The 65,291-nt window shown below is 38.9% G+C and overlaps 5 protein-coding genes across 5 annotated transcripts; 3 read left to right on the top strand and 2 right to left on the bottom strand.

The window, feature by feature from the left end:
* Nucleotides 1-13,542: 13,542 nt before the first annotated feature.
* On the bottom strand, nt 13,543-15,819 carry LOC112202309 (non-specific lipid transfer protein GPI-anchored 2). Its single transcript, XM_024343253.2, has 3 exons — nt 15,340-15,819; nt 13,965-14,012; nt 13,543-13,825 (listed from the first exon to the last, which is right to left on the bottom strand). Exons 1-3 carry the CDS (start codon nt 15,704-15,706, stop codon nt 13,689-13,691), a joined length of 552 nt encoding a protein of 183 aa, XP_024199021.1. The 5' UTR covers nt 15,707-15,819; the 3' UTR covers nt 13,543-13,688.
* A 3,912-nt stretch (nt 15,820-19,731) lies between these two features.
* Nucleotides 19,732-23,822, top strand: LOC112201846. Its single transcript, XM_024342770.2, has 4 exons — nt 19,732-20,625; nt 20,749-20,911; nt 22,980-23,039; nt 23,134-23,822. Exons 2-4 carry the CDS (start codon nt 20,759-20,761, stop codon nt 23,497-23,499), a joined length of 579 nt encoding a protein of 192 aa, XP_024198538.1. The 5' UTR covers nt 19,732-20,625; nt 20,749-20,758; the 3' UTR covers nt 23,500-23,822.
* Nucleotides 23,823-24,213: 391 nt separating this feature from the next.
* LOC112201847 (sister chromatid cohesion 1 protein 1) lies at nt 24,214-27,551 on the bottom strand. Its single transcript, XM_024342771.2, has 12 exons — nt 27,410-27,551; nt 26,705-26,783; nt 26,512-26,593; nt 25,941-26,268; nt 25,683-25,842; nt 25,522-25,595; nt 25,246-25,418; nt 25,011-25,141; nt 24,829-24,913; nt 24,544-24,656; nt 24,361-24,448; nt 24,214-24,268 (listed from the first exon to the last, which is right to left on the bottom strand). Exons 1-7 carry the CDS (start codon nt 27,410-27,412, stop codon nt 25,269-25,271), a joined length of 876 nt encoding a protein of 291 aa, XP_024198539.1. The 5' UTR covers nt 27,413-27,551; the 3' UTR covers nt 24,214-24,268; nt 24,361-24,448; nt 24,544-24,656; nt 24,829-24,913; nt 25,011-25,141; nt 25,246-25,268.
* Nucleotides 27,552-28,001: 450 nt separating this feature from the next.
* Nucleotides 28,002-28,832, top strand: LOC112203958 (NAC domain-containing protein 68-like). Its single transcript, XM_024344852.1, has one exon. It carries the CDS (start codon nt 28,002-28,004, stop codon nt 28,830-28,832), a length of 831 nt encoding a protein of 276 aa, XP_024200620.1.
* Nucleotides 28,833-63,322: 34,490 nt separating this feature from the next.
* LOC112167518 ((+)-neomenthol dehydrogenase) lies at nt 63,323-65,131 on the top strand. The gene is made up of 5 exons (XM_024304537.2): nt 63,323-63,513; nt 63,626-63,875; nt 64,037-64,114; nt 64,204-64,389; nt 64,654-65,131. The coding sequence occupies exons 1-5, from the start codon at nt 63,383-63,385 to the stop codon at nt 65,029-65,031; spliced, it is 1,023 nt and encodes a 340-aa protein (XP_024160305.1). The 5' UTR covers nt 63,323-63,382; the 3' UTR covers nt 65,032-65,131.
* Nucleotides 65,132-65,291: the final 160 nt, after the last annotated feature.

Below are 65,291 nucleotides of genomic sequence, written 5' to 3'. Positions count from 1 at the left end.
ATACAATCATCCACAACTCCGATGCAAAATAAACCAGTCGTAAAGGGAAATTGAAGAGCATATAGTGAATAAGGATAAAAAAGGGACCTGTTTGACGGACTCGGCAATCTCGGGGCCATACCGTCGCCGGGGAAGATTGAATTCAATAGTATACCTTCAAAAGGATGCTCAAATATTGAGTCCACAATCGGGCGTACAAGCTCCGGCCTTAAAAGGATATCTTTGAATCCTGAGATGTGAATTCCAACATATCCCCTGCAGAAAACCAATAATAAACAAATTAGACTCACAGATCACTCATACAATCAGATATTATGATCAAATTTCCAATTCAAAATCAACCAGCCAGAAATAGTTGAAGAATCTTGGGATCAGAAACTTACTTCTTGGCTGATTCGCCTTTGACTTTAGCAGCAGAGTCAGGGGCCTTCTTGTCATCTGGCTCCTAAACCCAAATCCAAGTAAAACTGAAACATAAATAGAGATGAATCTCACTTTATTTACTCTATAACACAGTGCCAGCAATTTCAATAGACAAGGAACAACATAATCTGCATATTAATAAACAAAAAATTGCAAATAACATGTGTAAGCAAGATAACTAGCTTAACATGCACACAAGCGACAGAGACCACAGTTATGAACCTTATACAACACAAGGCTACGAATAAACTTGACTTCTTCTTCACTACAATGTCCCTCTTCTTATTTATCATCAGGGAACTCTTTCACAGAAATAGGAAGACATATTCGATCTTCTAAGTTCATCAAGTCTTTAGCCCCCATCTTCACGAAAATCGAAATCAGAAACAAAACTACCCCATATAATTGCAACAAAAGCTCTGAGCTCTACCCATTAGGCCATTACAGAACAAAACAAAAGTTAATACAAATTTCAGATACCCTTAACGCATTGATCCATGTTAGATCCTTCTCTTCGAACCTGTGATAAATAATCAAAGAAAACCACTTTCCAATCACCATTCAAGAACCCATTTCCAAAATGTAATGAAACTTCAAAAGACTTCAACCTGTCTTAAGCGAAAGAGCTTCTGAACAAGGCTTCTGGGAATCTCGGGGCAGCACCTGGTGACCCATTTAAGCACCGTCGTAGCTGAGGAGGTGGAGGGTTTAGTATACACATCTCTGAGAGCTCTCGTCCAAAGCGGCGCCGTTTACGGTGGCAGTGAACGGAGGTAGAATGAACCACTTTTTGCTGCCCTTTTTTTTGTCTTCGTGAAATGTTTGGGTGGTGGCGTAAGATCGGGAGTAGTGGAAAGGTGAGATGAAGAGCCTATCGCAGACGGATTCGGCGGAGGAGGAGAGTGGAGCAGAGGGCGGAGAAGACCAGAGCGAGCCTCTTCAATTTCTTCGACTCTGCCAATCTCAGATCGAGGCCGGCTCAGGATTCAAAGTTGTTACTTCAATTTCAGATCGAGGTCGGGCTTTCGGCTCTTCAGATTCCGGCGTAGAATGGAGGAGGAAGGTTCGTGAAGTTGATAAGGAGCTCGAGTTTGGGAAGGAGGAGCTCGAGTTTGTGATGCTGGGGTTGAGAATGGATATTAGGGCTTGAGGCAAAGTGAGATAGTTTTGGGGTCGGGCCGAGTGCTTTTTTTTTGAAGTGTGAAAATTTTAAGTTTTCGTCCCTGCGTCCTTGAATTCATTAAAACACTTAGCGCGTTCACAAAAATGAGGTTCCCGCAAATTTTCAAATAAAACTTTTAACACCGGTTATTTTAAGAACTGATGTTAATGGTATACATTTAAATCGGTATTTTTCTAAAACGATGTTAACTTACTTTTTTACATCATGTGCAAGTCTAACCGATTTAAATGATGTGATGTAAATGAACAGATTTCTAGTAGTGTCTATTGCACCTTATGGGATGATACATTGGGTTTTGGTTGCAAAACCAAAAATAAAGGAGAGAGGCATGATTATTGACAAAAAAAAAATTTGAGATTGTCAGAAAGGAAAACGGGTATGATTCTATTTGCGTGATCAACCAAAACTTTCAGCAATTATACTCATATATGAGAAAAAGAACATATGTATATCAGTATATAAAGCAGGAATCGATGGCACCATAACGATTATATATAAGATTAAAGCATAGATCATAGATCATGAAATAAACTCATGAAATAAAGCAAGAATCGATGGCACCTTAAGAAATAAACTGATATGCATAAATGACATAGATCATGAATAAACTCATAGATCATAAGTTATAGTTAATAGCAACAACGTTGCACCATAAACTCGTATATCATCATAGAGTTTTCAAAAAATAATAGCAGAGCGTGCTGATAACGTGTTATAAAGTAGAGAGGAAGTAGAAGTGTTATCATTCAGTCTCATTAACCTCCTTTATATAGAGGTAGGGTTTACATCAAAATACATAACTAATGAGTATTTACATGGACATTGTGATGCCCCGGAAATTCGTATTTATTTTCCGAGGATTTTCCGGAATCTAATTTATGGTTGTTGGACGGTTTCGTGGCTCGTGGACGGAGCGGAAGTGGTTCGGACGAATTAATTATTCGAAAAGTACGACTTTAGGGGGATTCAAGGTTGACTTTTGATACGTTGGGATTCTCCGAAAACTTCCTTCACGAAAGTTGTAGAGCGCGTCGTTACGAGTTCGTGGACATGTGGAACGCGTAAATCGGAGTTCGTATGAGAAAGTTATAGCTAGCGGAAGAAGTTTCCGTTTTAGTATAAATAGAGGAAAATCTGAAATTATTTCATAATTGCATATTTCCATTTCCGGAAATCTTCTTTCCTCTCTCTTCTCTCTCGGCTGCTACCTTCAGAGTCGAAGTTTTTCGACTGACCCGACCCGAACCCGGCCGACCCGACCCGGATTTTCCGGCCGACTGCGGCGGTCTCCGGCCGTGAAACTTGGCCAGCAGGGTCGCCTCCTCCGTCTGGTTGTCTCTGTGGTGCTCTCTAGCGCCGATTCATCTCCACGGCGGCGCTGCAAGGTGGTGCAGCCTTGTGTTTTCGGACCCGGCCAGAAAACACAACTCCGGCGACTTCATGGCTTCAACGACTCCTTGGTTGAGCTCAGAATAGCCTCGCCGATCGATCCTTGGTGGTTGTTTGGATCGATTCACGTGAAACTTCGATCAACTCGGATTGGATTACTGTTCACGGCTTGTGAGGTAGTTTTCGATCCCTTAAGCTTGTTTTCTGACTTCGAGCTAGTAATGAGAATTCACAAGCATGCTTAGATGAAGCTTTTTGATGTTGGGAGTTTTGTGAAATATTGAGTTTTGGCCGGCGGCGGTGCGCCACCGCCTGTGGCGGCGTTCCGGCTGTGTTCCGGCCATGTATGGGACTGTTTCTGGTATTATATGTCTTCTACTCGTTGATACGAGCGTTTCGATATATAATATGCAAATTTTGGAGTTCGTATGGAATTGTTATGATTTTTGCAGTTTCATACCGATCGATTTATTCGATCCTTGAGGATTCGAGCGTCCGATCATCTTGTGGTTTGGTCACATCGATCGTGGACGTATTCCGAGGACTTTGGGAGGTCTCGGATGTGGTTTCGCCTCATTTGGCGTCACCTTGGGAATTTTGGTTCGATTTAGGGTTTCGAACGTTATTCCTTGTGATTCGTTGACTGAATGAGAGCTGTAATTCCTTAGGTACGTGACGTAGTACTCCTTGGACGGCTTTTTTGTGGATTGGCTGCATTGTTCTGTATTGAAGACGCAGCAGGAGTTTCGAGGTGAGTAATCTCACGATGTTCATTCACGAACGGGTTTACCATATTGTCTTGGAGTTATGGGATTAACTGTGACTATAGTTGGTATTAGTGGCTTTTCTGTGTGGATGGATGACTATGTGTGTATATATATATATTATGGGATGTATATATATACATATATATTCATGTATTAGTGGCTTCGTGATGAATCTTTGTGATGATTGTCATGTAAAGCTTGTGTAGAAATATCTACGTGGCTTGTGTAGGAATATCTATGTGATGAATCGATGACATTAGTATGATGAATCTTTGTGATGATTGTCATGTAAAGCTTGTGTAGAAATATCTACGTGGCTTGTGTAGGAATATCTATGTGATGAATCGATGACATTAGTATGATGAATCTTTGTGATGATTGTCATGTAAAGCTTGTGTAGAAATATCTGTGTGGCTTGTGTAGGAATATCTATGTGATGAATCAATGACATTAGTATGATGAATCTTTGTGATGATTGTCATGTAAAGCTTGTGTAGAAATATCTGTGTAGTTTGTGTAGGGATGTTTGTGTGATGATTGCTATCTGTGTGATGACTAGCAATGAATCTATGTGATGATCGCTATCTATGTGATGACCGACGACATCTGTGTGATGAATATGTGCGATGATTGCTATCTGTGTGATGACTAGCAATGAATCTATGTGATGATCGCTATCTATGTGATGACCGGCGATATCTGTGTGATGAATATGTGGGAGGATCGCTATCTGTGTGATGATCAGTAGGATAACTGGCGATATCTGTGCGAAGATTTGTTGGATGATCGCTATCTATGTGATGATCAGCGATATCTGTGTGATGATCAGTATGATGATGGCAATCTGTGTGATGATCAGTGTGATGACAGCTCGGTAGCGGAGTTGAATTGTTATTAAGTTAACAAAGATCGAGAGGACTGCTGTGATGGTCGGGGTTACCTACAGACGTCAGAGTGTGGGATTACTATGGTTTGAATTGCTTGACTTAGTGTGACCTCCTGAACTAAATTATATGCAGGGGTTACCATGACATGTTTTGCTTGTTTTGAATTGTGATTGCCTTGTTTTCTTCTTGATTTGATTGATTGATTGTTTGATTTATTTTGAAGACCATAGTGGTGACGGTTGTGCTCTGTGTGAGGATAGGAAGGTGATTCATTGTTTTCACCTTGATGTCATGTTGATGACAAGGTTTCCGGTGGGAAGGAAATGAGTGTGATCCTTGTGACTCACCGTTGTGCGTCAAGGGATTTTCAAACATTATCTAAGGAGGTTCTGTTTGACGGGGAATTTGTGTAATGAGATGCTAGGTTGAGAATCTAAGCATGTAGTTTAGTCACGAGTTGACCTATGTAAGCATGAGATGGAAGAGTGAAGCAGATGGCTGTAGGTGTGAGATGTATGCTTATCGTTGTTTAGGTTGGGGTGACTTGAGAAATGTGTTTTGCTTTGTGGTTTTGAGTTACTCATACGGGCTTGCAAAAGCTTACCGGGTTTGTTGTGTGGCAACCCGGTACACCATTCCAACGGTGTAGGGGTTATTTCTGCAGGTCAGGTTGATCGTGGCTGATGCTGATGTAGCGTGCTTGCAGCTTAACGATAGTAAGTCAATTTTGTGACCTTACTGTTATAGAGACTTCTGTTGTAGTGAGCTCTGAGGAGTATTTACGTTTTATTTTGTTGTTGACAATTTAATTCGTAAACTCATGTGTTGTGTGACTCTGTGGGGGTGAGTCAATATAGGATTTGTGGGTTCAGGGCATCAATATGTACTTGGTTAAAAGGGAATAAGTTTCTAAGTATTTTGTATTGATGGCTGAACATTTCACGCATATATAATTATGGGGTTATATATCGATTTTATTGTGTATAAAATCAGGGGCGTGACAGACATCCACATAGATAATAATATTTACAACATTTAGTATATTATTGTGAGATTAATCTTTATTAATATAATGAAGATTTAATATCTATTATTCTTTCCTTCATTTTATAGTTGTATTATTATGAGATTAGTCTTTATTAATAAACATATATTTAATATTTAGAAAAAAATACTTATGTCAAAATAAGGATATAATGTTTTGTTTCATTATTTTGACAATATAAAAGAAAGCATTGGTGGAATTGTCATGAGATTTTAGATAAAAATGTCTCATATTCAAATCTCATCGTTGTAGTTTTTTAATATTTTTAAAAACAAAATGAAATTTTGTGTTTGTAACGGGCCGGCCCACAATATATCGCGCTTCTGCTTTGCCGGGCCTATTATGGGCTCGGGTCAGGCTGGGCCAATGGACCAATATTCTTAGGCCCAGCCCGACCCGTTATTCTAACGTGCTCGGATCGTGCCGGGCCACTAACAGGCTTGGGGAGTGCCGGGCCCGTGCCGTGCTCGTGCTTAGTGGTCCGTTTGCCACCTCTAGTTTCTATTAAGACCTTCAAATCTGCACACTTGACCTCACTCTATTATCAATTATTAAATGACATATATAACCTACTATAAAATGACTATTAAGGACAATAATTATACTAAAAAAATATTATATTTATTTTATGTAAACTTTTCAATTCAATAATATTAGATTATATTCTTCATCTATTTTCATTTTCCAATTTCACTACATACTCGTAAAAGCTTTCAAATATATTTAATAAGAATTAAAAATATGAGTAAGTTCATGTGACAAAAAAATGTATGATATATATGTTAAACGCATATTGGTGAGGGAAAACAATATAAATCCTATTATGATTTTTGACCTAAATTTAAGTTTATCCATCATATTTGCCAAAAAAAAAAAAGAGCTAGCAATTCAAAAAAAAAACTAAAAAATATTTAAATAATTAATCATGAGGTACAAAAACATAGAGAAAAAAATAAACATTAAAAAAATGATTTCTTCAAGTTTTTTTTTTCACTGCTAAAATAGAAAAAAAATTATAAAAAAAAAACACAGAATAGTTCATGTTATTTTCTTATGAATTAGAAATTAATTCTTGAAACTCAATACCTTGTGTTTGATTTTTATTGGAAAAGATATTTACGCATGTTGTTTAATGTATATGTAGTTAAGATTTATAGAGTAATTAAATCATTGAAATGACTAAGTTTTTTGTTTTAAAGATAATAATTTGTTTCCAAATTATGAGTGAGGTTATTTGAGGAACTTTAGTGAGGTTTAGTGAGTAAATTTAGTATTTGGAAATTTGATAAAAGGTGTAAAAAGCGTAGAGGTCAAGTGAGTAAATTTGAAGGTTCCAATAGCAAAACTCATACATTATTCATCCCAAATTGATAATTGCCTCTAGCTTCTACAATGCACTGATGAAAGTAGGGGTCATCATTTGGCCCTTCGGCCCTAAGCCTGCCCGGGCCATAGGGCTGAAGCCCTACCCGGCCCTTGCATCAGAGCGGGCCGGCCCGACCCTTTCTCAATAGGGTAGGGTAAGGGCCATGCAATTGAAACCCGGCTCGGCCCTTTGGCCCTACCCGTTTGAGCCCGTTAGGGCCAAGCCCGGCCTGCCCGTTTAAGCCCTAATATTTTCTATTTTTTCTATTTTAAAAATAAATTTCTCTTTTTTTATAGCATACAACTTATCTCTTTTTTGGTAATTGATTTCCTAAGCTTTATTTTCTTTAATTCTTGTTTCCTTTGTTAAATAAAAATTAATTTAGAGATTTAGACAGATAGTTAACTAAATATAACCTCATTAGCTAATATTTATAAATGTTATAACTTATAAGTTAATCTCAATATATATATATATATATATATTAAATATGATCAACAAAAAACAATGAGTCTTATATTGCCTATATGACCATGGAGCCACATTTTAAGGAAAAAAGAATAATGTATTTCTTTTTGTTAAACAAATTAAAGCACTTTTAGGCCCATTTCGGCCCTATTTGGAAGGCCGGCCCGACCCGACTCTTTTGGCCCTAGTGACTCGGGCTTTTCAGGCGGGTAAGGGTTAACATATTTAAGCCTCGACCCTACCCTACCCGGCCCTAAATTTTGTTGACTTTGACTAGGCCCGGCCAGGCCCTACCCTAAGCCCTAAAATTTAGGGTAAGGCCGGCCCTAGCCCGGCCCATGATGACCCCTAGATGAAAGTTGTTTTGCCTGCCAATCCACTATTCACACTTTAAATTTGAATAATTCATTAAACTTATAATTTAATTAACTAAACAATTAACAATTAAATTAATCATACAATGTTAATTTAATAAAAAATTAATGCTTAAGTTTTAAAAACATATAAAATTGTATATCAAGTATAAATATCGTTTCCAATAAAAAAACATAAAAAAACATAGTTATAGTTATGATAAAAAAAAAATATCTTTAACAATTGGTAAGATTATCGACCAATCTTCATTTGCCATGTGTCCACTTTAGATACCTTTATCTTACAAAACATATATATGATTTCTGATAAGATAATCGCTCAATCTTCATTGGACACGTGTCAACGTCAGATATCGTTTTCTTCTGAAAATATATCTAGGATAAGTGATAAGACTTTCAACCTATATAAACATGACACGTATATTTATCCTAGCTTTTGATCTTTCAATATTGGTAATAAATAAGCTTCAGACTCCATTCTCTGCTCACACATTCCTCTCATTCTACACCTACATCTCTTTTGAAATCTATCATCCATCTCATTTCTCTTCTTTCCGATGGAAGAATTGAACAAATAGTTGTTAGAAAGGGAGAGTGAAAATATGGAAGAACTGGAGCGGATTCAAGCTACACAAACTCTCAAGCGGCTGCGATGGTGGCGCAATATCAATTATCGGAGACACCTAGAGGGCGTGGTTCAAGACCTGGCCGTGCCCCAAATGTCGAAAGACATAGAGAAGTCCGAGGTCATTTTGTCATGGAGGATTATTTTGTCGAACATCCAGTGTACGACAAAGCAGGCTTTCGAAGGAGGTACAGAATGCAAACACATGTCTTCCAACGCATAATGGAGGATCTTTGCAACCTCGATAGTGTTTGGGGGCAAAATCAAATGCCACTAGAAAAATGGGATTGCTCCCCAAACAAAAAAATGACAGGTGCCCTGAGAATGCTTGCGTATAGTGCAGCTGTTGATCAATGTGATGAAATCACTATAATGGGAGCTTCTACAGTGCTGAAATGTCTGAAGAAGTTTTGTAGACAAGTCGAGTTTCTTTACGCTGGATGGTTCCTTCGTCCTCTAAATCTTGCTGACTTACATAGGCTTCTCAATAGAGGACAACGCCATGGGTTTTCAGGCATAATTGAGCATCGATTGATGCATTGTGAGTGGACGAATTGCCTAACTAGCTGGGCTGAAGCTTTCTCAGGTCTAAAGGGTAGGGTAGCCCAACTATTATTCTTAAAGCAGTGGCATCTTACAATACGCATATATGGCATGCTTTCTTTAGAACCCGTGGAGCTCAAAATGACCTCAACGTTCTTGGTGCATCTAATGTGTTTGAGCGTGTCATAGGTGGAACTGCTCCTCTAGTTGAGTTTGAGATCAACAACAAAAGGTACACCAATGGTTATTACCTTGCTGATGGAATATACCCGAGGTGGTCAACTTTTGTCAAAACAATATCGAACCTCAGAACAGAAGATGAGAAACACTTTTACAAAAAACAAGAGGCTTACCACAAAGATGTGGAATGATGTTTTGGTATCCTCCAATCTCGATGGGCCCGCCATACTACGTCATGGTGCTAGGTTGTTTAAACTGGAGGATTTTCGAGCCACCATGATAAGTTGTATTATTCTTCATAACATGATTGTGGAGGATGAGTTTGTTGAGGAAGAATTTGTGGAGCCTGAAGAACATGATCTAATGAATCCAGTAATGACAACCATCTATGATCGGCTTGTGTATCCTAATACTAGGGAGGCTATTCCTTTCGAACTAGTAAGGAGAGACGACAAACAGATTCTTCCTTCATTCATGGATCGTGAATTTTAAGTAGAGTCGGCCTACCTCCACAAGTGCCTACAAGATGATTTGATGATGCACAACTAGAACATGGATTGTAATTAAGTATGGACCACTACAATTTATTAATTAGATTTGAATAAATGGTAGTTTGTAATTTTAAATAATGTATTCTATGTTTGTGAGCTTTATTAATATGTTTGGTTTTGTTTGTAATTTTAACCCATGTTTATCTTTCTTTGAGAATAAAGTTTGGTTTGACATCAATAGAATTATTGTCATTGCAGTTACATACTTGTATTATTATTGTTATTGTTATGTTTATAATTTAATTTATTCAAACTAGAAATTTTTTTTTTCATAAAATTAAAATTACATAAGTGAAATTAAAATTATATTAAAAAAAAAATTTGATTTCCTAAACAACATTTAAATTTAGTCGAATTGCGGTATACAGCAACCGCTACTACCACCATTGGACATTGTTTTTGCTATGATATCATCCTTCTTCTTTTTCCACCAAGCCTTTGATTGTGGGGACATGGAATTAGTATCCATGGCCATAATTCTGGCATCTTCTTTCGCCTTTTCAAATTCAAATACCTTCTTTGTGTGACCAGCCATTTCTTCGTTTCTTTTCTTCACTAGCTCAACAGAAGTTTGGGTTGATTCAGCCATGGCTTGAATTGCAAAAGCCATACTTTTTGCTGCATCTTGCGCCTTCTAGCATTTCTTCTTTGCTTCTTTGGCTCTCTTTTGTCCCATTGGTCTTGGCATGGAGCTTGATGGTGTCTCCAAAACGATATAATCATCCAACTCAATTGGAGACTCATTTTTGGAGCTAGTAGCTATGGAATATGATGTCGATGGTTGAGGATTAGATGGTGGATCAACAAAATACGCGTGGTACTTAACTTTCTCCCAACATTCAAATTTATCAAATTTGTTGGGATATTTTTTCATGAAGATCCCTTGAGTTTGATTCATCTAAACAATGACAATGAAGCAATAAAAATCAACCGATAGAAATCAAATATTACTAATAGACAAATTTAACTTTAAAACATAAATAAGTTTTTGAAGAATATCATGTGGATATATTAATACTCAGGCCAGAAAGGACCATTACATATCCTTCCTCTACCATCTATGGGTAGTGTCACGCCCCTGATTTTACACACATGAAAATCGATATATATATAATCCCATAATTATACATGCGTGAACGTTCAGTCATCAATGCAAAATACCTGGAATCTTTTTCCTTTTAAACCAAGTACATACTGATGCCCTGAACCCTCAAAGTTAATATACACTCTCTCCAAGGAGTTATATATTACACAGACTTACGAATTAAATTGTCAACAACAAAATAAAACGTAAATGCTCCTCAGAGCTCACTACAAGCGGAAGTCTTAATAACGGTAAGGTCACAAAATTGGCTTCCTACCGTAAAGCTACTAGCTCGCTGCCTCAGTTTTCAGCCCCGATTACCCTGACCTGCAGGATTAACCCCTACACCGTTTGAATAGTGTACCAGGTTGCCACACAACAAACTCGGTAAGCTTTTGCAAGCCCGTATGAGTAACTCAAACCACACACAACTCACACCAATCACGAGAATAACTCACACGTTTAAATCAATAAACAAAGCACGAGATAAACCCACACAAATCACGAGATAAATTCACACGTTTAAATCAATAAACAAAACGCGTTTCAATCAAGAAACAAAGCACGGGATAAACCCATAGAAATCACGTTTAAATCAATAAACAAAACGCGTTTAAATCAAGAAACAAAGCACAGGATAAACCCACACAAATCACGTTTAAATCAATAAACAAAATGCGTTTCAATCAAGAAACAAAGCACGGGATAAACCCACACAAATCACGTTTAAATCAATAAACAAAACGTGGCGGACAAACTAGAGCTCTAACTGATCGTATTCACTAACCCGGGCAAAGGCGTGAAGTCCCGATTTTTCCACCCACGATCCTCAACTCATAAGTCTTTGGACCCGCGGTATAAATACCAAAACATTAAAGGAGTCACAGTGGACCCAAAATGTTACACGAATTGAAAATGAAAGATTCCCCGTAATTGATCCCTATCAATTACTCCCGATAAAAACCCATATTTAAATAAACCACCCGCGAACTAAAATGTTCCTCAAATACACAAATCTCAACTCTTTTCAAAACAAATCGAAACCAACATTTCCACAATCATTTGTTTTCCAAAAGCCACAACCCAAAACAATAAAAAGCATCATTTCATGCATATTGTTTCAAAATCCATAAACCACCAAAACGTATATATTTCACGTAAACATATATCTATATGTAGTCATCCGCTCAGGAATGCCTACTAATATCAACTATAGTTTGCAGTTAACTAAATAACTCTCAAAACAATAAAGGTAAGCCCGTTCGTGAATGAACTTCGTGAGATTACTCACCTCAGAATCCCGCTGCGTCTTCTATACAGAACCGAACTAACACTATCACCAAAACTCATCCAATTCACCTTTAGAAGCACCTAATCACCAATGATCTCAAATCAGTAACGATTCACATTTGATTAAAGTTCGAAACCCCTATTTTGAACTAAAATCCCCAAAGTGGCGCCAATCGAGGCAAAACCACATCCGAGACCTCCCAAAGTCTCCGGAATACGTCCACGATCAATGTGACCAAACCACAAGTCGATCGGACGCTCGAATCCTCGGGAATAGAATAATCGATCAGTATGAAACTGCAAAAATCATAACAATTCCATACGAACTCCAAAATTTGCATATTATATATCGAAACGCTCGTATCAACGAGTAGAACATATATAATACCAAAAAAAGTTCCTTAAGTGGCCGGAACACCGCCTGAACGCCGCCACAGGCGGTGGCGCACCGCCGCCGGCCAAAACTCAATATTTCACAAAAATTCCAACATCAAAGTTCCTAAGCATGCTTGTGAACTTTCATAACTAGCTCGAAGTCAGAAAACAAGCATAAAGGGTCGAAAACTACCTCACAAGCCATGAACAGTAATCCCAACTGAGTTAAACCAAGTTTCACATGAATCGATCCAAACAACCACCAAGGATCGATCAAGGAGACTGCTCTGAGCTCAACCAAGAAGACTTGAAGCCTCGCCGACGTCGGAACAAGGATTTCCGACTGGGTCCGAAATCACCCAACTGCGCCGTCTTCTACTGCCGCCACCACCGAGAATCGGTGCTAGAGGACACCACAGGGACGACCAGACGGAGGAGACGATCCTATCTGGAAAGTTTCATCGTCGGAGACCGCCGCAGTTCGCAGGAAAAGTCGGGTCGGATCGTCCGGGTTCGGGTCTGGTCAGCCAGAGATTTTCGATTCTGAAGGTGCAGCCGAGAGAGAAGAGAGAGAAAGGAGATGGTTTCCGGAAAAGGAAATAATGAAAATAGTAAGTTTCTCCTTCGGGAAACTTATTTACATCAAAATGGAAATTCCTTCCAATGGCCATAACTTTCTTATACGAACTCCGATTCTCGCGTTCCACATGTCCACGAACTTGTATCGACGCGCTCTACAACTTTCGTGAAGGAAGTTTTTGGAGAATCCCAACGAATAAAAAGTCAACCTTTGCAACCCCCCCTAAAGTCATACTTTCGGAATAAAAATTCATCCGAAACACTTCCGCTCCATCCACGAGCCACGAAACCGTCCAATCCACAATTTAGATTCCGGAAAATCCTCGGAAAATAAATGCAAATTTCCGGAGCATCACAGTTACAATAGAAAGGTAACTAACCATGAAACATAAAGCATTTACAAAGTACAAACATAAGAACAAAACTTGCAAAATTGACATTTATTGATCTTGATAAAACAAGTCAAATACATAATAATTATATCTCTGGTAACACCAATGGATTAAATGGGCAATTTAAACAAAATGTGAAATTAAACCAACAATACCAAACGTAAAAATCAGAAAAATGTAGGAAGAGATGCTATAGCTAAGCCAATAAAGAGTGCCATAAGGGATTTAGCAGTAGTTGAAGTTCCATGGTCTGTTTGGTTTCCCGGGGAAGCAGAAGGTCCTTGAGGTGCTAGCTCCGAACCAGCTGTAATTATTAAGGTCAGATTCTTATTAGACTACTGCATATATGTTCTTATAAATATAAATATATATATATATATATATATATATATATGCTTGTTTTAAGAAAAATATATACATATGGATATGATTAAAAGCAATACCAGGTGAGTTAGCAGTAGGCCCTTCAGAAGCCACTGGTATTCCAAGAACTGTCAAAATCAGAAAACAAAGTTAGCATACGCTAGTTGAAATTCAAGTGGTTCTACGGTAAATCTAACATTTACATTTTCAAATTACTTGGCATCTACTTCTCCAACTGTAAATAGATATGAAATTGTGAAATACCAAAGAAACTATATGACACCATATTGTTTTGGTTGGTATAGATTGCCAAAATGTAACATGTGTTTGAATTTGTGAGCCAAATGAAATGTTTGGGGTCAAATTTGTGGCGAAAAATTCTAACATGTTCTTTTCTAGTATTTAATTTATCAAAGATATATATTTTAACTATCATAAAATTCATGGTATTATATTCTGATGTTTAATTAACTTGTTTGTATATTATGATATATAGATATATATGCTGGACAGGAAAACAGGAAGCATGCGAGTGGTTTTGTCTTATTGCTCATTTAATTAGTATTGGTAGACAGGTGATAAGATAAAAATTGGTGGTAGCTAGAAACCTTCAATGGGAGTAATGGGAGAGCATTCAAACCTCTAACCGCCTACTGAGTAGTGGGAGTAATGGGAGAGCATTCAAGATGCGGGGATCATGAGTAGTGGCAAGCATTGCAAAAAGATAGACTACTAAATTTATACAGTTATAACCTCTAACTCCCTAGCTAGCTCCATACGCCATCATCAATAGGATTCTATATAGTAATTTGCCAAAAATGCATGATATCAATCCTAGCTATATATATGTCTTATTGCTAGCCTTAATCACTAACATGGCTTTGTTTTTTGTTTGATCTGAAACAGAGTAATCCAAAAATGGTTTTACACAAACGTATAGGAGTGTAATAGAATAGTAGTGCAATAAGGAATAAACAAACAACAATATCATATGGATTTGATGAAGAATGCATACATAGTAAATTAATTACTAATATTACCCTAACAATGTTCCTAAATTAATTTACATTTTACGGAAAAATCTATAGTGATCTACAACTAGGGATCTTAAGGGATGTAAAACTAGATACATAAAAACCAGAGAAATATATGCCAAAAGAATTGCTTGAAAAAAAAAAAACAAAAACTCTAAAAAAAAACTAAAACTAAAACTAAAAAAAAAAAAATATTTAAATATGATAATTGAAGAATCTATTGAGGTCAGCAACTAGCTGCTAAAATATAAAAAACAAAAACAAACAGAGATCGGTATACGTAAACAAATCAATGCTAATGTGAAGTAAGTGACTAAATTAGTAATCCTAATATCTTACAAACAAATAATTATTTTAGGAATGAAATAAAAAAAATTAAAAAAAACCAACAAGGGAGATCGAGAGCCCTGTTGGGACTTACGTGCACAGGCGCTGGTAGGAGGAGTCTCAACTTTGCAAACAGAAGGGAGATCAAGAGCTTTGTTCATGTCGATTTGAATGCCGTAGCTGCTGGTACTGTTCTTCTGAAGCAAGTAGCACAAGCATTGGGGGGTGCTTTTCACCAGCGCCGCCAGCTCAGGGCAGCAAGCCTTGTCCGGCTTCGTCAAGTTGCTACCTTCCTCCACGTACGTCAGGCAGTCCGACAACGTCAGCAGCTGCGTGGAGCAATCAACCGACGCCTCCGGAGCTGGCCCGGGCGCCTGTGCCGACACGCCGCAGCTGTGGAATGTCAGCATGAATAACATGGCGGTGAAGACGGCGGCAAGGAGATTGGTACTGAATGCCATTTTTTGTTCGATGTAGCAAGCTGGATGGAAGTGTTGAACTTGGGTTAGAGTAGGTGAAGGTGTGTGGAAGTTAAATAATGGCTGTGGGGTTGGAATGAGAAAGCTAGCTGGGTAAGGGATTGGGATTTGCTAATTCTTGCTACGTAGCCCGAAATAATTAATAAAAGGTCTCAACCGCCACCCAATCCTGGGCTCATACCTCAATAAATTTCACCCTCTTACTCTTAGGCGCTTTAATGGGCGCTTGCTTGCTGTCCTTCAAGGAGGGGAGTCTCATTTCTTTGGAGAAAGAGACAGCTCCCTCTCCGCTTTTTGGGTCCACACTTGCAGTGCATTTCTTCTTTGTTGAATCCTTTTTTTAATTTTTTTTTTATGAGATACACCATTCTAATTAACTTCTTTTCATTTTATTTTTCAAATATTAATACATTAACGGCTGTCAATATATGTGGGTGTGTTAGAGTTAAGAAAAAAAATATAAATTGCAATTGATTTCTAACTGATTTCTCTCTAACATTTTGTAGGATCTCTAATCTCATCTATAATTTTGCCAAATCTTAGTTGTTCTTGCAACGAGACTCATTGTTTTCAACCTCAATGTATTTTTTAATGTTTTTCGAAGCATCTTTTTTAGTGTTCTCTTCAACTTGTTCTTTGACATTTTCCTTAAACAAACCCTACGATTTGTTTGTACGCAACATTTAAGAGATCGTTTTCGTTAGTTTGAGGTTCATTGTTGGGCTAGTTTCTCAAGTTTTTGGGTTTAAATGCCCAGCCTTAGGTGGTGGTAGCTTGGTGCGACATAGTGCTAGGTGTTTGTCTTGGGACTGGGCTGTTTGGTCTCAATCAAGTAGTAGTTCTCACATTTGGGCATGTTTGTGTGGATTGTTTATCTAGGCATGAATTTTACGTTTTTAGTTTATTGTTTACTTGGATAACATGTTTCAGGAGGGTTTATATACCCTTTATGTTAGGGTCTTGTCCGATATTTTTAGTTTTATTTTTTATTTTTTTACTTTTTTATAATTTTCTTTTATATAGAAAATGTCATGGATAATAATATATTTAATTGACTATTAAGTTTATTGTTTGGGTTCTGGGAGCTATTATCTACCTTTGTGTATTATATCACCATATACTTAGTGAAATTACTTTAGTAGTGACCCTCTATCGTTGTAACGTCCCGTATCTTAATTTATCCGTTTACTGGTCATTTGAACGGTAAACGACAACCACTTTCACCTTTTACTCTGTTTCAGAACTTTTAGTGGCCCTAAAAGATGACTTTTTGTTTGGGTCAAAATTTGAGAAAATGTTCTTCATGAAAGTTGTAGAGGACGTTAAACCGAGCGCGTGCATATGTGGTACGTAAAAATCGGAGTTCGTATGCGAAAGTTATAAGCGAAAATGTAAAATTTACTGTTCATGGTAATTTATCTATAAATAGCCGAGTTACTGTGGTAAGTTTCCATGGAAACTTACCAGCTTTTCTCTCTCCTCTCCCCTGACCCTTTCTTCCTCTTCGGTCTGGTTTCTTCTTCCTCCGATTTCTCCCTTCTCCGGCCGACCCACGACGGAATTCAGGCACCGGCAAGCTCGCCTCCTCCTCCTTGTCAGGCCTGTGGTGGTGTTTTGCGGTGGCTCGGCCGGAGGAGCTCGGATTTGAGCCGTGAAGTCCACTGTAGTAAATCGGAAGTTTCGTCGATTTCATGCGATTTCGGCCGTTTCCGGCCACCAAACCGGCGTCGAAGGTGCGGTTTTCGCCAAGGATCATTTTCCCCTAGCCTTGAGCCACGATTTGCAGTGTGGAGGTCGAATCGACGATTTCAAATCCTATGGTTCTTGGGTTTTTCTGGAAAAAACTTCACCGGCCGGTTTCGACTGTTTCAAGGTAAAATTGGAACTTGTTATAGTTGAGAAATGTGTTAGGCTTGTTGAGTAGATGTTGTGGCTGAAATTTGGTGGCCATCAGAGGTGGTGACTTGGTCCACGCGCCGCCACTGTGGGTGGCGCGTGGAGGCGTATAGGGCAGGTTTTTGGCTTCTGTTTTTAGCTAGTTAAATCCTATTTTTGATTTAGAGATTATATTTGTCAAGTTTGGTGGAAATTGAAGGAGTTTTGTATTGATTGTGTAATTCCGAAGTTGGGATGTCGATAATTGAATTACGAGAATCCGACCGTCGGATTTCTCTCGATTTTGCCCTAGAACCTTTAAACTAACCAGTTGGCATTAGGCATTGACATGAACATGGTTTTTGGTAGATGAGAAATCCGATTAAATGGGAAAAGAAATTGGAAGTTTGATTTCAGAGGAAAAAATATTAGAATCGTATTTAAATTGTCGAATTGTCGCTTACGGAATAAAATTGTGTACAGGGCGACGTACCGAGCTCTTGCTCGATGAAGGAACTCGTATACTTGATCGTCGGAATAGTACTGTGAGTGGACTTTTGATTTTAATTGATGCATGCAAATTAATTTCTGCAAATTTTGATTTTATTGATTTATCAATTTAATTATCGAGCATTTTATTTTGGTTTGGATTATTAATTGATTTATTGGTTTGAACTTTTGAATTAAGTTTCATTATGCTCGATTTGAGAATTTTGATTTATGTGATATTTATCTTATTATTATTCCGTGGTAATTTCCAGAAATTTTTATTATAATTAATTATCAATTCTTGAGATTTCAAGAGAGATTCGGAATTGGTTTTGGAATATATGATTATTATTTTGGAAATATGATTTACGTGATTTTTCGACGATTTATTGTACCGAGATGATTTCCGGATTACATAATATATTTAGTAGCCAATTTTGAGATATCCTGGAATATTTTTGGAAATCGGATTTTCCGAAGGAATTTGTGCTGGTACTAATTTCCGGGTTTGGTTACGGATTTGAGAATATTTTGGCGATTATGCCCAATTTCAAACTCAATAGATACCCAAACACCTAGACCAGAGGCATAACTGTACACCCGATGAATTCAGAAAAGAAAGAACCCAGACCTTACCTCTGACAGCGATACCCAGATGAATTCCAAAAAGCCCTCTAGGGGAGGAACTAGGTGGGCGAGTAGAATTTGTTCTGCGGCCATCGTCAAATTAATTTCGAAACGTAAACCGACTCAGTAATTATTGTCCCGTAATCTCTTCTCCGAAATTGAAATCATAACGGTGGCTTGCAATTACGACGGAGATAGTTTACATTGATGATCAATGGGGTGGCCGGACGTTAGGAAGAAGGGAGATTGCGTGAAATCCTCTTTCCCAGTTTTTGGATACGTTATGAATCCCTAAATTAAAATGGCATGCTCTGTAAATTGCTGGATAAACATAGGTAAAGAATTTGCTTACCTGGCTAGTAGGCTGACTGGGTGGACCGCAAATAGTAAAAATTTTGTTAGTGGACTGCATCCAATATTGTAGGGTGGAAATGGACCTATAATCAATTAACTCTATTTTTAATTTTTCTGTTCCTTTGGTATAATATTTAATAAAGTTTCAACCAAATGATGTTTTTTTAACATTCTGACCAAAGCTAAACGAAAAAAATAAAGTTAACATTTTATTTCAATATAGTTTTATTGTTGGCAGTTTTTGTTACCAAAAGAAAATAACATTTGATACAAAAGTGATATAGTTTTATTCATACTATGTATAAAGAACAAAATAAAGACAAAAAAATTGATTTAAATTTGATACAAAATATAGCTCTAGAATATGAGTCTAAAAAATGAGTCGTGCACCACTGTAGTACAAAATAATTATAAGTCTTTCTATACACTATTTAGATGGACTCATATCACTATTCCAGCCAAACTGGACCCAAATTTGAGTCTAAAATTTAAGTCTCCACTGCTGATGCTCTAAGGTCGCGTTTGTTTGTCTGCATTAGTGACTGGATAGGACAAAATATTATCTAAGCTGCTATTTGGTGGTTCAGATTGCTCTAGGATTGGAAATCTATATCTTGTCAGGGTAGGATATCAAATCCTGTTAGAGAGGTGGGATATGCTTAGGCAGCATAGCAGAACAAGATTATAACTATGATCATCCCTGTATTTTGACCAAAGATGACCATCATTCTTCAACCAAAAATACAACCACCGGCCTTGTATCATCTTCCTATATCCGGTGACCAATCCTAATCAAATCTAGCCGTTACAGGCAAACCCCAGATTTCTCCGGCCCATTCCAACAAACCTCTTGGCCGAAATCACTGATCACCTCCTCATCATTGACCTTATCATGGTTGTTGACAGGTGAATTTGATCTTGATCTAGTTTAGTTTAGTGATGAATTTGAAATTGTTAGTCTTTAGCCGTTTTTGCCATCGCCAATCACTCTGTTCATCTTTGTTTGAGTCGAATATTTTTTTTTTCTTGTCTATTTCATGTATTTGGTAGAAGAGGATTATAGCTGAAATGGATAGGTATCTAAAAAGAGTAAAACAAATCCAATCTTATACTAATCCAGTCCAATTATCCTAATTCATTTCTATCCTAGTTCCTAAACGTGGGCCTAAAGAACATAATACATATTTGTTGGAGATATTACCTCTCCACCATTGTTATTTCTATCCATCCCTTCGTCACCTTGCAAAATGGGATCAATAGGACAATATAGCTACAAAAGCAACCTTCATCCAAACCAAAGGGAAAAAAAAAAGGGAGGCCTAGGGTCCGCAAGTAGGTAAGAGCAAAAAATTAGAAGCGAGAGGCGTCTAGGCTGTTTGCGTGTGAGGCTTCTCAATTCTCACGTGCGCTAAAAAGAGCATATAAATACCAGCAGTACCTGTATTCGTATAAACTAGGTGAGCAATTGAGCAAGGCGGTCACTCATTTCTAGCCCTCTCGGCTCTCTTCGTGGTCAACGATTTTCGTCGGAAACCTAATTCTGTCGTCTACATTTGGTACGAATCCCTAATCACAAGCCATTTCTATCTTCTTCGTTAGATTTTCTCAGGAAAACCCGAGTTTTGGCGGGAAAATTGATTTCAATCTGGTGACGATCGATGTGCTTGTTTTTTGCACAGTGAGTGAGTGATGGAACAGCACTTGCGAGGTTCTCAGTCGCCGATCGACGTCTTCAAGTACCGCCGTCGTCAACTGTCGCCGCTCGCGCCCCTGCAGAATCTGATCGTGCCGCAGACGGAGGACGGCGTTTCGGTTGCCGGAAGCTACGGCTCCAAAGGCCAGGTCTCCATCTCTCTCTCTCTCTCTCTCTCTCTGGTTCATCGATTTATAACTATATTTTAGATTCTACTTTTTGTGTATGAAAGAAAAATGGTCCAAGTAATAGTATTGACATGAAATCGTAATAGGATTTTCATTGCTTCTTTTAACAATTGGTGCAAGTTGATTAGCCTTTCTGTGATTTTCTGTTTTGTTTTGGTTGGGAATCTAGGATATTGCTTGAGTACACTTGGTGTGAGATTTTTTGATCTGAAAAGATGCAGACTTGAGTTAGTTTAGCGTTCTTGCACTTGAACTGATGACATTCACAATTCCTTGAGATTTCAGCTGCTGCTATCGTCAGCGAAAATGACAGTCTATTAAGAGCTTTCTGACTTGTGAAATGAGATTTCGAGGAACAACACCAGTATTTTACCACTAGTTCAGTAACATTTTAGGAAGAGTGTACTTACATAAAGATGCTATGGTCAGGAAAAACACAGTCAAGCAGAAAATGTTGTTACTTGCTGCCTCTAGAGGGCATTATATATGAGTAAACAACATTGATATTTGGAATTCATTTAGATTTCTGATGATGCCATGGTTGGTCAAAATGATGGTCCATTAGAGACTTATTTTGACATGCTAAATGAATTTTGTATGAATCTTAGGTTTTACCACTTGTTTGTTAACATCAAAGAAGAGGTAGTTACAAATGAGGGCCAAGTATTTCCATTGGACCTCTTTATCTTTTGCATTTTGATTCCCCTAGTGTTCTTAAACTCCTCTGCTTCTTAAGCTTACTGAACAGTACTGTTTGCTTGGTTATACACAAGCACAAGGCAGAAAATATTTTTGCTTGCTGTGTATCAAAGATCATAACATACATTACTATTCCTTGAGATCTCTGACAATGTCAAGTTGATGGTTTTGACATGTGAAATGAATGCATGAGAAATTTTTTTTCCATCATTACTTCATTAACATTTCAAGAAGACGGGTAGAGGGTAGTTACAACTTACAAATAGGTGGTTGATGTTTGAGATTGGTTTGGAAAAAAGACAAGGTTCAAGTTAGAGACTTGTAACAATCAAGTTTAGCTATTTATTGTTTTATGTTGCACATCGATCACTCTGTATGCGTTTGAACTTTGAACTGTAAATACTAAGTGCTGGATTTTTATATTAAAACTGTGAACAAGGACTTGGTTGGGTTAGTTGCACCAAATTGCATTAGATGAGGCAATACTGTAAGTCTTGCCGTACTGTCACTGCCCAATCAAATTGCTCGTAGCCTATTAGCATATTCGAGCTATTTACTTGTTCTTTTATATGAATGTTGCAGTACTACGATTCATTACATGTAACTTGTTCTTATGTTAAATTAGGTTGCTTGCTGTCGAAAATGATTCACCACCTTTTGTCATCCTACGGTTCTGGGATTGACTGAATGGGAATTTTGAAATTAAACAAAAGCTAATAGAAGATGAAAGCTATTACTCCTGAAGTAATGTCTATTAGGTCACAGTTTGACAATAAGTTGTTGGCATGGTGCTCAGATTTTGAAGTCACGTTTTTGTACCTTGAGTTAATGCTAGAGTTGATAAGGAAGTCGGGGAAAGTTAAACTGCTTTCACTGAAGTAAGCAAGTAACAGCTTATGTGCCATCCGTCCATGAGCCTCAAAATAGGAAAGAAACTAATAGTGTTCTGCCAAATTCAGTTAGTCATTAGGAGGTTAAATTGTAGTGTACGTAAGTCAATGAGGTACTGTGATTGTATTATTTTAGTAGTCAGTGCAGTTGTTTGTCTGTTCTGTACACGAACCTAATGTTCACTCTGAAATATTAGAACCTTCTCTAAATGCTGCATACGTTGATCTCACAATTTTGTAAGAATTTGAGTTTCTGTTATGGTGCCTTTGATAGTTTTGTGAGTGTGTTTAATACATTGGTTATGCTGCCTCTATAATTTCCTTAAATCTCATTGGTTTTTTGAGATGATTTGTTCAGTTGCCCAAGCAAATTGTTGGACTCATAATAGCAAATTGCTCTTTGATGGTGAGGACTTGACCAAACTTTAATTTTCTTACAGTTTGTGCATGATAAAGAAAATCTGCGTCCAACTTCTTTCCCTGCCAAGAACAAATCCAAGGTTAGCAGTTGGATAGCTACAATTAGCTGTCAAATTTTGACATATTCAACTACTGAAACTGCCATTGTACGTTTGTTCTGTTATTGTTTCCCAGGCACAGATGTGCAAGTCTACAACTAGCTCAGGATTATGCACACCCAGCCCAAAGTCCCATGTCGCCCATCAGGTCATGGCGTCAGCTGTTACAGAAGCAGCAGCAGCAGCGTTAACCTCATCGCCAAAGCCAAATAACACCAGCGAGACCCCAATTACTGTCATCAGCTGCAAGGACTGGTCACCCCAAGATGATGGCATTGAGGTTATCTTGCCTCCAACTGAATCACAGGTTATCTTGCCTCCAACTGAATTACCTTCATCAAACGAAGATGTGGATGCATCCAGCACTGCTGGGCTGAGTCTTGTCTATGGTCCTACTACAAGAAGGAGATTGCCACTGTTTGCTGAAATTTGCCCAGAGTAGTGATTCTGATGTTTATAGTCTAGAGAACCTCGATTTCAGACAAAATATATACCGCACTGCATATTCGTCCTGTTAGATTCGGGTTATATACTTGCATTGCATAAGACAAAAGGTATAATGTAGATTCGTCATGCTGCTCATATTCTAGTGTGTTGATTGGGATTAAATTGAGGAAAACTCGTTGCCAACTATACTTGTAGAGGTTTTGTTGATGCTCTGTTACGGTGTATAATATCTGGATGGTATTGCATTCGATGGTACTTGAAAATTAAAAGGACAGTAGATTTATGGTGTATAAAATCTCTTTGTTGCAGTTTTTATTCGATCATTTCTATCTGCAGCAATTACAATGGCCAGGCTTATGAATTCCACATTGTCCAAATTTTCACAATTTTTTTTTCTTCTTACAATGGAAGGGTCAAATTATTGATCCGGTGATTAATGAATTTGACAAATGGCTTCAATGCTAAATTACCTGTTGAACTTGGTAATAAATTATCAATTTACTCTGAAATTTGAAACTATATCAAACAAGATCATTAAAACTCCTTCTGAATATCTAACACATAGCTCAATCACCATAAATAGCAGTTCTTAATTATTTAATACACCATAAATAGGATAATTAGATTAGGTATATCTAATCTATCAAAATTAGAACTCGAAAAAGGATATTTAGATTAAAACTAGCATCAGCTTCCACAAAAGGAGCAATGTCAACTTTCTTCATTAACTAGCATCACTTTCCTAGCTCATTCCAGCACGAGTTCTGTTATAGAATAGTACAGTTAGGTCAGCGTAGTGTCTTTAACATGTCAATGACACAAGGCGATAAGGATACACAAGTGTAGGTAATCTTACCTCTATCACATCTTTGGTCCTCTAGTCATGAGAATATCCTCGTAAGGGGCATTTTGTTTAACTTTTACAAAATCACGAGTCGCAAGAACTGCAGATGCCAGAACAGAAGCAGAACGTAAGCATATTAGGTGTAAAAACAGGCGTATAACATAAGCAGGAAGAGAAGAAAGTAAGGATTCCTACCACAAGTTTGATAGAAAAGCAAAGCCGCTCCTCTTCGATTCATTCCAGCAGTCAGGTAGTTCAGGGATTCTACTTGAGGGCCACCCGGTATTTCAAAATGGGATTTCAGTTCCCTAAAAGAATTCGAGTATAAGGAAAAAATGCAGTCAGATCAAAGCTACTTAAGAACCAGGCAATCTAACAGATCTTTGAGACAAGCATACATTTGAGAGGAAGGACATAATGCAATCAGATCAAAGCTACTTATTCACCAGACAATCTCGCAGACGTGCGAGACAAACATACATTCGAATTGCATCAGTCACTTTTTCCAGTGGCTGATTGATGATTGGTTGTTGTGTCTGTGTCGGTCCAGTTTCCATCAATAGTTCTGCAAAAATAGACATGACAGTCATTGAAATCTCCAGAAATAAAGAATGCGGTTATAAACCCATAGCTACTATGCTGCATCAACAGCTAAATTTTACCTTGCTCAGGTGTTGGGCCATTTCCAGATAACCTTGATACCTTGAAGTTTGGATCAGGGTGATCATATCCATTATGCTCCGACACTGGTTCAAGTCCATCGTTGCTATCTTTAGATGAATAACGCCTTTTCCTGTTGGATCTATGACCATCAGTACTCCAATCACAAGTACACTGAAGATAAATTAATTAATAAATAAAAACTTCTTCTAGATTCGGATAAAAAAATTTGCTAACCGTCCTGAAGATTGGCTCGCAGATCATCCAGCTCCTCTCTTGCCAATAAGATTGGCTCGCAGATCATCCAGCACTTCATGTCGTTGGTCATTCTTAACTAAATTTGTCCGTATCTGTTCCGTGGGAGTTGCAAATGACTGGGAGCCACCTCCACTAAGAAAATCTTCAACAGGCTTCACATTTAAAATATTATAACTTGTCAGACATAAACTTGTCATAATTTCCTGAAAAATAAGAAAACTAAAAGTAGCCGAATAATTGGCTTAAATACGTCACCAGGTCTTGATAAGTTTGTCTTCCAGGTGGTGACCATGATGATGGTTCTGGAGGCAGAGGTGGCAAGGTGAATGCTGCAAACAAAACCATAATTAAGGCCCTCTTTCTGTTACTTGAATTATTCATGGAAAAGTTCTCGAATTACGAACTATGATACTGACCAGAAGGTGAGTCATGGGTATGTTTTTCCTTGAATAGCTCTAAGAGAGGAGCTGGATAATATGTTTCTCCACTCCCAAGTTTAAATAAACGACCCATGAGAACACTAGCTGGCTGCTCCATGAGTTTACCAATCTTCATAGTAGACATTATGTTCTTGGGCTGCAACAAAGAGAACAAAATGAGGACAGTGCATGGAATGTACATATGAGTATGCTTAACTCCTCCACTGAAGGATATACTTGGAATTCAGGACAAACCTTTTGGTTTCTTCTTCTTCTTGAAACTATATCTGAAGTATCTTGAAGCCAAGATTGGTACACATGTCCAGGATGGATTGTTTGGTCATTATCCATTACAGAGGCAGGTGTTTTTCTCTTTCTCCTCCTTATAGGCCTCTGCCTCTGTTGAGCATTCTCTTGAACATCCTGCATCTGCACCACTTCATCAAACACATTATTAGCCTGCTGTCCTTCCTGATGCTGGTCTTGACGAGGTGGAGAAGGTATTAGATAATTTGGGGAAGGTGGTCGAATATGTGTGGGCTCTCCTGATGTGAGGTCTACGTTATCTCCCTCAATTTCAAATCTGCCATATCATCCAAAGACAATAATAAATAAGAATACGATAATGATTCTTGCAACAGACTGATTAAGTATCTGTTATAACAGGAATGAAAGGGCATAAAATTAGCTGGGCGCAGAGTTCGCAAACTCCAATGAAAAAGGCGCTTGGAAACTCAAAAGCATGAACACTTTGTTTTGCTCAACCTTCAGGAATGGGAATCAAAAATCAAAAATTTATCTATACTGTATTGTGGTAATGATTCACCTCTCAAAGCGAGGGTTGAACAAATCTGCATGTGCAACTGATGGATCATAACATTTAGGCAATGTGATATCCTCAGGATCAGCTGAATGCGAGAGAGAGGGGTGGGGTACGTTAGCTGATCAACAGATTATGGATATGTGTGGTCACATTTAAAAGTAACTGAAGAAGGCACACTAAATGAATAAGAAAGGACCTTGATGTAAGTTCTGATGATGATCTCCCTCCGCTGCATTATCGTTAAGTGGTTCTCCCACATCTACACTATCCAGTTGCTGCAAGCACAGAAAAAGATAGGGTGACCATGAGATATTGCAAAGATTCCATCAAGTTTCTGTATGCATTTCATACAGGCAAATAGTGGAAACAAGTTTATTTATTCTTTCTGTGGTAACTAGATCGGCATAGGGGTGAGCCATGGTGCATCAGAACTTGTAATAAAAGGACTACCGAGTGGGTAAATCTAAGAGAGAGGGAGACGTGCTTCTATTCAACTACTTTTGTTCACTCTAGAGTTTCAAAGTAATCTCTTATTAAGAGTAATCATGGCAAATTATTAAAAAAACAAACTACGAGACATTTTAAAGTCTAAATGTGCTCATTCAGACATTTCATCAAACATCTTTGATGCATCATCGACAAGTTAAAAAAATATAAACAGCTCCATTACCAGGCTAATCTCACTATAGCCGGCCGGAAAACTTTCTCAGGCATTCATTACGATAAAACAAAATGGGAGTTAAAGAGGTGTTGGGGGATAATTAACCCACCGATTGTGTGTTTCAGTTCAATATTAAAACACACAAACACATACTAGCCGTAGCTGCTACTGATTCACAAAAATACCCTTTACAGAACTAGGGAAATCTCCAGGAAAGTAGAGCCCATTAAGGTCATTTACCATGAGAAAATAGCCGGTTTGCTGGTGGAAAAGCGTGGCATGGTGAGAGAAATCAAGAGACTGCTCGATGTCACCAACAAGATCTGTATGTTGATGCTCAGCCTCAGGCAAAGTTATTGCTTCTTTCCTGCAAAAACCCACAGTGAGATTCAGGAATTGACAATAATATCCCTGCTCCCTAAATGCAATAAAATAAAGAAACGCAGCGTTTCTGTGCTGGATTTCAGAAACCGCGTGAACCACCACACGCGGCAAACCAACGGTAATATTTCCAATCTTTCTATAAAATTCCACTTCACTCGCTCACAATTCACAATTGCAATTTCTCTCTCTCTCTGCTTCAATTCTCTGTTTCTGTAACCCAGAATCCCCAAATTCCAACCCAGAAAAACCTAACTCAAACCCAGAAAGGAATTTAGATTCCACCCGACTGTGGTTGCATTAAAACCCTAGTTTCTATAAATCATCCATCAACTCAACCGAAGCCCTAGTCATTAGTTTTTATAAATTCATCCATCGAAACCCTAGCTACTCATATCTTCTATCTTCTTTCCTCAAACAAGTCTTTCCCAAACCAAGAAAAGCAAGAAATATGCAGCAAGAGTTTGCAGTGGAGGAGAGCAGAGGCAATCTGCTTCCTGGAGAGAGGTTCTGCCCCATGGAGGACGAACTAGTTCTCTTCTACCTTAAGCCCATGTTGAGCGGAGAGAAGGTGCCCGGCAGAAACCGCGTGGTGTTCGACTGTGACCTCTACGGTCACCAAGAACCTTGGGAGATATGGGAGGCCTACAAGACCAGAAGACCAAACGACTTGAGGCTCAACAAGGACATCTACTTCTTCACCCAACACAAGACGATGAGTTCCACAGACACACGCATACGCCGGACCATTGGCAATGGCACCTGGAAGGGCGACGACTCCGGCAAGCCAGTAAAATCTCTGGAGACTGGTCGTGTGGTTGGCTTGAAGAAAAGACTTACTTACAAGAACCAAGCATCGGAGCACAACGGTTGTTGGATATTGTATGAATTCTACCTTGATCCATCACTCAGAGACAAGAAACAAAAGGTGGAAGACTATGTTCTTTGTCTGCTACGAAAAAATGGTGAACCCAAAGCCAAGATCAAAAAGAGGAGAAAACAACGTGAAGAGGAAGACGTTCTTGAAAACAATTATGCCTGTGATGATGGAGAGAACACAAACAAGGAGCAACCTCAAGCTAAGCGACAACGAATGGGGGAGCAGAATGGGGGACTCCAACACTTTGTTTCCGAGGTTCAATCAGGCGACGATCATGGAATACCGGAGGAAGATTTTCTCTGGGAGCAAATGTTACAACAAATGGGTATTGGAGACGACCATGGAATACCAGAGGAAGATTTTCTCTGGGATGATATATTAGAACAAATAGGTAGTAATTGAGTGAATTACAGGAATAAAGACTAGTAGTTATTTTTCAATCAACTGAAATCAGTTCATAATGAAAATAGGTAGTTTATAACATGTACGAGAGGTTACAGACATGGTCTTATGAAGGTAAAATAAAAATAAAAAAAAATAAAAAAAAAAAATAAAAAGCTTTCAAAAGGGAATGCCACTGCACTTACTAGCTTGCGCAAATCATACTTGTGTCCATTTTCAGATTTCTTCAACGCTGAGTTCTGTTGCAATAAAAGATTAACCAAATTAGAATTAGCATTCATGAATAAAAAAAAGAAAAAAGAAAAAAGAAAAAAGTTAAAGGGTTTCTCTAATGCTAGAAACCAAAAGGGAAAAAAAATTTCCAAAACCAAATGTGTCTGCAAAGAAAAAGACCAAGATGAGTATTTTAGTGGGTATCATAAATGAATTATGTTTGGTAGTGCTCCTTTCTACTCAAGTTGTATTCAATATAGCTGTAGACTTCACCTGATGCATAAGTTGGATTGTGGTTCTTCGCCATTTCTTTCTCTGGTTAGGCTTCGGTGCATTGGATTTGGCCTGCAGTTATAGAAATCATTTAGACCATAGAAGTTTTTAAGTGAATGAAACTAGACCAGCAAATTAAATGTTTGCTGTTTGTATAAATTTTACCGTATTATTGGAACCGTCCATTTTTTAAATATACTTTCAAAAAAACCTTATCAAAAGCAAAGTTTCCAAATGGGAAATTATCAGTTCATATATTTATATCGAATAATAGGCAAATTTGTTGAAGATTAACACTTTTATGAACAATCGTCCATCTGTTTGATATAATTTCATGAATTATCGATTTTTATTTATGAATATTGTTTTTAGAAAATGATTTAAAATCAAAATATTCATATTATGAAACTGTAGTGTCGTAGTAAACGGCTGGGCATAGCACAGTTGGAAATTGAAGGAGATGCTATTAGTATTATTAATTAATTATCTTAAACTGGCTTAGATATTTTAATAAGTTGTCTTAAAGGGAGTCTTTTTTTTTTTTTTTTGATTAACGGAATCTGTTTGTTGCTGCAGGAGGTTGAAGTAATAATTTAGAAGCATGTGTGCAAAAAAGCCAACCAAATAGCTCATGGTCTAGCAAGAAAGGCATTAAAGATGATCCAATTTATGTACCGTAAGGCAGTTGTCCTCCTTGGCTATATGATATGCGGTAAGCAACTTAGTTGCGTTGGATGTTGATCTTCTTTTGGGGATAGTGTTGGCATGCATTGTACTCTATTGATTGAGTTTAATAACATTTCCTTGAATCAAACAAAATTAAACTATAATGTCGTACATACATAAATGTAAAAAAAAGTTAAAAATCCCTAAACCCTAAACTAGTTAGGACCTAACAAGTCTTCCCTGTTTGAATTTAATAAACTATAAATTAATACTTGTCCTAGGGACAAGTTTTGTGTGAGGTGTTACAAAATGGATAAATAAAATATGCCCCGGATTTGCTTTGTTTAGTTGTCGTTTGTGAGATGCTAAAATAAAGGTGCATTATTAGAAAAAGGGGGAGGCTAGGGGGTCACTGTCCTTGGCTGGCCTCCTAGGACTAGGAAATAATAATTTTAGATACCTTTCAATGATCTCTCAAGATATTATGAATATAGGAATTTGGACCGTTTTATTAATGTGAATTGTGAATTGTGATTTGTGAGGGTGAAAGCCCCCACAACATTCACGTGTTTTTTTTTATTTCTTACTGTACTCCAACTTTTATGTGAGAATCACAAATACTTTTCCTTTTCTTTTCTTTTTCGGTAAAAAAGAATGGTAGATGCTAGCAGTTTTATTTGTATTTTATATATATTAAATAAAAATTTATTGTGACAGCCTTGTGTAGTCACAATTTACATAAAAAAGAATTCTTTATTTTTCATTGTTAACTAAAGTTTATTAATTGGCTACAGTTTACATCAAATTATTCACAGACAGCCAGGTGAGCCACTTTTGCAAGACTAGAGGCTCTAAACCCTAATTCAGCAGCATAATCTCTTTCTCTAGCAATGTTAATCTCTCACTGTGATCACGGCATATGTTTATGATATGGCAGTGCATTTGGCCGCTTCGTTGGCTCTAGCTGATAGTAAGAAGCCGGCCGGTGAACCCTTGTCATTCAAAGGGAGATGGCATGCGTCGTTCACAGTGCTATTTGGTGGGAAAACTTCTCACTACAAGAGCTCCTTCAAAGACATGTTCATGCGTGCTTGAATATTGAATGGGTCATTCATAATTTAAGAACATGGGAATTCTTTCCTGATTACCCTTTCTGAGGCCTCTTATCCTAGTCGGATCATCTGAGATGGTCCATGGGGGGTTTGACCATACTCTAGTGCTATTGACGTTGTATGCAGTAATGCAGAGCCGGCCCTAGGCATAGGCCTAACAGGCACAGGCATAGGGCCCCCAGTTTCAAGGGCCCCAAAAAATTATAACTTCTATTAATATATATATATATATATATATATAAATCTGGAATGTATTTTATTGTTTCATTGTTGTACGCCTGTAGCTCTGTACGTGATTTTTGTTCTTCTCTACTGTTGAATCTCTCTTGTTCTCACTTCTCAAACGAAACTTGTCCAGATAATTAAGTCTATCTTGCTCCAATACCATGCCTCTTCGGCTCTTTCTCCTGTTGAGGAGGTAGAAGGAGACAAGTTCTTCTTCAGTTGGGTAGAAACGGAAGCCTGCTGTGAGTTATTGAAGTCTTGTTTTATCTGATTATCTGTAGCAGGAGATGAGTTCTGTTTTAATTGGGTAGAAGGGGATGAGTTCTTCAATTTTGTATTTGGGTGATGATAATTTTATGTTAAGTTTGTGTTTGGGTGGGAGAGGTAATTAAGTCTCTCGTTCTCCTTTTAATCTCGAGTTATTTGTTTGTGCTAGTCTTAGTAGTCTGAGACTGCAAAACAATGAATTAAGCAAACAACCAACTGGACTAGTTGACTGACTCTAAGTTTATAGTTGAGATTAAAGAAAATTGTTTTGATTTGCCGACTGTCAATTGAAATTGAGTTTAATATTATGATAATGGTATTGTATCATTTGTATGGCAATATTTCAATTGAAAATAGGTTTATATTGGTGGGGAGCCCCAATTTTTTTTTCGCCTAGAGCCCGAAAATCTCAGGGTCGGCTCTGGTCATATGATGGTGTTTATTCCATAACATCAGTTCTGTTGCATAGTTTGGGACTTTGGGTCAACGTTCGTGAATTTCCTATAGCCTTTCAAACTAACCCCTGCATCAGACTGGTTAGAAGCTCGTCAAGGATGCAGCGGAGTTTAGGGGGGAGGAGGGAAGAATACATCTTCTAGTGGAGGTGGACTTGATGAAGCCTTTTGTTTTTTCCGACAAAGCTTCACTATGGATGAAGATATTGATATGGATCTTGAATTCTTTTTGGAAAATCTGTCTAGTCGTTGCAAGATTGTGGTCTCATCACTCATGTGGGTTTGCTTTGTTGACCTTTCTCTACTGCAAAAAGCCCATGTTTCGTCCCATTTTGTGCAGTGCAATGTGGATCAAGCACTGGCTAGGGTTTCGCCTTCCACCTTGCCCAATTCGGGATCAACTTTAGTCTTCAAGGTTAGTATCTCATTTGTTGTGTTATCAACTGCAACATTTGGTGGCTTCTTTGTGGCAGTTCCTAAACCTCAACTTCAAGTGACTATTAGAGCTATTGAAACACTTGTTGCACCAACGGTGGTACTGAATGGTCTACGACAGAAGAGGGATGGGGTAGTTGATCCATCGTAGAAGAAGCTGAGGTTGAGTTTGGTTTTGGCTGTGGTTGTGAGTAAATCCAACTTGGATGTGGTTGTCATGGGCTTAGTTATTATGACAGCTGCTCTAGCTGCTTAAAATAAACTGGGGTGCCAAGAATAAGACACCAAATGTGAAGACAGAGTCCAAGAAAGCCTTCTTGAAGAAACACAGCGGACTAGTTGACTTGATACATATTTTACACAAGCGTACATATCGTAGTCAAGATAGGGAGTATTACTCCCAAGATTTCGTAGCACGAGGATTAGTGGCTAACCCACAATCCTTTGGTAGTCGGAATTAGAGTCACTAAGCAAACGAAAGAAAAAAAAAAAAATAAATAAAAATGTTACTCTAAGGCACCAAGCCTTAGTAATGCTCTGCTTTGGTAATCAAAACTAAGAGCCAAGTGATGGATCTGCACAAATGAGTCGAAATGTATTGGGAGTTTTGAATTGGGAATCAACGAAATTAAACGCAACCGAAAAGTAAACTAAACAACTAATTAATGAACTAGAAAATTAAATTTGAATTTCAAATTAATGGGAACATGGGAGTGTCAGGTGTTCCACACTAACTATCTTGCAAACATCGATGCCAACTTCACAAATGCATATATTTCCTATATGTGTTAAGTCATGTATCTAGTACCGGTCAAGACTACTAAACCAATTATCATTTCGGCGTATTCATTATGTCGGTTAGGGCCACAGTCAATGATAGGAGCATATTAATGCGACATTTTAAATGTTATTTTCTCATATTTACTTAGTTATTTCCTTAAATAAATCCTTCTTGTTTAGGAAAGTTTCCATCTTTAGAAAGTTTCTATTTTTAGTAATTTTAATAAAAGTTTCTATTTTCTCGGTACCTTGGAATAAATGGAGCTGAAATGAAGAAATGGAGTTTTCCTGGTCCGACTAAGAATCCCAGTCAACGCAGGAATCCTGATGAGGCTAGGAAACCTGAAGGCATTAGGAGATCACATGATGACGTGGGAGATATTTTGGGAGATTAAATCTGATTTTGGCATGAGAAATCAAGGAGATTACGTTGAGAATATCAAGGGAGAATTTCAAGGAAGAAAAGGTTCAAAACAAGTCCAGATTCGTTCCTCAATTCCCTCCAGATATGTTGGCTGAAATTAGAGAATAAAATCTGCAATTTTAATGTGAAAATAAAGAGAAAATCAAGGGGAGGACATTAAGGATAAAGCCATGGAGAGATTTAAGGGAGAAAAGGTCCAAAATGCGTCCGGATACATTGAGGTTCATGCCTAGATATTTGGCCGAAAATTGTGAATAAAATCAGATTAAATATTGGGAAAATCAGCAATAATATATTTGGAAAGATTATGGATTTATTTTGGAGCTTTTTGATTGGTTGAGTGACATGGCAGAGCTGACATGACATTAATTCATTGGTTGGAGCTGTGTGGTGCAACTAGAAAATTCCTTAGAAATTAAATTCATGAAGCCTTGCCTTCCCCTATATAAACCCCCCTATGCTACACCACAAGACACGCCTCTTCATTCATAAAATTCTCTCCATAACGTCAAGCTTTCTCTCCATCCTCTAGTTTGAAGTCTCTGCGTCTTCAAGCAAAGAGAAGGAGAGAAGAAGAAGCCATGAAGCCTCCTAGCCGCCATCATCCACCTTGTGTCGTGAAGCTTAGCGACTAAACAGATTATGTCGTGTGTTATAGAAACTAATTCTTGCAGCATTTTGACAAGTAAGAACATAACTAACAAAAAAACTGGTGCATTAAGCAAGTTATAAGTCATAAGAAACCCCTCATCTGAATTCCAACTTTGTTATTTCCATCCGATTATTATTAAGAAATCATACACTTGTGAAAATCACAAAATTGGTGCACACAGTCAGTCTACCATAGTAAATGATTGTAATATCACATCACAGATTCAGAGGTACAAACAACCATTCATTTTCACACCTCAAGAAAGACAATAACAATGACTATAGAAAATACATAAAGAGACGAGCATATATACAAATGGGTAATAGAATTGGAAGATGAACCAGTCTCAAGCTTTCAACTTGAATAAGGGATTTAGTGAAACAGAGAGTTTCATGACTACCTCGATTAATTTCATCCCCAAATTCTTGATCCTGTGAGGTCGAACCGGATACTTGATTGGACCAAACTCATACAGAGCAGAGCAAAGAGGATCAAATTGACCTCAGATATCCAACACCCAAAATCCTCGATTCCATAAAATTGGGTCAAAACCCCTCAATTCAATCTTGGACCCAGAAAAGTCCTCGTCTTCGGTCCCAAAACCCAAACCCTAATTCTGCTCCCCTCCTTTCTCCGGCTCCTTTTAAGAAACTACAAGACCGAAAAAAGAGAAGGGAAGGAAAAAAAAAAGGTTTATGACGTCATGGCCCAACGGTCATAATTCACAAACCAATAAAATTCACCTTCATTAATTACTTCCTTCCTCACCACGACACTGTTGACAATTTGACTTCGGGCTACAGTTGTCACAGAGAAACCGCCACACGCAGCAAATCAACGGTCATATTTCCCAATCTTTCTATAAAATTCCACTTCACTCGCTCACAATTCACAATTTGTTAAAGGAAAAACATATTGTGTGCCTTCGTCAAAGCAACTGACGGAGATAGAATCAAGGAATCAGTGATTACCATCAATCAGCGCAATTACGGATCGATCAGCATTTAGTATCATTAATGTAATCAATATTTCCGTTGTAATTCTATCCCTATATATATAAAAGGACTATGAAATAAAATGAGTAGATTAATTCCAATTGTCATTTTACTTTTATACGTTATCAGCACGCTAAGAGCAAATAGCCAAGAAAAAAAAACCTAGTTTTCTATTTTCTTTCAGTCGAAAAAAAAGAAAAACAAACCCTAGAAATTTTCTTTTTAAAGCATGTGATTTTCATTTATGTTTACTATTTTTTAAGCCTGATCTATATTTTATTGTTTATGTTTTTATCATGAAATTTTGAGTATGTTTTATTTTATTTACGCTTACATAATTATTTCTAAGCATGTCTTTATCTTATGCTATTGTTTACATTTTATTTTATGCATGATATATTCTTGCTATTATTATGTGTAGTATATAATTTGTTGTATATTTATGAAATTTGAGCATGCCATAGTTTATTTCTTATATATGCTATGTTTAAATGTGTTATGCTTATTTTTAGAATGCAACATATATAATCCGCTTTGCCATGATAATGAAAATTCATGAGCATTATACATACATACTTACCATGATAATGCATTTTCACGTAGCATCGAAAAAAATGTGACAATTACGAATCTTGGTCTTGACATCTAATTCATATTTTTGAAAAATAATTTACGTGGATGTCTTTATGACTGTGTAATTTATATCTTCTCTCTTGTTTTATGTAGATGGCTGATCCAACTAGACCTGAGTTTGACATCTTGGACTCAGAAGGACTTGAGTACCATCATTGGGTTTCCGATGTAGAATTTGCCTTTGTAGCAAAAGACTACACTGCCACCATTACCGACCCCAAAGATGATGAACTATCTAATAAGGTGAAAGCAGATGCCTTACTGTTTCTGAGGCGACATATTGATCCTAGCCTACGCTGGGAGTACCTTCAGTTGAAGACACCCAAAGAACTGTGGGATGCCCTTAAGGACCGTTTTGGGAACATTCATGACATTTTGTTCCCATAACTGGCCGTTCAATGGAATGGAATCCGCTTGCTTGACTACAAAAGGGTCAATGACTTCAACAAGGACATGTTGCGCCTTAAGGCACGTCTCAATTTCTATGGAAGGGAAATCACAGAAGATGATATGATCTACAAGACTCTTACCACCTTTCCTACTTCAGCATTTATACTAGTGAACCAGTATAAGTTGGAGTATGACAACAAAAGAATCACAACCTTTAATAAGTTAATAAGCATATTGCAAGTGGCTGAGAGACATAATGAGATTCTCTTGAACAACAATGCCAGGCCCATTGGGACAAAGAAAATTCCCGAGGCTAATTATGGAAAAGTGAAAGGTGGAAAGAACTCCAATGCAAGGGGGTTTAGACGTGCTGATCCTTACCCACGTGGCAAAAATGCACCACGTGGAAAGGGACATGGGGATCATAGAAAAAAGATGCAAAAAGAAAGAGTTGACAATGAACCATGTTATAGGTGTGGATTCATTGGGCATTGGTACAAGAACTGCCAAGCAAGCAACATAGTTGCAGCCACTTACAAGAGGTATAGGGAGTCTAAAGAACAAAAGGCTCACTATATGGAAGAAGGAGGTCATGACCTAGACGTCAACCTTACAATTGCAGACTTCAATGGCAAAGAGGAACTTGTTAAGTCAATGGATGCTCTCAATCTTGACTGATCTGCTTTATTCATTTTATTTTCCACAGACAGTTGTGAAGGCATAATGCCTCATTTTTAATTAGACTATTATTTGGTCTTAAAGAATGGTTTGATGAATTAGATTTTTGAACAAAGACCTTGATTTGATTATCGTTGGCTTATTAATAAATTTCGAATTTTATTCTGAAGCACTGAATTTATTCAAATTTATTTACTACACATATTTACATGGTTCGACATAGCGCTATAAAGATGTAAAGCAATACATCTAGAGAAAAATTATTAGAGTGAAAAGAATGCCATTCTACGCAAATAGAAATACTCTAAATAATATGAGCTATATTTTCTAAATACCTCCCATTTATTTGTAGGAATGAATGGAGGAGAACTTGAGTGCTTAATTGATAGTGGGACTACCCACACAATATTAAGAAATAGGCAATTATTCATTGAATCAATAGCCTATAATTCCTCTGTGACTACAATGATTGGATCATCACAAGTAATAAAAGGGCGAGGAACTGCTGAATTTTTGCTGCCTAATGGCACAACATTTCAAGTCACAGACGCTCTATATGCACTAAGAGCTAATCGAACCTTGTTAAGTTTCAAAGCTATTTGTGCCAACGGTTATCCAAAAGAAACACACTGTGAGAATGGAACTGAATACCTTGATATTAATATTAACTCTAATGAATGTGGAAGGAAACACATTTTAGAGAAATTTATGAGTCAATCTAGTGGATTGTACCTCACTACGATTAGGATCATTGAATCCTATGCTGTCACCAATAATGAAATGTGGGACACTGACTAATATAGGCTTTGGCATGACCGCCTAGGGCTCCCCAGTCGTGACATGATGATCCGTATTTTAAAGAACTCATATGGACATCCCTTTTTTCAAGTGAAAAATAAAATGGGAGAAAAGTCCGCCACATTGCAAAGTGTCGGTCCTACTACTGCTCAAATGCAACCATTACCTTCTGAAGTACCAGAAGCACTACCTCCATCCCATCATGCCTCATTGACTATTTCAAAGGCACATCACTCGTTTCGCAAAACCTGCTCTTTAGCAAAAACAGGATTAAGACCTTCCTATGCTAAAGATACAAAACAAAACATTCCATTCTTACAAAGGATATAAGGAAATATCTGTGGACCTATCCATCCAGAATGCGAACCATTCAAGTACTTTATGGTTCTGGTGGATGCTTCGACAGGCTGGTCACATGTCGTTTTATTGTCCACAAGAAATGCTGCATTTGCAAAACTCCTAGCATAGATTGTACGTTTAAGGGCTCACCACCCTGATCACCCTATCAAGTCTATAAAGCTTGATAACGCTGGAGAGTTTACATCAAAAGCATTTGATGATTATTGCATGTCAATCGGGATCGATGTAAAGCATCCTGTACCCCATGTACATACACAAAATGGTCTCGCAGAAGCCACCATCAAAAGGCTACAGATGGTGGTTAGGGCATTGGTTATGCGCACCAACCTGCCTATATCTGCATGGGGTTATGTTATATTGCACACAACTTTACTCATTCGTTTCAGACCCACTGCCAACCAACCATTTTCTGCGTACCAGTTGGTAACTGGATATGAGCCTGACATTTCACACTTACGCATATTTGGTTGCGCAATATATGTGCATGTTGCTCCCCCACAACGCACCAAAATGGGTCCCTAGAGACGATTAAGTATTTATGTTGGATACGAATTCCCAATAATTATCCGCTATTTAGAACCCTTGATAGGCGATCTCTTTACCGCTAGATTTACGAATTGTCACTTTGATGAGACAGTCTTCCCGTCGTTAGGGGGAGATAAGAAAAAGGATTTTCCAAGGGAACAACAGGAATTGTCCTGGTTTGTCCCCACTCTGTCTCATTTTGATCCCCGCACTTCACAAAGTGAAAATGAAGTGAAAAGAATAATCAATCTTTAGAACGTAACAGATTCGATGCCTGATGCGTTTACTGATATCGCAAAAGTGACGAGATGATACCAGTTGCAAATATGCTTTTAAGGTTAGAAGTCCCCAACAAAGGGCATGGAGCTGCAGATAGAGGCATTGCAACCACCTTAGTGGAAGTGTGGTTAAGGCCGTGGCTCCCCAAAGGAAGAGAGGGAGGCCACTTGGTTCGATTGACACTCACCCAAGGAAGAAGAGGGCGAGTAAGGCACAAACCAATCATCAATGTATAGAATCCCTCTCATGAGATTGTCTCTGATTATAGTTATGTCCATGAATCAATACTGGAGGATGCTCTGATGTTTGAAATGATTCCAGAGAACAAACAAATCTCAAAGGATTATGAGAGTGCGTATGAGTTGATAGAAAGATCTTCCATACACATTGATGATATATAATGTTGCTCAAGGAATCATAGAGCACGATGATATTGAACCACGCTCTATTGTAAAATGTCAACATAGAGCAGATTGGCCTAAATGGAAAGAAGCAATCCAGGCAGAATTAGATTCTCTGACAAAGAGACAGGTATTTGGTCCGGTAGTGCTAATCCCACCAAGTGTAAAGCCTGTAGGACATAAATGGGCCTTTGTCAAAAAGAGTAATGAGAAGAATGAAGTCTTGAGGTACAAGGCTTGCCTTGTGGCGTAAAGTTTCTCACAACGCCCTGGAATTGACTACGAGGAGACATACTCTCCCTTAATGGACGTTATAACGTTCCGCTACTTAGTTAGCTTGGTAGTTTCTGAAGGACTGGAAATGCAGCTCATGGATGTGGTTACTACATATCTCTATGGGGATCTAGATTCAGAGATATATATGAAAGTGCTTGATGGCCTTACATTTCCCAAGTCAAGTGACTCTAAACCACGGAGTGCGTTTGCAATTAGGTTGAAACGCTCACTTTATGGATTGAAACAATTCGGGAAGATGTGGTATACCTGTCTAAGTGACTACTTGATTGGGAAGGGATATAAGAACGATGAAGTATGCCCCTGCGTATTCATAAAGAAAACAAGTTCTGGATTTGCAATCGTAGCTGTATATGTCGATGATATGAACATAATAGGTACTCTTGATGAAATAAGAGAAACCGCGAGCTACTTGAAATCCGAATTTGAGATGAAGGATCTTGGGAAAACTCGATTCTATCTAGGCCTTAAACTAAAACACCGAGTTTGTGGAATACTAATCCACCAGTCTGCGTATGTCCAAAAGTCAGGCGATATAACATGGATAAAGCACATCCTGCTAGCACTCCCATGATCGGTCGAAGATTGGATGCAAAGAAAGATCCATTTCGTCTAAAGGAAGATGACGAAGAGGTGTTGGGAGCTGAAAATTCCCTATCTAAGTGCAATAGGCCCATTATTGTACTTAGCCCAATGTACTCGACCAGACATTGCACTCTCAGTGAACTTGTTAGCTAGATTTAGCTCAGCGCCAACACAGCGTCACTGGAATGGTATCAAGAACAATTTTCAATACCTAAAAGGAACCATTGACTTGGGACTGTTCTTTCCCTATAGAGAGACAAGAGGGACAGTAGATGGAACTGCAATTCCTAAAGGAAATGTTGATGGAGAAAATGCCACTCACTACACTAAAACGCCAAATGACGTTTTGGTCGGTTTTGCTGATATTGGATACGCTCTGACCCACATAAAAATCGTTCCTAAACTGGTTATTTATTTACCAATGGGAACACAGCGATATCTTGGAGATCAACCAAGAAAACCTTTGTAGCTACCTCCTCGAACCATTCAGAGATCATTGCTCTACATGAGGCGGTTCGTGAGTGTGTATGGTTAAGAGCTATCATTACACATATTCGAGGGACTAGTGGTTTGAGTTCTACCACTGAAGAGCCTACTTGCATTTATGAACACAATGTAGCTTGCATCGAACAGATGAAGCTAGGTTATATTAAGGGTGATAACACAAAACACATATCGCCAAAGTTGTTCTACAATCAGCAACAACAAGCTCTCCTCAAGATTCAAGTGAATCAAGTAAGGTCTGAGGAGAATGTGGTAGATTTGTTCACCAAATCACTGCCTAAGGCCACATTTGAGAAACATGTGAAAAACATAGGAATGCGAAGACTTTCCAAGCTCCCTTGATTAATGCAAAGATCAGGGGGAGGTGTAGATGTCAGGGGGAGTCTAACACACACATGTCATCCTCAAATATAAAAGGTGCGTTGTGATCTTTTCCTTCGACCAAGGTGTATTTTTTGTCCCACAGGTTTTTTTTTTGTTACTTGGCAAGGTTTTTAGTTAGGCAACAACTCATGCACCATTTCATCTTTAACTTGGCACAAGGGGGAGTGTTAAAGGAAAAACATATTGTGTGCCTTCGTCAAAGCAACTGACGAAGAGAGAATCAAGGAATCAGTGATTACCATCAATCAGCGCAATTACGAATCAATCAGCATTTAGTATCATTAATGTAATCAATATTTCCATTGTAATTCTATCCCTATATAAAGGGACTATGAAATGAAATGAGTAGATCAATTCCAATTGTCATTTTATTTTTACACAATTCACAATTGCAATTTATCTCTCTCTCTCTCTCTGCTTCAATTCTCTGTTTCTCTAATCCGGAATCCCCAAATTCCAACCCAGAAAACCCTAATTCAAACCCAGAAAGGAAATTTAGGGTTATGGATCGTTGTTTTCTGGTGGGTGTGGTGTGAGATTCCACCCGATTGATGAAGAACTAATTGGGCACTACCTCTACCTCAAGAATTATCCTAACTCGGCGACACCGTCCTTGGTACTTCCTGAGTTTGATTTGTACGGTGAGGCCAACCCTAGATCATTTGGGAAGCCTACGGAGGACCTAATCTCAAACAACAAGATCTCCTTTTTTTTTTTTTCACTCTCCTTAAGAAGAAAGCGAATCCCCGCGGCGGCCATGCTAGTACCCACCATAGTCGAAGGGTTGGATCATAGGGCACACGGAGCCAAGGCGAACCCTCCAAACCTGTTTTTGGCTAGAAGAACCAGGAAACCGCAATTGGGCGAAAGACTAAATTGAGGTATGAGAACAAACTGGTGCCGGAACAACACGGTTGTTGGATTATGGAGGAGTATAGCACTGTTGATGATAACTCCAGTTCTTCTGCTACTCATGATGATTATGTGATTTGCCGACTCCGATAGAACAACACCAACATATCATCATCATCATCTGGATAGAGAGGAGCAATAAGATATAATAATGATAATAAGAGGAAGTGTCAAGATGATGATGATCATTACCCAAAGCCTCGGAAAAAGCCCAAGTCTTTGACAGTTGCTGATCCACAACCTGCTATTACATCCAATGAGGCTACAAAGACTCTGTCTTTGAACCAGAGGCCTGATAAAGCATTTAGTTTTGCCTTTGATGATATCATTATTCCTATGGATCATGCCTACATCAACTCTGATGAATTCAGCAACCACAACTTTGGAGATGAGTTCTTTTCGGGAGGGGATGACATCGGTACAGCTAATATACTACCACTCTCGTCATCATTCCCACAACTGCTTGGAGATTAGAATCATTAAGTATAGCTGCCTGGTTAGCTCCTTAGTTAAATTAATTCAATCTTTGAATAGGATTTTTGTACATGTAAATGTAAATCATGACATTAGTTGTTTGATTATGTAAATTTTATTGTTATCCGCTTTTTATGGAAATTGTGTAACAGCTACAACAACATATCCATATACAAAATCAATAAAGCCTCAAATTTCTTTCCTTAAGTTTTGGTGTTCCTTATCTTTGTCAGACATTTGATTTGAATTTAACTGTATTGTATGCCCATTTTAGTAGAGATAGTCGATCTGAATTTCAACTTTTGACTCTCAAACTTCTCTCTCCCCCTCTATCCACTACTGTTGGTGTCCGTTCTTCCATCTCTGGTTTGTTTTAGAGACATGCATTACCACTTCTTTGGAGTTCATAGTTAGATCTTTTAGCTATTTTCTTTTTTATTCTATAGATGTACTGATATCAAAATCAATTAATTGCTAATACACTACAATACTCTAGATCAATTTTTGTTCAGTGAAATCAACCTTTCATTGTTCTTTCATTATCTCTTTAGTTATTGCACTTGATCGACCTTTCAAATTTGTTATGTTGGTTACTTAAGTCCTATTTTTGTCAGACATCAAAATATTTCTTTTTGCCCCTCTACTAGTGTGAAGCAAAATGCATGCTGGCTTAATCAGCTTTGATTAGATCGATTATTCACGTACTTGTTCTATCAAAAAGCAATAAAAAAGTCTATGCTAAATGAAAACTTTACTTGCCTGGTCTTCATTTCGCATAGATACTATGAAAGTTACCTTCCAGTTTAAATGAATAACTCTGTTTCAAATGGTGCACAAGACTCAAAATTTGGTCTCTGTTTTGAATGATGTACAGGCTAGGCTAGGGTTTGAAAATATATATGGAAACAGTTTGACAATTTTAGTACCACAAAAGTCAAAGTGGAGTCTAGATCAAAAGACATTGAGACCTGAAAATTCATCCAAAAGCAAATAATATGACACCTTCTGGTCCTTCAATCTCTGAATCTCAGTACATAAACTGTAGCATTGATTTGTACCTATTCTTCTGGGGGTTGAGAGTTGAAGATTTGAGAGTCTAGCATCTTTGTTAACAACCTGCACAAATGGATTCTTAAACACACCATCACAAGTTCTAGCTTAAAATTCACCTGATCTTCAAGAGCTTTTGATATATGATCAAGTAGTGGACAAAACATTTGCAAGCTAGCATGCATCTCAGCTCCTCAACCTCCTGCTATTTATCTCCAGAGAAAATTTAACAAACTTTCACAATTGATCAAAAATCAAAATAACATCCTTCTTTTTCAAAACTAATCTACACAAGTATAGAGTGAGTGGCATTTCTTGTCTTTAGGTTAAAGAGCACAGCTTCAAGTTCCTTATGAACCAACCATTTGTAGCCAAAATTAACTTTTAAGCATTTGCTGAAACGATCATACTCTGTTTCAAAAAACTAAAAAAAAAAGAAAAAATATAAAAAAAAGTATATCATACTCAAATTGAGTCTGAACAGGTAGAAAGAGCTACTTCTAGCCAATTGAGGTTTGGCTCTCAATTTAGTGACTTAGGATTGCGGAGTTTAATCTTCAATGGAATAGCTTTTAAAATTTGGAAACAGTTTACAAATTTAGTACTACAATGCATGTACATAAAAGTATCTAAACTAAAAGATATTCAGAACTGGAAATTCAACGGAATCAACTACAGTGAATTACACTATCAGAAATTTAGAATAAAAGAATTGTGAACATGCTTCAATTCCAATTTCCAAAAAGAGAAACCTCTACCTTTCTCTGAAAAAAAAAAGTGTGTGTGTGACCATATAAATTCCAGTGAGATTAAAGACTGAAGCACAAAAAATCAGATTGCAAATGGAAATTTTATCGGTTTAAGTTCCTTTAATGAATAGTCTAATTGCTGCACGAAGTACATTCATTGAGGATGATGGTGAGTGCCTCATTGTATACTTCAGCACCGAAGAGTAAACGATGGGGAACCGCTGCAGTCGAGGCATCAGTCGGGAGATACTGAGCAACATCAAGTATATAAGGTAACTAGATCGAAACAAGTCTACAGAATCTTACAACCTAGTGCTCTGATACCAACTGACAGGACCCGCCCCGGATTTCACCTTGAAATCCAAAGTGGCCCTGCCGGGCCCACCTCAGAAAAAATTCTACCAAAAATTTGGCGGAAGTCCCTCTAAAAGTAGACTACCCAAAAACCTGTAGAAAGACATTCATACTTCTAAAATAATCCACCCTTAATCTTCTGGAGCCACCCTGCTCCCCGTAACACAACATCTCCCATTTCACAAACAATTCTGAACTTAAGAATATTAATATCCTGGGTTATTAGAGCAATCTAGTGTACAGGCGTACAAAAGAATAGAATACAAGATAAAGGACCAATACTCTTATAATGCGGAAGCTATGACAGTTATGCCTCAATCCCAAGTACGCTCGACCTTAAGCTAAATTGGCCTGCAAACTGGGCATTTGAAACCGAAGGGCCCAGGGGAAAACATTTAAAAACTGTTAGAGTGAGTGGACGAAAAATAAGTAATTTCGAATGAAAAGTAAAACGTAATGCTTTCCCAAGTTATTCTCTAAAATCTCGCATGCAGTAATAACCTTGAAAATACTTTTAATTATCATCTTTACTGCAATCTCTTAAAATCTCATCCTCAATCCTTTTTAAAACATCATTTTCAAGAGGTTCGTTTGATGACTAGAAAAGACTGCTGTCTAGTCATCTCATGCCATCTGGGAGGGACTGCCACCCAGATGACGCATCGGAAGGGACTGCCAACCGGAACAAGAGGCGGTGGATAGAAGGGACTGCCAACTAACCACAGGTAGTTAGAATGGACTGCCAACTAACTACCTCATGTCATCTGGAAGGGACTGGCAAACAGATGACGCATCGAAAGGGACTGCCAATCAGGCTGTAGTCTGGAAGGCACTGCCAACCAGACTATTACCTAGAAGGGACTGCCAACTAGGTAATGCATGCATGCGCTGACTGATAGCCTCCTCAATAAACTAGAAACAACCTCTTTCAATTACTTGCCTTCGGAAAGAAACTCGATAATACTTCAATAAATCATCAATAATTCACCGAAAGCATAACTCAGGATTATCTCGCTATCTCGCTAACTCAAATCTCAATATCTCAATAAATCCTCGAAAGCATAAAATCAAATACTCTGTAAATCAATAAATGCTTTCGGAAAGAAAACTCAATCTAACTCAAGGCTAATAAGTGCGGAGCTCAAAACTCAATAAATCTCGATAATTCAATCATGCTCAAATATTTGCTAAATCCTTCGTACTCGTATATCATCATATAAACTGATATTTGAAATCAATAATTCTCATAATATTTTCTGAATCAGTCACTTCCCGAAAATCATTACCCAACTCAATAACTTATAAGTAACTATCTCGAAAATCTACTAAAAGCCCTCGGGAAGGAATTTCAATACTAACCTCGTAATTCATAAATAAAACTCAATAAACTAAATCTCATAAAACCATAAAACTCAATAATTCAAATTATAAATTAAATCTCAATCGGAAAATGCTAATATACTGCATGCACCATGAATTTAAAATAAATGTCCACTCACAGTACTATTTAGGCGATCACGTATACGAGTTCCTTCATCGAGCCATAGCTCGGTATATCGCCCTGTACACAATTATAATTCGTGAATAATAATCCGGAATTTAAATACGATTCCAATGTCCTATTCTCAAAAATCAACATTTTCATTTGTTCTCCAATTTAATCCAAACTTCACCATTAACACCAATTCCTCGATTTACATATTCCACAATGAAAACGAGGCAAATCTTACGGCCGGATTTCCCACAATTCAATCACAAAACTCCAAACTTCGGAAAATCACAAATAATTCCAAATTCCTCCAAAATTCACCAAACTTCACATATAAGCTCTACAACATTTCTACAATTTAATGAGCTAAAAACTGAAATTAAAACGCTGCCCTACACACCTCCACGCGCCACCAACAGTGGCAGCGCGTGGACCCCACGCGCCGGAGGCCACCACCTCCGATGGCCACCAAATTTTGGCAGCACCACCTACACAACAGACCCAACATTTTTCATAACTACAACAAGTTCCAATTTTACCTTGAAGGGCTCCAAATTGGCCGGTGAAATTTTTCCAGAAAAACCCAAGAACCGAAGAATTTGAAATCGTCGATTCGACCTCCACACTGCAAATCGTGGCTCAAGGATAGGGGCGAAATGATCCTTGGCAAAAACCGAACCTTCGACTCCAGTTTGGTGGCCGGAGACTGCCGGAATCGCCGGAAATCGACAAAACTCCCAAACTGCTACAGTAAACTTCACGGCTAAATTCCGAGCTCCACCGGCCCAACCACCGAAAAACACCACCATAGGTGTGACAAGGATGAAGAGGCGAGCTTGCCGGTGCCCGGATTCCTTCGTGGGGTGGCCGGAGGAGGAAGAAATCGGAGGAAGAAGAAATCGGGCCGAAGAGGAGAAGGATCGGGGGAGAGGAGAGAGAAAAAGCCGGTAGGTTTCCAAAAATGGAAACTTACCACAGTAACTTGGCTATTTATAGAAACTTACCACATGAACAGTAACTTTAGTATTTCGCTTATAACTTTTACATACAAACTCCGATTTTTATGTACCACATATGCATGGGCTCCGTGTAACATCCTCTACAACTTTCATGAAGAATATTTTCTCAAATTTTGACCTGAATAAAAAGTCAACTTTTAGGGCCACTAAAAACACAAAAACGATAGTAAAAGTGAAAGTAAAGATCGTTCACCGTCCAAGTGACTAGTAAACCAGTGAATTCGGGTTCTGGACGTCACAGTTGACAGGCTCCTTTTTCACATATTTTTCCTCGTCATCCCGAGGATCCTCAAAAATACTTGCCATTGGTACATGGTTTCTTACCGTTAGGATCTCATGGCAGCGCATCGACCGTGCCACCATTGTTGAGCAACATTCCCGTGCCAGTTGTTGACTTCCTTTCACACATCCTGTCCCATTGGGTGTGGGGAACTTCATGAGAAACATGTATCCGGGTATGATGCATTTGAGCTTGTTGAGTGCCGATCGACCAATGATGGCATTATATGAGCTGAAGCAATAAACAACGATGAACTCTGTATGTATTTCCGCTGTACATGGACTAGCGCTGATAACTAGTCGTATGTAGTCAGAACCGAGTGGCCGCGTGACATCACCGAAGAAGTTGAGCAATGGCTCATGATCCTGGAGTAATTTTCTATTCCGATGGAGTTGGTTATAGCAACCATTGAATATGACATTGATAGCGGATCCGCTGTCAACAAGGACCCTTCCCACTGACCATTTATCGAGCATGGCGTCGATCAAGAATGGATCGTCCTGGGGTAGATGCACCCCGTGCTCTTCTATTGCCGAGAAGGTGATGGGTTCCCAACTAGATCTTGGGAGTTTAGCGGATGTTGTAAATTTCTTTGGGGTGGTTAGCGCGTGCATAGTGCTTTCTTGCCCTATGAGACATGTTGGTGATTGGAGCACCACCGTCGATGGTGTTGATGCGGCTCATGGGCTCGATGTTGGCGACCACAGGAGGTGGTTGGCGTACCTTGAATTGTTCCATCTTACCATCACAGTACAAAGTCTCAACAGCTGTTTTGAGAGCGTTGCAATTGTTGGTGTTGTCACCGCTGTCCTCGTGGTATTTACACCACTTGCCAATGTTCCTAGGTTTTTCCACTCTTAGGTATTTTCTTGGGGATGGCAGTGGGATTTGGTTTTTGCACTGGTCATATATCTCTTCATATGAGGCTGTGAGGACTATAAACACTGCATACCGCTGGGAGGACTCCGTCGGTTTGTTACAGTTATCCCTATGGGATGAGTGGTTGCCCTTGTTGTAATGCTGGTCATTCTGCCGCTTGCTCTAATAGTTGCCCTGTTGCCACTCTCTCTTCTTATCAGTTGGCGGTGTAACAGAGGTTTTGTTAGTGGTCTCCTGATGGCTGGAGGAGGGTTGGGTGAACTTCGCTGGTGTTGGTGGTGATGGTGGGGTTTCTCCATATGTGATGAACTCTGCCTGTGCATGGATGACGGCTTTGCTCATGACATGGTCATATGTAGCATTTGGATGATTGTAATTGAGATGATAGAGAAATGGTCCTTTTAGGAGTCCTTGCTTGAAGGCTACTAATGCCATTGTTTTATCTAAATCACGGCACTGAGATGCTGTCGCTCGCCATCTAGCGACGAATGCCTTTAATGTTTCCTCTGCGCCCTGCTTGACATTGAACAACAGAGTTGTGTTGTGATGTCCGGCGGGTAATAGGATGAACCGAGAAAGGAAAACGTTTGATAGTGCGTGGAATGAGTCAATGGATCCCGGTGGACACTCAAAGAACCAACTCATTGCCTCACTATCCAATGTTTTGCTGAACAATTGGCAAAGGGTGGCGTCATCAAATCCCTTGTTAGTGACTTTTTTGAAGGTGACCATGTGGACGAAGGGGTCAGTCATGCCGCCATAATGTGGCATCTTTGGTGTCTTTGCATGTGCTGGTCTAACGGCTTGCAAGATCCTGGCGGTGAATGGTCCTGGTCTGGACGCAAAGAGCCGATTTAGGATTGGCGCTGGGGCGCCTGCCTCCGCCCGGATCATCCTTTGCTCTAGTTGTTGCATTCTTTCAAACGATTAGGACGGTTGCGTCCCCAGCGGGCCCTACTTGGAGGTTCAGCTACGCCATCTCCCGCCTGGGGGCAGGTGGATTTCTTTAGTTCTGGCCCTAGCTACAGAGCGGTTGGTGTGAGGTTGTGACTCCTCCTCCTGCTCCAACATTATGCAGGGTAGGGGAGGTGGGCCCATTCCCAATAGTTCTGGTGGGTTTAGCGGTACCTGCATCTGTATGATTGGTACCAATCCGCAGGCGTTGGGTCGACTACATCTGGTGCTCCGCGATTGCTCATTATGCGCTGGGTTAGAGTTTGCCTCCAACGCCTTCTTCAATTCGTCGAATTTTGACATCAGCGTGGCCACTTTCTTTTGGGCCTTGGCCTTCCTGTTTGCCTTGTGGATGTCCGCTAATGCCAGCTCATACATAGCGGCGAGATCTTGGCCTGGTGAGCGACTGCTGCCCAGTCGGGCCTCAGCTGCGGTTTGGGTCAGTGGGACCTGAGATGAACCCTAGGGTTCTGAGCTGGGGTTGACCGGAGTGTTGAATAGTGCTCGGTTAACATTAACTGCTGGGTTAATGTTAGCCGCGGGGTTGGTGGAATGCGGGTTGGCATATTGATCCGCTTGCTCTTCAGCGTTTCCCCCGCTACCGTTAGTCATGGTGATTGTTGTGGTGGGATGGCCTTTTGTTTAAGGATTCCCACAGACGGCGCCAATGTTAATGTCTAAAATCTAGCAATGGCCCAAATCTTGGCTAACTTTGGTCCGATGGGCGGACCGCTACTTATGATATTCTCAGAGCTTCTACTACCTGTCAAGTAGAATACAAAGGGCGTCAGAGGGAGACCGCGTTGGGCGGTCTTCTCTTCTCCGATGCCTAAGTTGGTCAATGTATTTGTGTTGACAGAATAATAGTAGGTAAGTAGTAAATGAGTAATTAATGAGGACAGAGAAGAGAACCTTTTATAGGTGGGGAAGAGGCTGATCTCTTCCATGTTTTCGATGTGGGACTGATATGCTTCAGTTCCCAGCTTCTGATGCCATCTTGAAGCAGCGAGTGGCAGCGCGTAGGCTGTGATCTGGGGGTGAGCCGGGGCTCGGCGGTAGCCTGCTTGGCTGTGTTTCTGTAGGTCACTCTGCTAGTGGGAGTTGGTACCGCTGGTGTAGCATGAGCATGGCTCATTAGAGCTAATTATGCTTGGCAAATGCTCATGTAAGTACAGAGAACTTAGGCTATTCCATGTCCTTGAATTAATACTGTTGGCCTAGCCATCGTAGTCACAAAGCAATATGCTCAAAATCAAAATGGAGTCATGATGAAAAGAACACGAAATTTTATTCATAAACTAACGAAGTACATCATTGTCTCTTAACCATTAGGAGAATCTAATCCAAATGCTAGTTAATGCAAAACAAAGGTAGTCATTTGACTTCTTTCGGTAACTTCAAAATAAATATGATCAGATGAGTAAAGAGATGTCGGTGGAGCAAAGCTTACTTAAGTACCACTTATCTCAAAACCTTCCTAGATATCATACTCATTTTGGATGAGTCTATATGAAGAAAAACTAAACCAATGACATTTACTCCAAAGTATATGGCAATTGCCTATTACATCTCTTGGAAGAATAAAGACTTAAATAGATTTGGCGATCTATTGATCCCAGTTAGATTTGTAGTCTTCAACCCTTCACTCTAGATCATCTTCTTGCTCTTCTTGTTCCACATAGTGAGCTTCTCTTGCTTCACAATATACTTTGTAGGCCGTGACAATTTCTTCACGAGCTCTACAAATGTGTGCCCAATGACCTGATACTCCACATCGAGAACATACATCTCTTTGCTTAGACTCAATTGATTGAGGTGCTTTGAAAGTGTCATTTAGATGGCTCTTAGTGTTGGTGTAATTGGTGTTGCCTAGACTCCTTCTCTCTTTCCATGTTGACCTCTTCGATTCCGTATTCGCCTATTTTGGCGATTACCTTCCCAAGTAGAGCGATTATATGGACCAGAACGTCCAAAAGTATCCCTAAGATTAGGGTTTCGCTCTTAGCACCCTCTCTTAGGGGCGCGACTATAATTGAATTCTGGAATATGCTCTGTTTCCACGGATCTCGAATTATAGTTCTTCACAAGGATGTTATGCTTTTCAGCGACATTCATAGCTCCAATGAGCACATGAAACCTTGTGAAACCTTGTAATCGCTCTACCTTCCCAAGTAAAGCAATTATATTGACCAGAACATCCAAAAGTATCCCTAAAATTAGGGTTTCGCTCTTGGCGCCCTCTCTTAGGGGCGCGACTATAATTGGATTCCAAAATATGCTCTGTTTCCACGGATCTCAAATTATAGTTCTTCACAAGGATGTTGTTATGCTTTTCAGCGACATTCATAGCTCCAATGAGCTCATGAAATATTGTGATCCGTCCTGCAGTAATATCGATTTGATAGTTCTTAGCAACCATCAATGCAGAGACGGGGAAGGTAGAGAGAGTCTTCTCAATCAACATCGCATCTATGATCTCTTTACCATAGAATTCCATTAAAGATTTAATGCGAAGTGCTTCTGAGTTGTAGTCAAGAACTGACTTGAAATCACAAAAGCTGAGGCTAAGCCATCTCACTTCTAGGTCAGGAAGCAGGGAGTCACGGACATTGCCAAATCTTTCTTCAAGTGAGACCCATAGCCTTCTAGAGTCTTCTTCATTCATGCACTCGTACTGGAGCGAATCATCCATATGACGAGTCATTAGGATGATGGTTTTCGCCTTATTTGCCTCTAAGGCTGCTCTATTTGCTTCCAAAGCTTGAGAATCATATCCAAGATTCCATCAGCCTTGAGATACTGGCGGACATCACGAACCCACTTGTGATATCTAGAGCTCGTTGTTCCCAATGGAACGAAGTCCAGTTTGTTCAGGTTACTATTGGGTGCATCACGAGTATGAAAACTATGTGCAAATTTATGGATGATGTGCCCTACTTCCAAGTATAGGAGGTCAAGTTTTAGTAAAGGGAAAGTGAGAGTATCGTACCCAAGGGATTGAGTAACTCTACCCTAACTAGATCACCATGAAGAAACCTAGAAAAACACATGCGAGTCTACCTTTGTATAAATTAATAGTCTCGGCCCTTTGGAAGCCAAAACTGTCAATGATGATATTTACAATGGTAAAGTGGTGAATTGGCTTGTTTGATTTTAATTATATCATAAAGTAAACTAAGTTGCACAAAAATAAACTAAGCTAATAAAAACAAAATATAATAGAGACTTTGATTGATGAGAATAATAGGTTGTAAAGCATCACACCTAACCTCCTTTGTGCCAAATCTAACATGCTCATTCCAAGATGGAATCCCCCTCAGTTCTCTTGATTATCGAGAAACCAAGAAACAATTATACTAGAGAATGTATTTAAGCTATACCTTGATTATCAGACATAACTCTCCTACAAACCTATTAGTTTCTACCTATTCCTTGATTATCGGACACAAGTAGACCTATGTAAATGCAAGCTAAGATCCCTTGATTATCGGACACCTAAGCCACATCCACATGATAAGCCCAATTGTAAGGACCCAAGCAACCTTATTTGATTATCACTAGATTACCATTTCTATATTTGCAACATGCTTTAGTTTACTAAGTTTGTCAAGCCTATCATACTTCCATAAAATTATTAACACTTACCAACCTTAGGTGACAAATCTAAGATGCATAAATGATGAACAATTAAACTAGCAAAGTAGAAATTCATGGCATGATCCATATTAAATTTAACTACATAGTTTGTACACAAATTCGGCTAGGGCTAAACCCTAGCCCCAAATTTATTCTACTCACAACTCATGGAAATATACATAAAAACCTTAAAAGAGTAATACATCATAAAAAGAAAGAGAAGTTGGAGAGAAAAAGTCACAATACCCACGGGTTTGGTGTGTCAATACCAAACCGAGATGAATCAATCCCCCCACAAGCTTTCTAGATGCAAACCAAGAAGATGTGATGTATCAAAGTATAGTATTTTCGGTTTTCTCAAACCCAAAACACTATACAAATCTACAAACACAAAGAGAAGATAAAGAACAAGGCTTTATGGATCTATCCACAAGTGTGATTGATCAAAAGGTATAGAATCTCTGGTTTTGATTATCAACCAAAGATGCTATACCTCTCTCTCTACACAAAGGCTAAACAAAACTACCTAAACTACCTAAAAGATAAAGAACAAAGAAGAGTGGATAGCAAATGGAGAGAGGAAGAAGATGAAATGGATGAAGGAATACATGAAAACGTCCAAAGTGAGGGGATGGTGTTTTTATAGGCCAAAAGTGATGAATGGAGGGTGGAGATCAAAGGAAATGAAGGGCTAGATGTGGTTGATAAATATGTAAGCACGAAATATGGATCTAGTCTTTAAGTCCACATGGAAATGACCTAGAAAGCCCATATATATTTTGGTGAAGAGGAAAAAGTAAGGATAGAAGGGTCATTGTGTAGGGGAACAATGTAATAAATAGGAGACAAAGGTGTACGGTGTAAGAATTGGACCACTTATCATATTTCAAATTTTGGATTTCAAAATAACCTAGACCTAAAGTCTCTAACCCTAATCAGTTATTCCTTCTTCTCCACACATGGTCTTGGCCAGCCAACTTAGGCGGAATCCGGCGTTGACTCTCATTTCATCATGTTTTCACACTTTTTTCCTTCAATTTAATCTCCACTAGGACTTCAGAATTAGCCTTTGACTTATTCATACCAAATGTTCCTTCATGAGTGTAGATCATCCTGGTAAAATTTCAGAGCTTTGTTCACCGTGGTTTTGCCGGAAATTCTGCTGGAATTCCTACAAGTCCGGTTTTACAGTTTTCGTCTTTTAGTGTAGAAAATTGGACAGATCTTTTGAAGGCCTTCCACTCCATATTGGTTCTTACACTCTTCATAAAAAATGATCCTTAGGATGTCTAAAATGGATCTGGAAAGTTCAACTCATTCAGAGTTCATTTGTTCAGTCTACCGCTCCTCGTTCCTTACCTAGCTCGGTTTCTCCTAGTAGGAGTAGGAAAATGTCCTAAGATTGACTTTTCAGTGCATTTCCAAGCTTCTCCATTATTTCCTAGCATGATAAGGAAAACATAATAAATATATATAAATAAACACAAAGGTTAAGAAAAAGTACAAGATTAGGAGAATAATTACTATGTAATTATGGATCTAACAGTTACTCATCCAAAAAGAGAATAAGAAATTAGGGTTAGTTTCGGAGCAAAAAAGGCTACCATGAAAATAATAGAATTTCTGAGCTTAGTTGCTTCTAAGAAATTAGGGATTTCTGAGCGTAGTCACTTCCAAGAAATCCGATTCCAAGAGGAATTGTATTAGATCAAAACAATGATGTGTTTATGGTCGATCATAACTTCTCAACAAACTCTAAGTTTGGAGGACTCTACAAGCTCCAAGCTTGGAGTGAACACGAACCCCCACAATTCGGCTTTTGATCTCTTCTATGAAGAAGAAAGGGGGTAGAAGAAGGGAGGTTGCAAGTCTCCGAGAAAAAGAATAAAAACTTCAAAAATGGGAACTTTTAGTAAAGCATACATCTTACGATTGCAGAGCGTATTCGATACTCGTTGTAAGATTGCAGACGAGCTTCAGTCCTAGGTGAATCAAACCTGTAGGATTGCAGATGAACTTCAGTCCTAGTGTAGGCGACCCAATTTGTAGGACTGCAGCGTGGTTTTGATCCTTGTGTATAGGATTGCAGACTGCTATCAACCCTAGTTGCTGAAACTAGGAGACGAGAGGCGCGCGGGGCTGCTGCTTGCAGGTTGTGCGTTGGGTAGGCGCTGTAAGTGTACGTGTTAGGCGCGGTGTGTTGCTAGCGTGCGTGCTGGCTTGCAATGTTAGGTTGCAGAGATGTGCTATCGATCCTAAGTTAGGATTGCAAAGGATTGCAACTGGTTTGCAATCCTGGTCAAGGCAGTTGACGAACCAGGTGCTAGATGGATGTGGTGCTGCAAGGGAAAGCGACTAAACTTGAGTTAGGATTGCAACTCGTTTGCAATCCTGGTTAAGGCAGTTGATGAAGCAGGTGCTAGATGGATGCGGTGCTGCAAGAGCAAGTAACTAAACTTGTGCGTAGGCTAGTAACGGCAGAGGCTTGCAATAGGAACAGGGGCACGGGCGCACAGGAGAGGTGCATGGCGAATGGCAGCGAACCAGAAAAAGGATTTTGGGTTTTTGGCTTCTTGAAACTAAGGTTAGGGCTTGTGCTGATTATGTGTTTAAGGAAAACTGAAATTGGGAGATAATTGAGTCGTACTTTTATTGATAATAGGGGTCTCTTTATATAGAGGATACAAGACATAAAATCAGAGTTGTACAAGGAAAGATATCGTATAATTAATTGGATATCTATGAATATCTCCGAGAATATCTCTAATTCAAAACCCTATTACAATTAGGTCAAGTAACCTAGAGTTTGGGCTAGACACATATTCTGGATTTACTTGAACACCTTCATTAATATGTATTTTGAATTTTTATATACTATTTTTATTTTCATTAGTTATTGTTATTTTTTGAGAAATTTTTTCATTTATTTCATTAATTATTACATTATATATTCGTTAGGTCGTTAAGGATGTTTAAAAAAATTATTATCTTGTGCATTTAGTAAGGTTCTTAGTAATATACACTGATCCCAAGTTAGGAGTGGAGAAATTTATTATTTAATTGAGGTTATTAATTTATCGAACATCCATTTATCAAAGTTTTATTGTAAATAGACTAAAGTAAAAACATAGTATAGGCCTAAGACAAATACGCCAACCGAGATTACCAAACTCAAATGGCCCAAAGAACCAAACAGCGCCCCACGACCCAAAATGACAGGGTCCAGCCCACCTTCACCTTTCTGTGCAGAACCTTGCTAGAACACCAAGGTCATCACCACCACCCTGAAGGCAAAACCACCTCCACCATGACACCATCAGAAGATCTCGATGAGACCTGAAAATACGGGTCATAGCCATTAGGTTCCCCTCACCCCTTAGGCCACCAACAATCTGTTCCAAAGACGGCATCCCTATCGCTGCCGCCTATATCAAAATTGGATAAGGTTTGATCTTAAGATACTCCGCCACCTCCCTTCCTTAAAGCACTGAAACTGTAGCCATGCCACGAAAAGGAAAGCCCGAACTGCGCCACCCGCCATCGTCAAGCCTTAAGGGCTTGATGATGGCAGTCCAAATGCCAAAAAGGCTGTAGAACAAATCTAACCTGTCAGGCAGCAACACGACTTCAGCGAAGCAAGAGCTAGTGCCGACATCGGAAGCCATCGAACAAGAGGAATATAGCACTGGTTCTTCGCTCGCTTCCTGGTTCAATCTGCTCGGCTAGGGTAGAAAATCCCTTTTATAATTGTCACAAGGATAAGCTTAATAGCACTAGTGTTTTAGATATAATTCATGCATGTAATCCATGTCGAAGCAATAATGATGGTTAACTGTAATATGGTCCCTTAATTGACAAGATAGACCTGTGCCCATAACATGAATTTGAGTCATCAAAACTTGAGGACGGTGTACTTCTGAAGACTCAGATAGAGCTCTTTAGAGACTAGAGTTTATTTCAATTTTTATAAAAATTGGGAGATGCTTTGTTGTAACGTCCCGAACCAGAATTTACTGATTTACTAATCATTAGGACGGTAAACGACATTTACTTTCACTTTTATTGTCATTTCAACACTTTTAGTGTCCCTAAAAGTTGACTTTTTATTCAGGTCAAAATTTGAGAAAATGTTCTTCATGAAAGTTGTAGAGGACGTTAAACCGAGCGCGTGGATATGTGGTACGTAAAAATCGGAATTCATATGCTAAAGTTATGCCTTAAAATGTGGAAGTTACTATGCTAGATTTCCATTTCTGGAAACCTACCCCGACTTTCTCTCTCTTCCTCTCCCTCTTTCCCCCGCGTCGGCCTCTCTCCTTCTCCCCTTCGTTTTGCCACCGTCCGGCCACCAATCGGCGAGCCCAGGGTAACGGTCGACTCCTCTCTTCCTCTCCTATACGCCTGTGGTCGTGGATCGTCGTGATTTGGCCGGAGAAACTCGAATTCAAGCCAAGAAGATTACTGTAGTAGTTTGTTATTTCCGGTGATATCTTCCGATTTCGGCCGTCTCCAGTCACCAAACCGGCATCGATGGTGCGGTTTTTTCCATGGATCATTTCCCCCCTAGCCTTGAGCCACGATTTGCAGTGTGGAGGTCGAATCGAAGAAATTTCAAATCCTAGGGTTCTTGAATTTTCTGGAAATTTTTCACCTGCCAAATTGGAGCTCTTCCAGGTAAAATTGGAACTTGTTGTAGTTGAGAAAGAGGTTGGGTTTGTTGAGTAGATGGTGCTGCCAAATTTTGGTGGCCATCAGAGGTGGTTACCGGTGGCGCATGGGGCCCACGCGCTGCTACTGTTGGTGGTGCGTGGAGGCGTGTAGGGCAGTGTTTTAATTCCGGTTTTTAGCCCATTAAATTGTATATATGTTGTAGAGCTTGTATGTGAAGTTTGGTGAATTATGGAGGAGTTTGAAATTATTTGTGAATTTCCGAAGTTTGAAGTTTTGTGATTGAATTGTTGGAAATCCGGCTGTTGGATTTCCCTTGTTTTCGTTGTGGAATATGTTAATTGAGGAATTGGTGTTGTGGGAGAGATTTGGGTTGAATTTGAGATGTAATGGAGATAGGGATTTTCAGGTTTCGTTTAGGTTCGTAATTATTTTATCGGATTGCCGTTTACGGAAATATAATTGTGTATGGTTAAATGAAGGAACTTGTTTGCGTGGTCGCCCAATAGTACTGTGAGTGGACTTTTGTTTTAAATAATGATGCATGCATTTATCTTGAAATTATTGATTAATTTAATTATCATTTTATTTATCGAGCATGATATTTTGTCTTGGATTATAATTTGACATTGATTTTTCATGAGTTTTGGATATGAACTTATTATGCTTGGATTTGGATTTATGATTTAATTTCTGAAATGGATTTTGAGCCTTCGATAAGTATCTCTGATATATGACTTTTATTTGAAAGCATGATTTTCGACGAATTATTTCCGAGGTGATTTCCGGAATTAAGTATCTTTCTATTCATTGATTTGAGATTTTTGGAAAGATTTTCGAAATGGGATTTCGATGAAGTTATTTCTTATTTATTTATTGGACTTTTGGTTTTGGCATTGGGAATGCCTGGATGATGATCTAATTATTCTTTTAGCGTGTGGGACACGCTGTTGATTTATGCGACTTGTTACGAGAATTTCCGAGTACGGTTGGGAATCGTACCCGTTTTTTCTTTATTTGCCGGACTTATGGGGAAGCCTTATAAATTTACTGGATTTGAATGGTTTTTACCCGCCATACATAGGTCGTCATTTAGTTCTCCTCCTCAAGTGGGTGTAGTCGAGCCTTATTAGTACTCCTCCTTGCTTACTATGTGTTCGCAGGTGAGTCGAGCAGAGCATGGGATGCTCCAGAGTGTGGGACACTCTGACCCGAGCCTGGGAGGCTCCCTTATTTCTTATGGTGATACTTCTTCCCCATATCTTATTGTGCTTGACTAGCGGGGCTAGTCTTATCTTCTTGAGAAACGAGATTTCGGTTTTACGATATATCTTTTCGAATGTTGTGACTAGCGAGGCTAGTCGGTTTATCGATTTGAAATTCTTGGTTTTGAAGCTAAATGTGTTTTTCTAATTGTTGCATGCATCGGTTTTTAACGAAATAAATGTGGGAAAGTATGAAATCCTTCTTTTAAATTGTTTATTTTTGTCCACTCACGCTAACGTTTTTCGTCTACTTTCCCCTGGGCCTTTCGGTTTCTAATGCCCAGTTTGCAGGCAAATTAGTGGAGGTCGGGCGTACATGACATTTGAGGCATAGTTGTCACTACTTCCGCAGTGTAGGATCCCTTGATCCTTTACTCTTCTTTTTATATCCCTGTGTATAGTAGTATTGCTCTGATAACCTTTGGGATTAGTATTGTTGAGTTTTGTGTTTTATGAAAGTAGAGTTGTTGGTAATTGGGAGCAAGGTGGCTCCAGGAGTATAAGGTTTGTTTGCTTGAAGTGTTTTTGTGTGTTTTACAGGTTTTTGGGTAGTCCATTTTAGAGGTGACTCTGCCGAATTTTTGGTAGAGTTATCCCTAAGGTGGGCCCCACAGGGCCACCTCAGATTTCAGGGTGAATTTCGGGGCGGGTCCTGTCATTTGTTTTATAGTTAATTTTAAAAAAATAATACAAGCTAGCCTAAGTTGAAAGAACATTCATTCCTCCCTTGTTTTTAACATATGTGGAAATGGAAGCGGAAATTGTCTCATTTTTCATACGCATATTTGGCTTTTAGGGTTTCAACCGGATGCTTGTATATGCAGTTACAGTCCCAATAGTAGAAATTTATTTGACTAACCTTCTCTTCTTATAGGTAACCTAGGATACGAAATACATAAATAATTTAAATTAAGTTTGAAATTTTTAAGGTTAAGAAACGATATTTTTTCTTGTAAAATCAAAGGTACAGTTGTATAAACTATAAGCAACTATATAAACAATAAAATAAATAGTAGTAAGTCGTGATAAATTAACCATTTTACTATAGTCAATTTTGTTTTTGTTTTTGTTTTTTTTTTTTTTTCTGATACAAAATGGAATCATTCTTGATTAATTTAATTATTCGGATCGATCAAGGATAAGTTATGCGGCAATATACGGCGATGCCTACAAGTTGAAACTCATATAGTCATACATGCATATACGTATGTTGCTAGCTGCTGCAGCATCCATAATGTTATATTCCAAGTATCTTCGGAATTTCCAATCGATCGGGTACTATATATATAACCATGCAAAACCTTGATTTTGTATATACATGTTCCAATTAGATTGCGATCAATTAGCAGCTGGTTATCATTTGGAGTTTGGAGTTGGACGTACTTACACCCTAGCTAGCTACTCTTTCTTTCATAAAACTACTGTAAGTGCCTCGCTTGTGAATATGTATGTACTGCAAGCGTATACGTACATATATTTCTTCTCCTAGCTTGAATGTTATTGCATTCATGTTTTACTTGTTCAGGTACGTAGTACTGTTGAATAATTTGCATATTACGTAGTATATATGTTTGCCATTTGTCGCCACAGAGGTTCTTTTCGAATGATCCGAAGGATCGACCATACATATATAACAAGTTATAAGTAATAGAGAAGATGGCGACTACAAGTATTTAGATGGTAGAGATTTGGAGTACCTGGTCGCCATTTGTAGGCACAGCGGTTGTTTAGAAATGCAGCCCGGCTGTTGGCAAGTCTCTTACATTTGCTTATATATGATGATAGACTCGGAAAGAGATTGAGATTCTTAGGTTCTAGTCAACCTTCATATCGGGTATATATTAATTCACAGTTTCACACCGTCGATCATCAACTTCTGTCTCCCCTGGAATTTTTCATTTGATTGTATTCCTCTCACCTCCAAAAACCAAACTTCCGACCGCCACTCGAAACGACGGCATCCAACCCTGAAACTTGGCCGTATTTGTTTCACCTGACTGATTATCTCTTTTCTAGATCGCTGCTTGGTGAATGGGATGTAAATGACCCAGATAGATTACTCTATATATCCAATCTAGCTAACTCAATTCTAGCCACCATCAACAGCAATCTTCGACTAAAATCTCCAGGAATCTTGCAGATATATCCGGCCCTCCCGCACATCTGTGTTCTTTGTCTCCAGCCTCCACGTAAGTGGGCGTTTATAAATGAGTTGGAATCTTATTTGGGGCCGTGACTACTTACCCAATTTTAACCAAAAAATTGCCCACTTACTCCACTAAGGGTTTTTTGACCCCATTTACCCAATCTAACTTCTACTGACATAATTACCCTCATTTTAATCTCTCTCTCTCTCTCTCTCTCTCTCTCTCTCTCTCTCTCTCTCTCTCTCTCTCTCTCTCTCTCTCTCTCTCTCTCTCTCTCTCTCTCTCTCTCTCCACCGTCGCTGGAATTACATCGGAAATCCAACTCCAGACCACCAGCTTCTCGTCTCCTCCCACCTCCCAACACATGTCGACCTAGAACCTCCGCTCCACTCCATTTCCGGCGAGTCCAGCTCTCACCGTGGATCGGAATCCCTAGACATGTGATCTCCTCGTGGTTCGATTGCAGTGGCTCTTGATGATCACAGAGCCGAAATCGCCGCCGTTATCATCCTCGTATTTGAAGTAGTTGAGTGAGGCGCCGCCGCCGAAGTCCTTGGGAGGCGTTTGAGGAGCGGAGGGAGGGAGGAGTTGTCGTCGTAGACGAAGGTGGAGTACGGGTCGGGTGTTTGGTCCGTGGAGCTATTGAAATTGCTGTGTCGCTGCTGTATCTGGTCTTGGTGGACAACTACAGTGGATTGTGGCATGATAGAATGGGTGCCCCACACACGTGGACTTCGGCATATACTTCAAGACATATATATGAACTGTGGAAACTTTGGTATTGATACAAATTCAAAGATCAAGCGCTTATATGATCACCGTGGACAACTACAGTGGAGTAGGGGTCGGGTTTCGGCAAGATTTCGTGAGAAAGGATTCTTGGAAATTCACAGAGAGTTAGAATTTCGTGAGAAAACCCAGTGGGCCATTGGTTTGGTAATTTTTGGGGGGCAGTAGACACATTATTGGCCCCCAGTAGACTTTGATACGAGGGACAGGGATCACTATAGTGTGGTGTTTTGATAAGTTACATGTTGTTTTCTGTGTATTAAAGTCAAATTATCTGTGAATCCTACAAAATGGTGCATTTTTGGTGGTCTATTGGGAGGCAGTAGAGACATTGGACTTTGTATTGGGGGGCAATAATATGATTACTGGGGGGCAGTAATATGATTATAAATTGATCAATTGTGCCTGTAGTGTATTCATTTTGGTTTTGGGAGTTCATACAATTCACTGGACGGCAATAATATGATTTTTGGAAGGCAATAATATGATTACTGGGGGGCAGTAATATGATTACTGGGGGGCAATAATAGCCGGATTCCGGTCATCGGTCGCCGGATTTCGGTTACCGGTTTCCGGAATCCGGTTACCGGTCGCCGGATTCCGGTCACCGGTCACCGGTCGCCAGAGACCGCGCCGGCCACTGGTCACCGGAGCACAGCAAGGTGGAAGGTGACTTCTCTCTCTAAGTGAGAAAGAAGGAGAGGGCAAAAAAGTCTCAAAAAAAAAGAAAAAAGAATTAATTGGGTAAAGGGGAAATAATCTCTTAGAGTGTTTTGGGTAAATGGGGTTAAAAAACAGTTGGTGGAGCAAGTGGGCAATTTTTAGCCTAAAATCGGGTAAATGATCATTTTCCCTATATTTTAAGCCAGCATAGATAACCGTCATTTTTTTTAGGTAAATAATATAGCTAACTAGCTAAAGTGCTTATTCGGTGTTACAAGTTTTATTATTATTGTATCTAGGGTATGAGAAACACATAAATAACATAAATATAATCATTGTCAAGATAACTCTAATTAAACGTTCAGTGAGAGCATCCACAATTTTATTTTTTTAATATGAATGTGCTGAATCTTTAATTTCAACATTTTTGCATTAGATGTTTGCAACAAACAATAATAGTACCACGGGAGTAGTTTGATTCGCAGCCATCAATATCTTAAAAAAGCATAATTAAAATCAAAATATCCCAATATACCTTTCTTTTACCTCATCAATAAGGTAATTTTCTATTTGTCTCAATGTTATTTGCTGATCGACATGATCGATCTGACAGCAGAATCAGATCACCATATCTTACGAGTTACAGCATTGTACCCAATAAATTTATATTTTACAAAGCTACTCACTTTCTACGTGGGTAATTAAAAATCCTACCGACACCAGTAACAAGAAAGAGCCAAAGTAAACGAAAATGGAACGTGATGCTACATGTGTACGGAAATATGCACAACACCCCATTTCTCCTTTCTGGTTTCTAATCCGGCCTCAAAAAAAGAGAGAAGAAATTGCTTTAATCATTCTATGCGTAATTGTTAAGTTCGAAGCATTGGTTGCATGACTTGGATCCACTTATCAGTTCATAGTTCATACACGGATACACCCGTAACACCTTTTGAGGTCCACAGACTTGAAGACCATAATCCAAGCTTTACTGCAACAATGGGAAGCATTCAGGGAGCAGAGAGGTATCCATATTTTCATTATATACTTCACAACTTGACCATCTACATGTGTGTAAAGAAAAGCAGCTGCTAGCTAGTGAACTAAATTACAGTGATGGTGTAGTGGTGTGTGTAGGTACGCGGTGGTTACCGGTGCGAACAAGGGTATCGGGTTTGAGGTAGTCCGGCAACTAGCGTGCCGAGGCATTGTGGTGGTGTTGACGGCGAGAGATGAGAAAAGGGGAAGGGAAGCCACAGCCAAGCTCCATCATGATCATCATCTTCATGCCAATGTAGTCTTCCATCAGCTTGATGTGTTGGATCCACTTAGCGTCCAGTCTTTGGCAAATTTCATACATGACACCTTTGGCAGGCTTGATATCTTGGTACGTAAGACCAATCAAAGATTGATCACTCATATATATCATAGCCAAGAGTTATTTTGTCTAACATATAGTTTAACATGTTATGTTGTTAGACTATTAATACGAATGTTTGACAAAGTCCCTTCAAGTGTATTTTTGGGTTTGGCTGCTGCTGAGTTCAGGTTAATAACGCTGGAGCTAGTGGAGTTTTGGTTGTTGAGGAAGAACTCAAAGCCCTGAACATTGATCCCACCTCTTGGGTAAGCTACTTAATTGGATCAGTAACAGGAACTAATTACCACATTTTGGATAACTAATTCACAAGACATTGTTTTTGTCTTTGATTCAGCTTTCAGGTCAAGCAGTCAACACAGTTCAAGGTGCTATAAAATCAACTTACGAAAAGGCTGAGGAATGCTTGAACACCAATTACTATGGTGTCAAAAGAGTGACGGAGGCTCTTCTCCCACTCTTGAAACTCTCTACTGCAGGAGCAAGAATTGTCAATGTCTCATCTCTCAGGAGTGAACTAAAGGTAAATCGATCTAGACATAGTTGTTATCGTTCATCAACTAGACCAGAGAACATCTTGCTCTGGATAAGTAGTACATATTCTGTTATGAGATTGAGATTGAACAGATTGACCTATGAACACCTAACCATTGACCTATTTGTCTTCTCGTGGAATCAAATCCTTGATATGATCTCAATCTGCAACTCCTAATTGACCGGCAAAAGAAAAACAAAATTGCAATTTTCTAATTAACCAACATTATATCACTGATCATTTTTAATGCAGAGGATTCCAAGTGAAGCGATAAGGAATGAACTTGGAAATGTAGAAGCATTGACAGAGGAGAAAGTGGATGCAGTTCTGAGAAGATTCCTGCATGATTTCAAAGAAAATTCACTTGAAGCCAATGGATGGACAATGATGCTGCCTTCATATAGCATTTCAAAGGCAACCCTGAACGCCTACACAAGAATCCTTGCCAAGAAGTATCCCAAAATGTACGTCAACTGTGTGCATCCCGGTTTTGTCAACACCGATCTCAACTGGCATACTGGGACAATGACTCTGCAAGAGGGGGCGGCAGGTCCTCTCAAGTTGGCTCTTCTACCAGATGGAGGACCTACAGGCTGCTATTTCTATCAAACTGAAGTAGCAGACTTCTGATATATCTCATTTTGATGTATGCAAGACTTTCTATGTTAACTATCATCAAGTTATTCTAAATAAGTAATGAAATATTCCACTTCTTGTGTTAGCTACATAATATTCGCCATCCAGAGTTTAAAAGTTGAGAATTTTTGTCAATCTCAGTCAATTTTGATTATACAGCATCAAGCCAAAGCTTAAGGGAAGGGCATTTAGTCTGTCAATATTGCTGTTAATGAATGACTACTGATTGCATTATGGAAGAAAAGAAAGACCTC

Source organism: Rosa chinensis, chromosome 5 (assembly GCF_002994745.2).
Source record: "Rosa chinensis cultivar Old Blush chromosome 5, RchiOBHm-V2, whole genome shotgun sequence".
Classification (NCBI taxonomy): Eukaryota; Viridiplantae; Streptophyta; class Magnoliopsida; order Rosales; family Rosaceae; genus Rosa; species Rosa chinensis.
Note: the sequence above shows the minus strand (reverse complement) of the source record. Positions and strands in the feature narration are given on the sequence as shown.

Bases quoted from the DNA above. Each gene is read 5' to 3' on its own strand.
- LOC112202309 (XM_024343253.2), bottom strand. From the start codon at position 15,706: ATGGCATTCAGTACCAATCTCCTTGCCGCCGTCTTCACCGCCATGTTA. The intron at 14,013-15,339 runs GTAAGTCCCAAC...TGATTTTGACAG, and splicing joins TCCTACCAGCGCCTGTGCAC to TTCTTGGAATACCAGTGGCT. The intron at 13,826-13,964 runs GTATTGCTTTTA...TAATAATTACAG, and splicing joins GCCTACTGCTAACTCACCTG to CTGGTTCGGAGCTAGCACCT.
- LOC112201846 (XM_024342770.2), top strand. From the start codon at position 20,759: ATGGAACAGCACTTGCGAGGTTCTCAGTCGCCGATCGACGTCTTCAAG. The intron at 20,912-22,979 runs GTCTCCATCTCT...ATTTTCTTACAG, and splicing joins GCTACGGCTCCAAAGGCCAG to TTTGTGCATGATAAAGAAAA. The intron at 23,040-23,133 runs GTTAGCAGTTGG...ATTGTTTCCCAG, and splicing joins CTGCCAAGAACAAATCCAAG to GCACAGATGTGCAAGTCTAC.
- LOC112201847 (XM_024342771.2), bottom strand. The intron at 26,269-26,511 runs GTGAATCATTAC...ATGATATGGCAG, and splicing joins TTCAACCCTCGCTTTGAGAG to ATTTGAAATTGAGGGAGATA. The intron at 25,419-25,521 runs GTGACGTATTTA...TTAAATGTGAAG, and splicing joins GACAAACTTATCAAGACCTG to CCTGTTGAAGATTTTCTTAG.
- LOC112203958 (XM_024344852.1), top strand. From the start codon at position 28,002: ATGCAGCAAGAGTTTGCAGTGGAGGAGAGCAGAGGCAATCTGCTTCCT.
- LOC112167518 (XM_024304537.2), top strand. From the start codon at position 63,383: ATGACTTGGATCCACTTATCAGTTCATAGTTCATACACGGATACACCC. The intron at 63,514-63,625 runs GTATCCATATTT...TGGTGTGTGTAG, and splicing joins AGCATTCAGGGAGCAGAGAG to GTACGCGGTGGTTACCGGTG. The intron at 63,876-64,036 runs GTACGTAAGACC...TGCTGAGTTCAG, and splicing joins TTGGCAGGCTTGATATCTTG to GTTAATAACGCTGGAGCTAG.